At 45.2% G+C, this 72,089-nt stretch overlaps 1 protein-coding gene across 1 annotated transcript; it reads left to right on the top strand.

Moving 5' to 3' along the window:
• The first annotated feature begins 19,391 nt into the window (after window positions 1–19,391).
• On the top strand, window positions 19,392–34,464 carry CX3CR1 (C-X3-C motif chemokine receptor 1). Its single transcript, XM_032408965.1, has 2 exons — window positions 19,392–19,475; window positions 31,037–34,464. The coding sequence occupies exon 2, from the start codon at window positions 31,046–31,048 to the stop codon at window positions 32,114–32,116; it is 1,071 nt and encodes a 356-aa protein (XP_032264856.1). The 5' UTR covers window positions 19,392–19,475; window positions 31,037–31,045; the 3' UTR covers window positions 32,117–34,464.
• Window positions 34,465–72,089: the final 37,625 nt, after the last annotated feature.

Consider the following 72,089-nt stretch of genomic DNA (forward strand, 5'->3'; position numbering starts at 1 on the left):
TAAATTTATGAAGAACTGAGAAGATGAAGAAACTTAGTTTTGGGTACTAATTAGTGAGAAAACCAAGCACAGTGTTTGCATAGCCTTTCTGGCCCTGAATTCACTGACTCTGGTGATAAGAATGTTTTTCTACTTCTTGGTGCAGGGAGGGTGCCTTTCACACGGGAAATGTATTTCCTGCCTTCAGGGGGACAAAGATTGTCCTTCTTGCAAGGGGTATTTCTGAAGTAACTTTAATTCAAAATAATCCATACACCAAAGTGGCATATTCTGATGGCCTGCCCTGAACCCCATTGATGAGGAGAACAAAGGTAAGAAAAATGTAGCTTAAATTAAATCTCCTTACGGCCTGTAGCCCACTGATAAATACTTGAGACATGCAGAGCGTGACATTCCTCAAGGAACTCATGGCAGCCTTAATGCTGATATTTTGCTAGAGAGTAAAAGCAATCTTATCTTGACAATAGCCAGACCGGCAAGGTCCTGTAGACCCTGCTTTCAGCATACAGAAATTCCTTAGAAACTTGTTATTTTTACCTCCCCTCCCTCCACAAACTTAAAAGTATATAATCAGTCACTCCTCACAATCACATATGCAGCTTTTTCTGCCCATGGGTCTGTCCCCGTGCTATATAAAAACACCTTTTTACACCAAAAATGTCTCAGGAATTCTTTTTTGACCATTTGCTCTCAGACCCAAACTTCAAATCACATCATTTTGGTACCCAGCGTGGGGCCTGAGTCTTCTCATCTGGACTCTGAGCCTTGGTGAGTACTTTCTCTTCTCTTCCTTTACTCTCATATCGGGGGCTTTTCAAGGAGTACCGTCTTATTGAAAAACTTTCATGTCTATTGCTCAGGGTGCAGTGCTCTAGCCCATGGCTACTCTATGGGGAGGAGAAAGCCTGCCTTTTGCCTGGAAGTTAGTACCCTGGCCAGCATGGTAATTAGACCCAGAAACTTGATGCCCTCTCTCTATTCCTATTCTCATACAAAGTTGTCTTGCTTGGGCAGGGGACAGCCCCCTAAGTCACTAGGATGGCTGCCAACCTTAAGACTTCCATATGAGGTTTCCTCCTCATTGGTCTAATGTGATCCCCTTCATGTCTCTGGTCTAGCCAATTCTGGCCATGAGACCTCTGCACGGAGAGGGCCAAAACCAGTACCCAACTGAATTAAAATCCAACTAGGGACCATTTCCTAGGGAAGTTGGTTATAAGGACTATATGTGTGGGAATGTCAGTTAGATCATGGTGGATTTCTGTCTTTACTATTTTCCATCAATCTCCCCTACCAACTACTTAAATTACAAAATTGGGTAATTCCCCCTTGTAAAACTTTTTTAGCATTTTCGTTGGGTTAAAAACAGTGGGTTCTTCATGGCACGGCAACTCAGTCCATTCACCAGCACCCATTTGTAGCCTAGGATGCAATGTGGAAGTGGGGGAATGCCAGCATCCCTCCTACAAGGCAAGGTGGTGTTCATAGCAGCTCCTTAGAGGGACACCGCTAGTCACTTTGGCACCAGGAACCTCTGACATTTCCTGTGTGGAATGCCACCTGGGAGTTGCGGGGTGGGGGGTGCGGAATTTTCTTGGTAATGGAACTTCTTTGTTTCTTTTTCACTTCCCAAGGACTTTTAACCCACTGGAAATAATTCAGATTGCAAGATTTAAGAAATCTTCTGGTCTTCTGTAATACTGCATGGCCTCAGTACTCCTTAGGAGATGAGGGAAAATGGCCTGTTAATGGGACATTAAGCTTCAATACGATGTATCCATTAGATCTCTTCTGCAGGAAACAGTGCAAATGGATTGAGGTACCCTACGTTCAGACCTTCATGGCCCTAAATCAGGACCTAAGGGCCTTTTGCAGAATGTGTTTGGCCACTAACCAGGCTAGAAAACCCCATCCTAATATATTGGATGATGATTGAACAGGCTTCTTTCAAATAAACCCAGGTTGCTGGAGGAATCCCTGACAAAGGGGACACTGACTCTCTTTCACTGTTCCTCCTAGTAGACCCAGATTACTCTAACTGTACCTGTGGTCTTCTTCCTCATTCATTTCCCAGGTTAATGGCTGTGATGACTGGAGCCAACTGTGGTTAGTCTACCTTGGGATGGGGACTTTAAGGAATATTCCCAAGCAGCTGCTGAAACTCCTTTTGTTTCGGGGAAGCTCCCTGTCTTCTCCAGCCCCACATGGACTGCCTATTTCCACTTGTTGGTAGAAAGAAAACCTGTCTTTTCATCTGTCCTAGCTGATGAGCTTTAAGACCAAGGAATCCTCATTCTCTGCCCTCTGGGCTTTTATCCACCTCGGGACTTGCTGGCAGCACCTCCCCTCTCCTGCCTTCCCCTCCCCCTCCTCCTATTTCTTCACTTCCTTGGGTGCAGCTTGCATAACTGGCTCCTACCATCCTGGGTGCCTCTGGCACCATTGACCCCTGCTCCTCCTCCCCTCACTGTCAAGGAGCAAAGAGCACCCCTTTGGACTTACACCACCCACTTCAGATTTCCCCACCAGTGCCCCAGGTAAAAATTGACAATGGGGAACAAATTGATTGACATTTAAGTGAACCCAGGTGAAACATATTCGATCTTTAAACTAATTTAAGTTTGTTGGTTTAATTAAGATAGACATGTCTTTAGAGTTGTCAGCATTAAATATAAAACTTTTATTCTACCAAGGTTTGTTGAAGGTCAAATAAGCTCATGATCTTTATTGCATTTGTCAACAAAAAGACTTAAAATGGTGGTTCATTTTGTCAGTCTCAAAGTTTTCATGGGTAATTGTTAAGATAGCTTTCAAAGTCTTTGGTAACCTGAAACCTTAAAGTTTTGCTTGGATGATAAATTGGATTGAATTCATTGGACACCTAGGTTTTTTCCAAATAAAACAAAATACTAAAGCATTGATTACTGAACATAGGTTTGTGCTTTTGACTTCTTATTGCAGAGAAGCCAAGGATGCTTGGGTCTATTGATAAACATGTTTTGTGCTTTCTTAAAATGCTGCACCATGGAGAAACAGGTCTTTAAAATTATGAAATATATTCATAAACTAAAGAATTCTGGTGTAACAGATAGTTCACATTGGAAACATTGGTTATTTTACCAAAGCTTTTTACTAGAATGCCATATTTGAGAGACATGCATGGACTCAGATATGACTATACAGCTTTAAGGAACTAAGACTGACTTTATGAAGCATGAAGGCAATAGAGCCCCTTAGGAATGCTGGCCTGATACCTTGCTTACAGAATTCCCTGCAGCCTTACCTGGTGAGCAAAGAATGTCACTTCCTGGCAGGTGCAGGAAACTCAGGATATATTTGACACCTCAAGCAGAGGAATTCACCCAAATCTACAGATATTGCAGGCATGTCTGATAGCAAGCACTTGGCTTGGCTTCTGGCCTAGAGAGGCTACTAAAAGTTCAATTGAGATTCCCTATTGAAGTTCCAACAAAGCAGATTCTGAAAGATTTATATGATCAATCACTATTCTTGGTGAGCTTATGTAAATCCTTAGGCCAAGTTTGTTAAAATTGGGCTTTTCTTTTTCCCAAATGAATTAGTCTTGATTTGGCTGCCTATCTTTGATAAAAATGAGGGTGATTATAGAGAGAAAGTATCTCAATAACTTATCTTTATAGATAGTATATTTTAATACTATTTCTCATAAACTAGACTAGATTCTGAATTTTTCTGGTTTCCTCAAATATCTAGCTAATGAATACTCAGACTGATGAAGAATAGTTGGAAGACAGGCAGGCAGGGACAAGTCCCCCGCCCCCCTCCCCGCCCTAAGAGGAAACCACCCTTAAAAGGATTTTACACTGCCTGGGAAGGAGCCCTCCACCCTTTCCCATATGATAGGTGACAAAAACCTGACTGGATGACAGGTGCAGGGAGGGTTAATCATATTAAAACAGCCCACACCAGAGAACCCATAAAACTCCTAGACTTAGAAACTCTGGTGGCAACCCACTTGGGTCCCCTCCCTCCTCTGGAGCTTTCTACTATCACTTTGCTATCGCTCAATGAACCTTGCTTTGCTGCCCACCACTCTGTCTGGTCTACCTCTTCATTCCTCGAAGCTGTGTGACCAAGAACCGCGGGCACCAACAGAGAAAAATTCTGTAACAAGACCACATGCTCCCTAAACCTGATCTGACAGTTACTAGCAACCTACCCCATATAAACCCAGGAGACAAGGTTCATTTAAAGGATTAGAAGTCTAATACAACAGGGGATTTTAACTCCAAAATGCAAGGGCCCCTACTGGGTCATATTATGTACTCCCACGGTCATAAAATTAGAAGGACATTCCTCATGGGCTCATATATCAAGAATTAAACCTGTACATTCCTCACAGAAATCCTGTGTTACCAGCTAACACACGTTCTTTTTCCTCTGAACCTGTGGAAGACCTCAAACTTTTCTTCAAATGACAACGAAGGACGGGAGGAGAATTTTGGCCAACTATCGAAAGTCTTTTTTATTAGGCTTCTTTTTCTCATAATAATATTAACCTTATTTTATTGTCTTTTCTGGTGTCTCCCTACCTGGTGCCAAGACTCCTTCAAGCCAACAGATGGTCCTTTCTACTCAAGGAGGTTCAAATATGTTGTCTACATTGGATTCGGCTGCCTGGCTTTGGTAACTCCTATATGTAAGTTCCCCAGCTGACCAATGTTGACCCATAAGTAGGGACATCTCTACACCCCTATTTAGCAGGAAGAAGTTACAGAAGATAAGACCTTCCACACTCAGCAACCTTAAAGATTTAAAGGTCAAAATTGCTCAGGGGGAAAAATGATGAGAACAAAGTCAAGAAAACTGTAGCTTAAATTAAATCTCCTTACAACCTGTAGCCCACTGATAAATACTTGAGACATGCAGAGCGTGACGTTCCTCGAGGAACTCATGGCTGCCTTCATGTTGATGTTTTGCAGCAACCTTATCTTGACAATAGCCAGACCTCCAAGGTCTTGTAGACCTTGCTTTCAGCGTACAGATATTCCTTAGAAACTTACCTTATCTCTACCTCCGCCCCTCCACAAACTTAAATGTATATAATCAGTCACTCTTCACAATCACAGATGCAGTTCTTTCTGCCCATGGATCCTGTCCCTGTGCAATAACAAAAACACCTTTTTGTACCAAAAACGTCTTGAGAATTCTTTCTTGACTGTTTGCTCTCAGACCCAAACTTCAAATCACATTACCATCAACTTGTTGCCTGTGTAGGGGAGAAAATTTAATCCTCCTTCCACTCTAGGTTCTTTGAGCTGATCTAAAAATTAAATTGATATGAGACAGATTAACAGGAGAGAAACAAAAGTTTAATAACATGTATACTTCCTGTATACACGGAAGAGACCCAGGAACACTGAGTAACTCTCTGAAATGGCAGAAACCATCACCTTAAACACCATCCTCAGCTAAGGACAAAAGAAGATGTTGAGGGTGGGGGTTCAGTTTGGGGAACTTACCAAGAAAAGCACACTGAACATGGGTAAGGTCGTTATGTACATTTAAGTCCTTGCTTCTCCACTGAGAAGAGTTCTAGAGATTTAGAGTCATCCCCCTCTTCATGGTACAGTGAGGGACATGCACTTACAAGTTGAGATTTCCCTTATAAATGTCAATGTCTCTCACAAAAGAGTAACTTTTATCTGGTTTTTAGAGGTTCTCCAGTGTTTGCAGTTTCCTCATGCCAAAGAGACATATTTTTGGGTTGGGAAATTCTGCTCCCTTTTGCCTGCACCCACCAGCCATCAGGACCCTATGGTCTTCTCCCCTTGGTTCTGCTGTGGGATCACCAAGATAAGCACAAACCCTCTGAGATTTCAGGGCTTGGATACTGCCCACCCTGGGAAGCATGTTATCTCCTAAAGAACAGAGTAGAGCCAAGCTTGAAGGGATGAGCAGGTTCCTCTGAGATGGAAACTGAAAGCAGGGGCCACCCCCTGGTGAGGTGGAAAGCACTGGTGTGGGAACCTGCCAGGCCTGGCTTCTAGTCCTGCTCCTGCTCTCACCCCACGGTGACTTTGGGTAGGTGGCTTTCCCTCCCAAGCTGGTGTTCCACCCCATAACTTAATTGTGACAGTGGCGGGGGCTGCCATGGGAAGTGATGACAACGTGACACAGTGCCTACCACAGAGTGGGTCCCTGGCAAAGAACCACTTCTCCCCTAATTGTGCCAAGAGTCAATGACAAATCCTTGCCAAGAGTTGACCATGTTGGTACTGCTTACAGCAGTGGACAGAGTCCCTGCACCCATGATGCTCCTGTTTAGTGAGCAGACAGACATTAAACACATTCCATACACAAGAGGGTAGTGATGAAGTGTGCTTAGCTCTGTGAAGAGGAAATGATGGACTGAGACAGTCAACAGTGTGGGAAACCTAATACAGCTTAGAGGGACAGGGAGTTCTCTATACAGAACCAACTTGCCATCTAGAGGGGCAGCCAAGTAGAGCATCCTGTTCTCTGCTCCCCTGTCTCCTGGCTAGAGGAACACTTCAGTGTGCCCATCTGGCAGAGAGACAAGACTTTAAGGTCACCTCTCCCCCAACCCCACCAGCCACCCCTAAATACTTCAGCAGACAAGCAGGCCTACATTGTGGGACATCTCCAGGGCTTCCAATATGTCATGAGTGTGTTAAAAAGAAAACCACAGGCCCGGGGCACCTGGGTGGCTCAGTCAGTTGAGTGTCCGATTCTTGATTTCAGCTCAGGTCATGATCTCAGGGTCGTGGGATAGAGCCCTGCATCAGGCTCCGTGCTCAGCAGGGAGCCTGCTTGAAGATTCTCTCTCCCTTGCCCTCTGCCCCCCCCCCCCCCACAAGCACATGTGTGCATGCTCTATTTCTCTTAAATAAATAAATCTTAAAAAAAAATCATTAAAAAAAAAAGAAAGAAAGAAAAGAAAACCATAAGCCCCAAGATGGGGACTTAGGCTAGGCAAGTCACCAAACTAGGGCTTAATACCTAACTTAATGGCAGTTTCAAGCTCCCTGAGAAATAAAGTCTAAACCGGTCAGTCAGGAATTTTCTGGTCAGCATGAGTGAGGTAATCTGTCACCTGGGCTCCCCATTCCCCAAAGGAAGATGACATAATCTGCATGATAAGACCCTCTGCCCTTATCCCTAAACTAAGGTGACTTTGCCTGGAACAATCTTTCTTTTCTTTTCCTAATAACTTCTTGCCCCACCCTCCTTCCTATAAAAATCTTCCACTTTGTACAACTCCTCAGAGCATCTCTCAGTTTGCTGGACAGCCTGCTGCCCCATTCAAGAGTCGCTTCAGAAAGCCAATTAGATCTTCAAATCTACTTGGTTGAATTTTGCTTTTACTAAGGGTCAACCTAAATCTGTCAGGAGGCAATAATTAAGCAAAAGCATTGATTTGGGATCAAAGAATTGCAATTCAGCATACAGAGGTACAGGCAGCAACCAAATTGTGTCCCAGTAGGGAGCAAATGTCCCAGGTTTGCAGAGCAAAAGGGAATGCTTATATATGTTGTTTACAAAGAATTGTGACTGGTGCTGGTGGCAGAAAGCTGATCTTCACCAAACATAATTCGTTGCTAAGGTTATCACCAAGCAAAAGTCCATCATTGTAACAAGCTTCAGGTGTTCATGCAGAGTCCTTGGAGTATTTGTGCTTTGGCTTAATTCAAAAGTTCACGGTTCCACATGATGAGGACGTGAATAGAGGACGCACATATGGCTCATCTCTTTAATGGCTTTCTGGCTCCATTTTAAAACCCTTGGCCTCATTTTACTTCACCTTTCACATAAGCAAATTCACCAAGACCAAAACTCTAGATCAGTGATATCCAGTAGTAACATAATGCAAGCCACATAGGTAATTTAAAATTTTCTGGTAGTGACTTTAAAAGTAAAGAGAAAAAGCTAAAATTAATTTTAATAAATACTTTTTAAACCAAATACCTCCAAAATAGTATTACAACAGGTAACTAACACAAAATTATTGCATATATATCATATATAATATATTCTACATATTATATTACATTGTATTATTATACAAATATAATGCTACATTATATTATATATAATGTAATATATATTACACATATATATTATACATTATATTACATTATATATATTATATATTACATATATTCTTTTTCATACTAAGTCTTCAAAAAATCTGGTAAATATTTTACATTTGTATCACATAGCAATTGAGACTAACCAAATTTCAAGTACTTGATCACTAACACGTGGCCAGTGCTAGACCTTGTAATATTGAAACCACCGCTTCCAGGAGACACGGGCCCATCAGCACAGGCTTTGGTCACCTGCCAGAGCTGCTCTAGAACCATACTGGGGGGGGGGGGCGGGGGGCAGCCAGCACTTACAGCAACTTGTGTGGAATGACAAGGCATTCCCTCCTCCAGGGACATACAATCAGGCCCGGAGAGGAGCCTCGAACTCCGTCCCCTCTTGCAGTGCCCCCCTCCCCAGGAATCTGCTCTCATTCATCTTTCCAACTTGTTCTTTCTCCCCAAAGAACTGACTGTAACTGATCTTTTTTTTCTCTCTCTCTCTAAGCTTTCACCTGTATTGTTACCTGCAGATACTGCAACCGGATGTCAGGGCCAGTGTGAGGTGGTAGAAAGAACATGATCCAGTGTGTCAGAGAAGACAGGTCCCAGTTCCTGCCCATCTTTTACCAGACATCGATAAATGGTGATTAGTAAACCCTGCTTTATAGGGTTCTGTGAGGACCCCGAGAAATGACAAATGTGGAAATGTCTTGTGAAACCGGGAAGCCCTTTGTAAAGCCAGAAACAACTCCTGGGTTCCACAGCCTCGTCCAGGCTCTGCCTCTAAAAAGCCATTACAAACTCACAGCTGGGAAGGGGAGTCTGTGTTAGACCAGGAGCTCCCTCCCCGGACGAAGTCTAAAGCCCAAGCTTCAGCACCCTTTTCCTGAATAAACTCTGGCTTCAGTTCCGTCTTCTCATTTTTGTGATGTGCTACGAACACCCAGCTCACAGGTCAACAGGCTGAGGATCAAATGAGCCCCTGGCTATGCGCGCCTGGCACACGGCCACCGAGGGGACCTTGCTGCCTTCAACGGGCTCAGCCCTGGCCTTGGCCCGCAGTTCATGTGATAACCACTAGGGGGAGCGCCAAGACTTCCATTTCGAACATGCTTCCACCCACCAGCAACCCCAGCTGCTCTCCCAGAGCCAGGAGGAAAGCCCTTTAGGAAGGAGCTGTGGTTGCCCACCTTGAACGTGCCTGGAAGGCATCTGTGTTGTGTTCTGTAAGCTCAAGAGAAACAGCCAGACACTGCATGTAGGGAAATTCCTGACCTCGGGGGACTCCCTGCCCACCCACCAACCTACATGCCAAGTGGCCCCAGGTAGGTTACTCCTCTAACCTCCTCACTTGAAAGGGGACCGGAGCCTGTGGGCATGCTTCGTAAACCGTGTCTGAGCTGCCCATGCACGTCGTGGCTGGCCTGTGCATCGTTCCCATTCTGTGGGCTGTACCATGTGGGAATCCCTCATATAAGAAAAGAGAAGGAAAACTCGCCTGTCAGTGGCCTGACCAAGAAGTTCCCCCCAAACATCACAGATGCTCAGACAAGACCACCCCACAACTGCAAAATTACCAAAACACCCATCATCCCTGACCAGCATCAGTAATCCCTGCCTCTTTACCAGTTAAGTCTCTCAGCCAACTCCAATCCCCCACCCCCAACCTCCCAGGCAGAATTTTATAAGATACCCGTCACTGAATGCCTCTGTGTCCTCACAGCCTCTGACCCAGAACTGACCCTGTCTCCTGCATCCCTCCTGAGCCTCATCCCTCAGGAGCCCAGATCCTCTATGTCCTTCCCAACTGCCCCTTACGGAGATGCTCCCTCATTCCTCTGGCTCCTCACTGTTGCTCACAGTCTTCAGTCTGCAAACACTGAGAAAGAATTCCATTCGGACTGACATCAAACTGGGGGTATTTGTTTGCTACGGCTGCGAGAACAAAATACCATAGACTGGGTGGCTCAATCAACGGAATTTATTTCTTACATTTCTGGAGGCTGGAAATCCCAGATCAAGGTGTTGGCGGGGTTCGTTTCTCTGGTGTCAATGGTAACCTTCGTGCTGTGCCCTTGCATGGCCTGTCTTCGACATGCACATCCCTGGTGTCTCTTCCCCTTCTTGTATGGACACTGGTCCTGTTGGATCCGGGCCCCACTCTTATGAACTCACTGAACCTTAATTACCTCCTTAAAGATCATATCTCCAAATACAGTCACATTAGAGGTTAGGGCTGTAACATGAATTATGGGGGGACGCAAACATTCAGTCCATAACACTTGGATTTTAATTTTTCTCTAAGCACAGTACAAAGGTCATTTGGGGGAGGACCTGGAGAAGACTGTCTGAGAGTTCGAAGTAGAAGAGTCACTGTCACTCAGAAATCCTAAGCCCTGGAGACCCCAGGAGAAGGGGCACATTGAACGGCTTCCCCGGTGTGAGGCCTTTAACCCTCTGACCCTCTGTACAGCTCGGTCCGTCTGCTGGTGTGTCCTCACGAGGGGCACACATTCACCAAGCCCTCTTAGGAAGAGATTATTCCTTCCTCCACGTGTCCCCAGCATTCAGATTTCTAGTACTCATGACCCCATTTGGGACCTTCTTGCTTTGAATAATCCTTGATTTGCTGAAGGCCCACCATGTTCCAGGCACCGTGTGAGGTACTTGACCTGTGTTGTTGCCAATCCTCATGCCACCCTGCCACGTGGGTTTTATTATCTTGACTTTCACAGGAAGGCAAGTAGGCTCAGAGAAATAACTTGTTCAAGGCCACACAGCTTGAAAGTGGCAGGGTCCGCCTTTTAACCAGCACAACGTGACTCCAGATAATTGTAGGTCTGCAGGTTCTATATAAAATCGTCATCCAAAACCTCGCAGTGTCACCCACACATACCACTCCTTCCTGGGAAATGCAGCTGTGGCAGATGCTTTGGGACACAAAGCCATGAGCTTTGAATGAAACCAGTAAACTGGGAAGAGTCCTGCAGACAAAAGTTGTCCCTGAGGCTGGGCCGTGTCTGCTGATGGGCAGCCCAGCCAGATGCTCCTGACCCTGGGAGTGCTATGGAGAGGTGGAGCCAGGATGGGGAGGGAAACAAAAGAGCTGGTTGGGCAGAGGCAAGACAGAGCATTCCTGCATTCTGATCCCTACCTGTTACGTAACATTCCCTGAGCTGTCTCTTTTTGCAGCCTCGGACAGTGGAAGGCTGCCCCGTTCATCTTTGTGGTGCACACAACCAGCCCTGAGAATGAGCTATGGCATCAATAAATACCTGACAAGTGAATGAGCGAGCTGAGTCAGGCAGATGATGCATGGCCTGTGAACAAAAGTGTAATGCAGACAACAGGGCTTACTAAAGACTGCTGAACAGTTAACGTGCAAATGATTACTTGTTTGGGAATAAAGGGGCACTTTTGCTTTAGTTTGCAATGAGCCTTTAAGACTTCTGCCTCCACCTACTGAGATTGAGAAATAATTCAATGCAAGGGAGACTCCTGGAGAACGACACACATATTCTTTTCTTTTCTTTCCTTTTTTTAAAAAAGATTTTATTTATTCATTTAAGAGAGAGAGTGAGCACGAGTGGGGTGTGGGGCAGAGGGAGAAGCGGAGTCCCCACTGAGCAGAAAGCCCGAACGCGGGCCTTGATCCCGGGACTCCAGAATCATGACCCAAGCTGAAGGCAGACGACCAAACAACTGAGCCACCCAGGCGCCCCCATATTTTCTTTTTAAAAAAAATTTCCAGGGACGCCTGGGTGGCTCAGCCTGTTAAGCATCTGCCTTTGGCTCAGGTCATGATCCCAGGGTCCTGGGTCGAGCCTGCTTCTCCCTCTCCCTCTGCTGCTCCCCCTGCTGTGCTCTCTCCCGCATGCTGTCTCTCACTCTCTCAAATAAATAAACTCTTTAAAAAATAAAATAATAAAATTTAAAAATTTCCAGTATTTTTTCCGGCTTTATAGTGTTATTGACATACAACATAGTATAAATCTAAGGCGTACAATGTGATGATTCGATACACATATATTGCAAAATGTTTACCACAGTAAGGTTAGGTGATACATCCTTTGCCTCACGTAATTACCATTTTGTTGTTGTTGTTATGATGGAACATTAAGAAGCAACTTTCAAGTATATGACACAGTATTGTTAACTACAGTCACCATGCTGTGGATGAACTTATTCATCTTATAATTGAAAGTTTGTACCCTCTGGCCCACATCGCCCCATTTTCCTCACCCCTTAACCCCTGGTAAACACCATTCTACTCTCTGTTTCTCTGAGTTTGATATTTTTAGATTCCACACATAAATGAAATCATACAAGTATTTATCTTTCTTGGACAGACACATTTTCACATATGAATCACAGATGGATTTCATTTACTTTAAAAAAGCGTACTAAGGACGCCTGGGTGGCTCAGTCTGTTAAGTGACTGCCTTCAGCTCAGGTCATGATCCCAGGGTCCTGGGATTGAGTCCCGCCTCGGACTCCTTGCTCAGCGGGGAGCCTGCTTCTCCCTCTGCCTTCTGATCCCCCTGCTTGTGCTCTCTCTGACAAATAAATAAAATCTTTAAAAATAAATAAATAAATACAAAAGCGCACTAATCATCACACACACACACACACACACACACACACACACACACGTGAGCTTTGGAATATAAAAAATGTTGCCTAATCCGCGTCTTAAATGCTCCATATGGAGAAATGTCATAATCCAGGAATTATAGTTACATTGCTGGATATACGATTTCACCCAATGTTGGCTTCTTTACAAGAGCCCAGACATACACTTAAGCTGCAGGACATGTACTGGCTTTGAGGAAATATACCTCTTTGGCCTCTTTTGCAAGCAAGTTAAATTGACTTGATATCGGAGGTTTACAAAATCTTGGTCATTGATCGAAAAACATTTTTGAAAAGGGGATTTTTAAGTGAATTTTCCATCTAATCCACTCACAGTGTTGAAAGATATGCCTCCTTGTGGCCAATTCAGATTTGAGGATATTCCAAATTTGTCAGAAGTCAAAGTGCTCATGGTACTGAAACAGCCTGAGGTCTAGTCACCAAGTAGAATGTTGAAGCCTTTGAAGGAAGCCTGGCGTCAGCATGTGGCTCTTTTTAAGCTGAAGTGTTACTGCAGATTCCATCACGAAGAAGTGTACCAACTGAGTAAAATGACTCACCATCGCTCCCTGGCCACCAAGCATGCCCTTCTTGCAGCTGTCCCTTGAGGACCCATCAGCATGTCTACAGGATAGCAAACAGTCAGAGATGTCCTCAGCAGCCGCATGCGAGCCCAAGCCTTCGTTACCTACAAAGGTGGATCGAAATGTAACTGGGATTTACTCAGAACTGATTCTTTGGGCAGCTGGTTCAAACCGAAATAAATATTGATATTCTGTTTTAGAATTGAGATTCGAAGCTGGCTCTGAATAAAATACAGATCGATCTATTATAACAAGATTTTTTTTTTTTGCTATAAGAGTAAAAGCCTATAAAAGTACCTAAGAAGAAAGCATCTCACTGTAACAACAAGATGATTGTTGTGCAGAAACTCTGCAATCTGGTTTGCCTGTATTTACCTGTGGCCACAGCCATAATTTCACGGTGTCCAAGTTTGCAATGACAAGTGCTGCCGTTTCAGATGCTCCGCATGCTAAGAAATTAGATGGCCAAAGATTTCTTTCACAGCCTTTTCTATCTTTGTACCTTATTACGTACCTTTGAAACAAATTTCAGTCACTTCAGGTGACATTATTGGTCCTGAAGGATTACAAAGTGTACCTGAGGTGCCTAAAATCTTGGTTCAAGTCCATCCAACCAAGGAAGTTCATCAGGAGCTAATCTGGAAGCACCGGATGCCAAATCCACCTTCTGTTTTGTGGTCCAATTACAGTCTTACATTAAACAGTATCCACTCCAGCCCCCAAAGCACAATAGGACCTCATAACACCCTGGCATCCATTTCTTAGGGTCAAGGGGAGCTGACGCAGTCGTGCAAACTAGTGCAAGCCTACCACTGGATTTGCCCCTCTACATTTGTACTTCACTATGAAGTTTTTGTTATGTTTTGAATGACAGTGTTCGAAATAAAGAAGATCCTCCTGGACACGTGAGTTTGTCTGTCACTGCTATAGTTACTGATGCCGCATACAAGGTTATCCTGTAGGTGAGCATATACACAGGCAACTGGCGGACCTGACAGCTTTTTTTTTTTTAAAGATTTTATTTATTTATTTGATGGAGAGAGCAAGCACAAGCAGGGAGAGCAACAGAGGGAGAAGGAGAAGCAGACTCCCCGCTGAGCAAGGAACCTGACTCGGGACTCGATCCCAGGACCCTGGGATCATGACCTGAGCCGAAGGCAGACGCTTAACCAACTGAGCCACCCAGGAGCCCCAACAGCTTATTTTCAAGAGCTCCTCAATGATGGGGACCCAGGAGCTCTACTTTATTGCCCCTGGGTATTGAGCACTAGATCATCTCTAAGGCAGCAATAGAAAAAACTGCTTTAAGGGCATTGCTTGTGAAAGACAGCTATTATATATATATTTTTTTCCTAAAGCAGACCCTCCAGAACATTAGAAAGCAATATAAAGACATTCTAGGAATTAATTTGAATTCCTTATGTAGTTCAAAGGGCTAAAATGGAAATATTTTTATAACTCCAGTTGGCAGTTCATTTGTTCATTTTCTATTATTCTCCGTTAGTAAGTCCTACATGATTGGGAACACACACCATGTTTGGAGGAAGCAAAGTGGAATTTTTTAATATTTCCAAGAAAATAACTTAATGATGCCTAAAAATATTTTATCCAAAATGCTCCTGGAGCTCTTTGCTAGGTCATTACCTGTGTACCAAAGAGGAATGTTTTTTGTCCCTGTTGAGCAGAAATTATGAAACAAGCCTAAGAAATTGCAACCAGTGGTGTTAAAATGTAAACATTAGGGCAGAGGGAACAAGTAATTAGTATTTACTTTGTCTAACTTTACTCCTTTCTAACTTCTTAATTTTCTACGTCTGGTACTTCTTCTCTTTTGGGGAAGAAGAAGAATGAGGAACCTCCTTCTGCTTCTGAAACCTTCTGGTATAATTGTACTGATTTGTTGGTAGCAAAATGGTCCCTGGCTCCTTGCTTGTTCCTAAATCAGCCCAATCTTTCACCGATTCTGTGCACTCTCCATTAGCCAAATCACCCTCTCTCTCCTTTTGTCCACCCCCTCCATGGCCTTCTCCCTGCCTACATTCAGAATCAGGGAGTTCAAGTCCTGCCCCGGCCCTTTTCCAGCTGGTGGCCGAGGACCTGTTGCTCCTGTCTCCTCATCTCCTCATCTGAAAGCGTGAAGGTGAAGATCAAAAGGAGACCTTATAGGCGATGTACCCTAGCCCAGTGCCTGGCACGGAGAAGCACCTGACATGCCTCTGCTCCTTCCCTTGTATCCCAGCAGCTTTCCCTCATGTCCACTCAACCATCGGTGTATTTTTCTGAAGATGTCACTCTTGTCCTATTAAGCCCTGACCCCAGGTTTTAAGCACGAGACACAGTTCTGTGGTCTGATTAAGAGCAGAGACAACGGTTTCTCAACCTTTTTTCCATTATCATCCTCCACGGAGGTCTTTTTAAACATTATATTCTTAATCACCTGTCATGAAATTTCTACAACATAGATACGTTATCTGTTTATGTGTGTGTATCTGCACAGTAGACACAAAGCACAAGAATCAATTGTCGCCCCCTGGGAAACAATCTCACACACACACACACACACACACACACACACACACCAAGAATGCATGGCATAGACCAGGAAACTGAAAGGCTAAATTCAAATTCTGGCTCTGCCACGTATAAGCTGTGTGGTCTTGAGCAAGTCCCATCACCTTTCCTCCCCTCAGTGTCCTCAACTGTCTGTGTCACAGGTGCTTCTGGGGTCACTGGGTTATGTGAGTTCACATGCACAGAGGACTTAGCTCACTGCCTAGCACATCTGCTGTGCAGAGTAAAGGTTTGCTGTGCTTACCCCCAGTGCCCCCTCAGCCTGTAGTGTAAAGTGGGAACACACTGGCCTGGCCTTCAAGGCATAATCGTATCCTCATTTCCCTTTGCTGTGTCCCTCCCACAGAGCTTTATTCAAACCAAGTCTCCAGTTCTCCCCTGCCTTGTGTGTCTGTGCACATCACTGCCAAGCTGTCCCCACCATCCCCACGGCCTCTCTTGCCTGGAAGCCTGCCCAGCACCCCTTACCCCTCCACCCAACAGAAACCAGGCTACGGTAGGCAGTTACTGGCTCAACTGGAAGAGAAACGGAGGGCGACAAGGACTTACAAGCAAGTGTGGGGAAGACAAATAATTCTTATCCTTCACTGGCTTTTGCCTGTGTTCCCAGACTCTCATCTGTAAGGCATCTCAGAGGTCCTGTCTGGGTCACCAGAAACTGTCAGGGAGGAAAAATAACTTTCCCTCTACCCTTCTAAGTTCTAGGCTGAGGCTGTTGTCATAAAGACAGATTGCCAAAAGAAACACAAAAAGGTTATTAACACGTACGTGTTATATATACATGGGAGGTACGTAGAGAAAAATAAGTGCCTCCTCAGGGTGGATTAGAATTCAGGCTTAAATACCAGCCTCGTAGGGAAAGTGTGGGGAGGATGTTCTTCTTAGAGAGTAAATGATTTGTAGGAAAGATGAACAGGTCCTTAGAAGAACAGATGGGAGGTATGTTGGTTTGTGACCAAGTGTGCCTAGGTGTGGTGGGGACTTCTAGTTCCTTCTCTCGTGACAAACATCAATGCTCCCTGGTTCTTGAAACTCCTGGGGGGAAGATCTGTGACAACCAAGCTCCTTTTGGAGGCTCTGTCTTGAGGCAGATAGGAAGAGTTCAGAAAAACCTCCCCCTGTATTTGCTATTTCTTGAGGGCTTGCAGCTCAAAATAATGGATATACCCAAGTGGCATCTTTGGTGCTGGTGTATTCCGTTACCTTCACTAGGAACAGCTCAGACAAAGGGTGAAGCCAAAGGGGCTGTGAAAATGAGGGATGGAGATCGGCCCAAGACAGCACAGCATGGGAGCACTGGGGAGGGAAGAACAGGGGTCCAGGGAGGAGAAGGTCCCCAGGGCAGAACCTGAGGGGCCTCATCCGAGGTCCACAGAGGTGGGGCCCGAGTGGGAAGGTTGCTGTGCTCCGCCATCTCTCGGAGCTGCCCTTTCCTTGGCCCATTTCTCAGGGTGGTGTTTGCAGCCTGAGGGATGAGGTAATGTCTCCCTCGGGGCCATTGAGCAGGCTTGCTCACTGCTGGCTATAAAATGGTGTGTTCCTCAAGCTCACGGTTCCTCTCTCGTCATGCAGCCTCCTTTGTGTGCAAGCGTCCATCTGGGTCCACCATGCACATCGTTCTGGAATTTGGGAGGCCAGGGAACTGGCACCAGCGTGGCACTTGCTGGGCTGCGAGTCACAGTCCCGTCTGCTTCCAGCTCCTATGGGACAGTGGAAGCTGGCTCGTTAGCTTCAAGGAAGTGAAATCAAAGCCAGGCCCGCCAGCCTGGTGAGGTGGGAAGGGAAAAGCAGCCCACACATGCACTTGGGGTGGGGTGGGGGGGCTGGTTAGAACAGGTTGGGATGTCCAAAGGGGTGGGATCATGCCAAGGCCATGTTCACAAGCCTGGGACTGAAACTCACAGTGAGGAGAAACCCTGGAGGGTTTAGGTGGGCAGTTCGCACTTTGGAAAGAGCTCTCTGGCTTCCAGATGGAGGAGAATTGTCAATGGGGTAAAGGGCAAGAGGTATGAAGGACACAGATGGGCACTGGAGGTTACTCAGGCCCTGGCTGGAGACAAAGATGGGGAATCAGAGCACAGAGGTGGTCACTGATGAGCAGTGGGCGAGGTTGTCCAGGAAGACAGGACAGCTGATGAGGATAACAGGGCAGTGGATGAGGTTGTCCAGGAAGACTGTGTGACTGGAAGAGAGAGCGTCTTGGCAGGATCCCAGAGAGGAGCACTCAGAGAAGCAGGAGGGGGGGCTCAAGCAGGCAAAGGGAGGCTGAAGCAGCTGGCCCCGCTGGGTGGGCCCTGGGACAGGTGGCTGTGGGGTAGAGATGAGGAAGGGGTGCTGCAGGCTCCCGGCCGGAGGAAGGGAAACTGGCCGCAGACTTCCTCAAACGCCAGCAGGTCGCCCAGCCTGGGACACTGCAGTCCCACCCACAGCTCTGTCCTGGCCGCCAGGACGGAGGAGGAGAGCCGGTGGGGAACACGCAGGACAGCCCTGCCCACGGGAAGACACAGCTACGAGAGCCACAGTGGTGCCGGCGAGCAGGCTGCAAGATGGGCAGCGAGGAGCCAGGAAGGCCTTGGAGGAGTCCCTGACCCTCTAATAAACGTGTGCCAGGGGTGCTAGACCCAGGGTAGGCCCCAGAAGAGGGAGCCATCAGAAGTAGTGTTTGCCTTGTGGGTGAGCCAGGCAGGCAAGGAAGTGGTGGGAAGGCAGTGAGACCACGGCGGTGGAGGTTCGAGCTGCAGAGAGGGAGCAGGCTGGCCGGGGCAGGGAGCAGGGGCTCGGCCTGGAGGAGTCAGGAGCAGCGCAGCCTGGGGGAGACAGCGGGGAACGAGTCTGAGCCAGTTTGTGTGTGAAGCCTGTGCCCAGGAGACACGGACCTTAGGCTTGACGGGAGGGTATAGGGGAGTCGCCAAACGCCTTGGAGGAGGGAGGCGAGGAGTAAAAAGTTTGGAAGCACCTGCCAGGTGCCCGGTACTCACTAAGTGCTTTTTGTGCCAACGCATCTCAAAATCCATGTACTGATCAATCTCCTAAGAATTTCATCAAAATGCAGAGTCTCGTTCAGTGGCGGAGCCCCAGGGGCTGCATTTATGGTAAGCTCCCAGTACCTGGGACTGTCCTTTGAAGAGAGAAGCTGTAGTTCATCTCATCTGCACGCCAGTGCAGCCCGGTGAGTGCTGTGGGCCCCTTTTTACAGGCAGGAAAACTGAGGTTCAGTGGGCGTTAGTGGTTCCTGAAAACTGCACTGTTCCCTGGCCTCCCCCGAAGGGGGCAAAAACACAACCTCCACATCCTCACTTCCTCCAAGCTGTGGGGGGCAGACCCACACTCCCCACCCCCACCCTGGCTCTGTCCTCCAGGTTTGTGCATTCAAACCCTCCTGCCATCCGATGGCCTCCAGCCTGGAGCTTCTGCGCTTGACTGCGCCAACATCTAAAGATAGTCGACCTCACAGGAAACCCACTACTATTGGCTAACTTGGCAAATAAAGATGCCCTCAGAGGGAGGGAGAGGGAAATACTCTGTGACAGAGACAGAGACAGTGGGACGGGGTGGCTGATTGTCACGTCCGGAGGTTTCCTTCCCAGGCCCGGCCCAGGTAGGAGCAGAGAACTTGCCAGCACCTGTGGGCTTGCGGGGCGGGGCACCATGGTCAGAGGTCATGGTGGGTGCAGATGCTGGTTTGCTTTCCACGCTAACAAGAGAGACCGTTTTCCCAAAGCTGTTGCGGCCTAATGTCCAAGGGGCTTGAGGGGTGGCGGGTGGCGGGTGATTAGACCATCTTTGATGCACTCGACATGGGATACGATTAGAAGCAACAGTAATTACATGTTAGGGGCATGGAGAATGTTCATGGGTAGGTATTACCTGAAAGAAGCATCGTTTGAAAGTGCATCTGGATGACCGTGAGGATTTAATAACTTCTTAAAGTGAGAAATAGTATCAAAGTTACTATTTTGTTTAAAAAGAGTTCTTATTCTTTTGGAGACTCATACTTACCTGTTTATGGGTGAAATGGTATGACACCTGGATTTATTTTGAAATAATCTAGTAAGACACAGAGTGGGAAATAGATGAAATCGTGACCATTAGTTGCTAATTGAAGCTATGTGGTGCGCGCCTGGTGGTGCTCTCTGCTTTTATGTTTGAAAATTTTATAATAAAAATGGTTTAATATAACACTTGCATCTTAAATGTAAATATAACGACACTTAATATAAATATAAAAACACGCAGAGCAATTGCACGGGAAAAGGCAGAAAGCTAGCTGTGGTTGATTCTGGGAAGTTGGATGGTAGATCGTTCGCTTCTATGTTGTTTTTCCTTTTCTTTCCATGCTTTTTTTGTGCCACCTACATTTGTTACAAAGAGCACCTATTGCATTTACAATGACAACTATTTTAATGAATAAATTGCCAACACAAATTCGATGTCCACTATTAATATATGCTGTTATAATCATTGTGAGGACACGGGCTCAGAAGGTTTGTGTCATGGGAAAACAGTTTCAGGAATTCAGAGAGGACACACGCGTGGGTGCATGAGAGGAGGAACTACATGGAGGACCCAGGCGAGGACTGACCGGGCCTCTCATTTCTCCTTGCTTGACCTTTATCTGGCCATGTCAGCCTGACAGATTCCACAGTCTCTGCTCTGTAGGTTCTCAGCTGAGCTCAGAGAAAAGCCAGGGAATTTTAGGATTTCCCCTCCCCCCAAAAAGTTCATTTTCTTTTTCAAATACTTTAGATAGATAACTCAAGGTAGAAAAAAGTTGAACCTAAAGGAGAAAAGAAGACTGGATTGTGTGAGAAGCATACAAGAAAGCTTCCTGGTAGGGCCCCCCGGGTGGCTCAGTCGGTTGAGCCTCTTGGTTTGGGCCCAGGTCATGATCTCAGGGTCGTGAGATCCAGCCCCATGGCGGGCTCCACGCTAGTACAGTCTGCTTGTCCCTCTCCCTCCCCCTCTGTCCCTGCCCCTACTCAGCGTGCTCTCTCTCTTCCCTCTCTCAAATAAATAAATAAAATCTGAAGGAAGGAAGGAAGAAAAGACGGAAGGAAGGAAGCTAGCTTCCTGGTGAAGCTTCTGTGGAGCTTCCAGGGTCTGCTCAGGGGCAGGTCATCCCATGCCCAGGGGTGCCTGGGAGGGACTGGGTTCTATGAGAGGAGGTAGGCGGCCGCTGGGCACCACTGCGTGTGTGTGTGTGTGTGTGTGTGTGTGTGTGTGTGCATGTGAGCTGGTTTGGATTTACATCCTTTGCCTGCCTTTTGGCTTGGCTTCATTTTCACACAGGGATGCAGGACAGGATGTGGCTCTTGCCCACACCCCCCAGAAGGGAGCCAGGACTGTGTGTCAGCCACATGCTGACCGTACCCTAAGCCAGGCTCCACGAGTGTCACTGTCTCCGCTTCACAGGGGGTGGGAGAGGGAGCTTGGCTTTGGAATGAAGGCTTGGCTCTGCACTTGACCTTGCTACGCCTCAGGTCCTGCTGTAAAATAAATACTAGCCATGAGTAGATCATCGCTGAAGCCGAGTGATGGGTATAGGTTGAATATCTGTGAGTATTATGGGCAAGGTAGATAAAGTTCTGACCGCATTGTCTGGCCATGTTTGGTGCTTAATAAACAATATGTGTTGTCATTGCGGGACGCTGAAGATCAGAAGGTTTGTGCACCTTAAGACCACTAACCACGTTCAAATGAAGTTGGGAGGGGCAGGGAGAAGGGGTCTGCCAGAGCCCACCCAGGTCAAAACCAGCTTCCATTCCCCACCCACCCCCTTCCACCGTGGCCGGGCTGTGGAAGGGCAGCAATATCAGGTATGGTCCCACTCCAGAGACCCTGGCCTCAAAGACCCTCCTTCTCAGGGTCTGGGACATTCAGCTACCCCCTCCCCTCCCCGGCCAGACCTCTGACCCGGAACAGAGTCCTCGGCTACCCCTGTTTCACTCAGGTGCACAGATTCCCCCTCGGAGAGGGCTAGAGTCAGCACCCACAGCGGCTGAGCTGGACAGGGAAGGCAACCCCTGCGGTCCCACGGCGGGTCCCAGGGACGAGGAGGGGGCGCACAGGCCCGGTCTCTGCTGGCTTTTCCGGGCACTGGTTCCGAGTCCCAGCGGCACAATCCAGGGGTTCCAAGGGCTGGCCTCACCCACTTTGCCCAGGAGCACCAAAGCTGGAGCTTCCAGCTGAGTCCTGATCCTGCGTGCCCTCCGTGGGGGCTCAGAATGCACCAGCTGCCCCGGGGGGCTGCCCCAGTCGGGCTTCAACTACCCCCTCTTCTGATCTGGCCAAAGAGCAACTCTTTGGGGTTATGCATCTTTGTAGGGAAGAAAACCTATATCACATCTCTATAAATATATATTTTTATATTATATATTATATAATAATATATTATATATAGATTTTTATATATTTTTTTAAAGATTTTATTTATTTATTTATTTATTATTTATTTGAGAGAGAGAGAGAGAATCTCAAGCAGACTCCGCACTGAGTGCAGGGCATGACGTGGGGCTCGATCTCACGACCCCGAGATCATGACCTGAGCCAAAACCAACTGACTGAGCCACCCAGGCACCCCTCTTTAAATATCAAAAAAGAGGGCGCCTGGGTGGCTCAGTTGGTTAAGCAACTGCCTTCGGCTCAGGTCATGATCCTGGAGTCCCTGGATCGAGTCCCGCATCGGGCTCCCTGCTCGGCAGGGAGTCTGCTTCTCCCTCTGACCCTCCCCCCTCTCATGTACTCGCTCTCTCTCATTCTCTCTCTCTCAAATAAAAATAAATAAAATCTTTAAAAAAAAAAATAAATAAATAAATAAATAAATAAATATCAAAAAAGAAATTTTGCAGGCCCTCTTTGTCCCTTTCCTTAAACCTATGTTCATTGTGAAATATGGCACACTCAAAGAACAGTGGGCAGATTAACAACTTATAAATCAACCTGCCACCCGACCACCAGCCAGACAGCAGGAGAAACCCAGGCCGGCCCCCAGCAGCCTCCCTTACATCCCTTCCTGACTGCCACCCTGCCCTCCCAGAAGTCACCGCTTCCTTACTCATCCTTAGAGTTCTACCCCTTAGATATGCATCCCCAAATAATATGCATCATCGTTGCCGGTTTTTGACCTTCATAGGCATGCATTCACACAGTAGGTTTGCTTTTGGGTCTGCATTTTTAAAATGCATCCATGCTGTGGGAGATGTAAATGCACACACACCACTGGTCGTGACGGTGTTGTCCACAGCGGCCCCAGGGCCGAAAGCCACCCAGGTGTGCATCAACCGTGGAAGAGATCACCGTGGAACGCTCACACGGTGCCCACCTGTTCAGCAATGGCAATGAGCAGACACCAGCCACCGCAGTAGCGTGGATGAGATACTTCCAGAAACACTGGGAGGAACATACAGATACATGCAAAATTGGTCCCTAACCACAAGGGCGGTTATCAAGCACGTCTCCACCAGACACAGTTTCTATTTCTGCAAACAAGATTATTGCGTTGCTATCAGTCTCCTGAACTTACAGAGCTGTATATCGGCCAGAAAATGAAAGGGGGAGGTAGCCCAGAAGGGTGTGCTAGCCAGGGCACCCAGTAATTTCCCCTCTCTTTCAAAGTCTTATAATTCTCCTACAGTTCCTTAGCGTGGAATTTGAGGACCCTCTGTTCACCTCTCTTCTGTCTTCTCGGCCCTTGCTCTCTCTGCATCTTTTCCTGAACCCTCCACACAGACTAAACTCGACTTCCATGAAGGCTCCAGGAGCACACCGGCCCCTTCCAACCCCACCATCCTCACTTCCATCTGTTTCTAGTATATTCCCTCACACCCCCTCTGCGGAGTCTTGACCCCGGAAAACATCCCTGTGCTCAGACCCTCCAGTGCCTTTGGCTTCAATACCCCCACCCCCGCTTCCCACCTCCACATTTGTCTACCTGGAAGAAACCCCCAGCTTTAAGACTCAGTTTAAATGATCCAATCCTTGGGTTTCCCCTAACTTTTCTTATATTCTGTTACTGAACATTAACAGCAACTTAAAGACTGTATCTTAGCCATTTTTACCTCCACCAAATGGAGCACAGAGCCTAGTGTTACGGAAATAAAATTAAAAATAAGATCTCCAACCCAGAAAAACCTCTCACAGAGATAATAGAGAAAGAAAACACCTTTATTATTAACTAGGCATGAAACCAGAATGTGATGCCCATCTCGGGCAATCTGCTAAGAGATTGCAGAGATGGGGGGAAAGAAATCCTACCTCTTTACACAGCCAAGCAGATACAGTCCCTAATGTGAGAGACACATGCCTAGTCCTCACTCGAGAGAACTCGACAGTCACACACATCCTAACTTTACCATGGTAACTGGGGTGACCATCTGTGTTAGCTGATTGGCTTCATCCCGAGAAGAAATAGACTCGTATCTTTATGACGGGAAGTATTTTTGTAACTTGGAGCGAGGCACCCACCTACTCTTCCACAGAAACTGGGTGACAGGGGCACTAATTCTTTTTTTTTTTTTTAAGATTTTATTTATTTGAGAGAGAGCGAGAACGCAAGGAGGGGGAGTGGGAGAGGGAGAGGCAGACTCCCCGCTGAACAGAGAGCCCGATGCGGGGCTCGATCCCAGGGCCCCGGGATCATGACCTGAGCTGAAGGCAGATGCTTAACCGACTGAGCCACCCAGGCACCCCAAGGGCGCTGATTCTTGATGTTTACTTTTCAAAGAGAAGGCCCCCAGGTCCTTGAGAAAGATTCCTGGGTCATAAAGCTGACAAAAGAGGTGATCACATTTTCAAAAGGACACATACCTACATTTCAGAGAGGAGAATGTACTTCCAGTGACAAGTTTTCTAAAGCAAGCATCCTAGGAAGGAGGAGGCAAAGGAGAATCTCATCTCTTACTTTCAAGGGGGAGAAGTAAACCTCTTACGCATTATTTTTATTTGTCATTACACAAGCATATGGTTAAGATACATAACAGATATTGGCTTAGTTAATAATTAATTTAAAATCCACCTCTTCCTCAGTTACTAGACAAAAGTCCTAAAGCATTTCCTTTCAGAACCTCACAGTGCGGCGGAGATAAGAAAATGGCATAGTGTACTTGGAAGAGGAAACGGGAGGGAGACGCGTCAAACCCAGAACCACGGCGGCTTCGGTGGAAGGGTGGCTCACCGAGCAGCCTCAGGGTTGTTTTCTCCCGCTGCTGGTCTTGGAGGGGCGTCCGTGTGGCCGGTCCAAACGCTGGTGGGTGGGTGAGGCCGTGTTGTTTCAGGTGGGCTGCTTGCTGACATAGAAAGGGCCACTCGGGTCACCTGCACAGGGGAGGGGCTACAAGGTGTAAAATGTGCCCTTAGAGCTCCTCTGCATGCAATTCGGGTCCCCTCCATCTGCCCCTCTTTTGCCTTCACATCCTCACCTCTCCCTGCAACCCACAGGGTGTCTCAGAAAGTTAGCTGTCCCTGTAAATGGGAAAACCATCAGGACCTGGTAAGACTCCGGCGCCCAAACAGCTGGGGGTGTAGGCTTGGGCCCAGACCCAAAAGCCTCCTATCCAGGGCAAAGTGAAGCTCAAGACTTGTTAGGACCACAGTCAACTGACCCAGCTCTCTGTCTCCAAACAGAACCCCACCTGGATGCTGGCAGGCTGTGAGCCCAGAAGATTCATGTTCATGAGCAGCCACTTCTCTTGACACTAGGCCATGCTCTCCCTGACCCAGGACTCATGTTGTGCTTGAGTTTGGTTGTTGTTGGAAACTTAAGTGTGCCAGAGCTGGCCAGGCCCTTAGGGTCTGTCCGGTCTGATGCTTTCATTTCACATATGAGGAAAGTGAGGCAGAGCCAGAGTGAGCTGCCCAGGGTCTCCCAGCCGTCTGCGGGATGTGTGGGCCTCTGTGAAGCACACGGCTCAGAAGAGCATCACCCTGTTTTTTGTTAACTTTTTATTTTAATTCCAGTATGGTTACCATAAAGTGTTATATGAATTTCAGGTGTACCATACAGTGACTCAACAATTGCGTACTTTACTCCGTACTCATCATGAGAAGGGTACTGTGTCACCATATATTTGAAGGCAGGAAATAAGCCGACCCTACAGCCTTCAGCCTCTTCTTCTCTAGAGAAAAGGATTCCAAATTTCTTCACCAGCATTGATGAGAGCTAGATTCCGGGGGTCTGGCAGTGAGGACCCCCTAGTCGTGGCTGGAGGGGTGAATATCCCCCCCACACCTTCATCTCCCGACTTCCTGCCTTTCCCCTCAGGGTCAGCCTCGTGGGTTCTGAGTCCAGAGGGGAAAAATGCAGGACAAGTGTTCAGGCTGGCATCATGGGTCATATTCTTTCCAGGGGGTGCTGAGTCTGCTATTTCTCAGTTCTAGATCTAGAGAAGTGGTCTGCGATAAGCTGCAGACTTCTGCTCCAAGAGGGAGAGGCTGGTGCCGTGCAGGGAGCATGGCTCTGTGGAGAGGCTCATGTGGGCTGAAATCCTGGCTCTGTTGCTCCTTGGACGAGTTTCCCGGATCTCTCAGAGCTGCTGTTGGTTCAGTCGTACAGGAAGGACAACCATTCTCATGGGGGGTTGTCAAGGGAATGAAATAGGGTCTTGTGTATGGAGCGGGGCACTCAGGCGGCACCCGAGAATGGTAGCTTCCTCTCCTTCCACACTGGGCTTTCCGAGGATAGCTTCAGGCTCTGGGACATTTTCAGCACGGTGGCACCCCCATGCAGAACGTTGGGGTCAGGACTCAAGCAATCTTTACCATCCTCTAATTTCCTTTGTAAAGGAAAAGCATTCAACCACACTTTTCTTGGCATTAGAAACCAACAGAACCTCAAACCCGGTCTTCACTCAGGGGTCTAAAAAGCCATAAGCAGAGAGCAAAGAGGGAAAAACAAACCAACAGAAAACAAAAAAGGACGCACTGGGTCTAGCAGACAATAAGCAGGATGTGAAGCCAAAGATGGGGGAAGCAGCCCAAAAAGGATGTGGGACAGAATAAGAAAGTGGACCCGGGCCGTTTAAATGAAAAGGGAAGTAGAGAACAGGGAAGCTGATTGGAAACAATGGGTAAATGACGACCCAAAAAAAGCTGAAATATAAATGAGCAGGCCTGAGAAAAGGAAGTGGGCCGGAGGAAGCAGAGCAGGATCGGAGATGGGAGGCGAGCGAGTGAGTTGATCGAGCAGGTTCGTTTCTACTGGAGTATGCAACCCATGTGCACTCAGAGCTCTGCTTCTGGGCTCAGCTCAAACTCTTGCAGTTCAACAGCATTTAGTAAACCTTGACTGAGGGGACAAGAGGCTGAGGCGAACTGAGAACAGCCTGGAGCGGTTTCTATACTTGCCACAGCCCTCAGCTCACCCGGCATGCATCTCTCCTCTGGAATCCCCATCTGTATGAGACTCAGCTTAGGAGGCCCTGCAAAGAAGGCTTATCTCCTTGGATTCCTGCGCTTGGTTCCTGCTGTCCTCAGGGGCCAGGAAAGCCGGTGTCCAGCCAATCAGATCCCTGGTGGCCCTTCAGCCTGCCCGGAAGACCGCCCTCAAGGACTGGCCCTGCTCCCATCTGCTGCCGGGACGCCCCATTGTTAGGCTTGTCTCCCAATCGTGGGACATCTCAGAGGATCCAGAAATAATAAGAGGACCACCGAGCTCAGACCCACCGTTCCTAAAAAGGTCCCTCCTTTGATCAGGCTGTCAAGTTCAGCGGCATAATTCAGTGACGTCCTTCCTGGCTGTCAGGTTTCTGATGTAAATGGTGCCCTTGCATGCTCTGGGCTTCTCAGCCAGCAAAGCTGGCTTCAAACTGGCCCGAGGGCTCAGACTGCATAGAAACCTGGGCCACCCCTGAGCTGCGCCGCAGCGAGGCAGGGCTGGGCCCTGACACTAGCACAGAAGAGTCTGTGGCTGCAGGCAGCTGTGATTTCTGACCCTGGAGAGCTGGTGGGTCTGGGCTTGTCTCCAACGGCTCTCCAAGGGTGGCCAAAGCAGCACTTCTGTTTCTGTATGCCCTCCATTCGTTCATTCGCTCACTCATTCATTCCTTCATTCAACACACTAGGCATCCACTAAGCATCCAGAGTTCAAGCAAGGGCCCCGGCCCGGGATCAGGAAGGACATTCGGGTGCCCTATGGGCACCTCTGGGAACCGGACAATCGAAAGGCCGCTGTCACTCTTCCTCCCACAGAGCAATTTGGAATGAAAGTCTAGGAGACAATATTTATCCTCCTGCAAATATTCCTGTGGCATTGGCTTGGGGCCAGGCCTCTCCCTCTGTTGAACACCGGTCTGCAGAGCTGAAGGAGACCCTGTTCCTCTCTCAGGAACTCCCAGTCTTGGGCAGGGCAGACAGCCTGGCCACACGTGGGCCCAAACAGTAGCCCTGCCACATGCCAGCTGTGTTGCCTTGAGCAAGTTACTCACCCTCTCTGAGTGCATCTACTTGCCCATAAAGTAGAGAGAAGTATCCTGTTATGTGTTGGCTACCATTTCTTGAGCATGTACTATGTGCTGGTTATCATATTAGACTATTTACTTACTTATTTATTTTAATTTTTCATATAACTCATATTATATTTTTATTTTTATTTTTAAAACTTCAAGGCAATTCATGAATGTTTTTCCCAAAATAGGTAATAAGTGTTTAGCAATGAGCCTGACAGCTGAGTAAAAACTCAGTAAAGGTATGCTTTTTTTACTCCCCTACGTCCCCCCTCCTCCCCCCACCGAAAAAAAAAAAACCTGAAAAGAAAATATTTTTTATTTCAGGGAAAAAAATAAAACCAACTTTACAGACCAATACCTTGGGTGGGAGTGAACAACACAAGAGTTCACAGGCAAACTGGATGATCGCAAAGGTCTGAAATGTTTCTGCTTCCTCGCCAAAAGCATTTATTAAGTGCCTGCTGTGTGCAACACACCGTGCCAGGTGCTGTCCTCAGAACAGCACTGTGGGCAGACATGAGAATGAGTCTCAGTCTTGCAGATGAGGAATGTCAGACTCAGAGGTTCCAAGTTCACCCAGGGTCACTTGGCCAGAGAAACAGACATGAGATTCAGCCACGGGAGAGCCCAAGTCTGCCCACCTCCCTGAGCCCGAGTCTGCCCACCTCCCTGTTCTCCCTCCTCGGTGACCCAGGGACACCTGCTGGAAGATTTAGAGGAGGTCCCTGTGTATAAGGCACAGTGCCGGGAGTGGAAATTAAACCTACATCATGCAGCTTTGGCAAAATCAAGCCAATGCACCAGCACAAATTTCCTGGGCCACAGGACTGAGCACAGGTATGAAGAGATACCACGCAATCTTCCTTGTCCTTGACCTCCTCTCAAGGCCAACTGTGTCAGCTCCTTTCACTGGGGGAAAATGGAGAAGGAAGAGGGTGGTAGCTCAGGTTCCCTAACTTATGATCACTGAGGGCTTGACTATTTCCACTCTCACACAGCTGTGCATCTGGGAAGATGGGCTGCTACCATAAGCCACGTGCATGGAGTAGGAATGTCCCCGTCTCCCCATATCTCAGCTTGAACCATTTGAAATTGACACTTGTGTAGCTCAAAAGGGGTAGCACATCAGCCATTTTATGTGGTTAAACTAAATATTATTGATTAGGGTCACAAGCAGAGGTTCATCTCTGAGGAAAGGGGGGGTGTGACTTAAAACAAAGAAAGCATACACTCTCCCCGGGGGTTGGGCACTCCATCCCAGCCTGAGATGCCCAGGTCAGAAAGGCTTAACCAACTTCATGCTGGAAGAATTTGGGGAAGATGCAGAGATGGGCCAGAACACAAAGCAGAGGCTGGGAAGGGAGAAGCAAAGCCCTGGCTGGAAGGGTGGGCCCTCACCTTGGCAGAGACACAGTCTTGGTAAAACCAGAATGAAAAGGATGCAGTGAGGTGTGAAAACTCCCTTGGTTAAAGAGGTGTGTACTTTGTTTTCAGTTGTGGTGGGAGGGAGGCAGCAACAACCAGGAGGTGTGCTCTGAACATACTTGGGGGTTCTCGGGGGCCTGTCCGTGGCATCACAAGGAAGAGGAGGAGGCCCCAGCGGGCCAGAGTGAAAGGGTTGCCCTTGTAGCCTCTGGAGTGACAAGCGAGTCCTGGCTGGGGAGGTCAAGGGAGAAGGGAACAAGTGTTACTTCTCTACCTGTGCAGAAATGTCTTGTCTTTCGATTTTTGTTCGAAGAAACAAAATTCTTATGAATCGCCAGGCCACAGTGAGTGCAGCGCTGGTAATTATGGGATAAATTAGCCACCTGGACCCAGTACAGCAGGCTGACTGAGCATGATCCCCCATACAGGATCAATCAGTCCTTTCATAACAGCAGAGGCCCTATGATGGCAATGGCAACACTCCTCTCTCTTCACTTGGATTTGTGGGATGGCCATCCATGGCTGTCTACTTAGAACTGAGGGGTTTCCAACTTTTGGTGCTAAAACCAGAAAGTCTTGGGCAAACCGAGACAAGGTGGTCACTTTAGAGTGTATGACTCTGTGTCTTATCCCTTAAGGAAGAGAAGGACCTGTTGGTTCCAAGTGAAAGAGAAAGGGTTCTCAAAAACAAAGATGAGGGACTTCTGGGTACAGGTCTGCTCAGGGCTCTGTGTGTCTGAAGAGTGTCTGAGACCTCTCTCTTCAATCTCAGCCTCCTACAGGAGAAATTGGGATCCAGAGGGTAAAGGAGGTGGGAATAAGGAAGGAGTTGGAGAATTGCTTCAGGGAAGTTTGGACTAGACATGTGAATTATGGCTGCACCCCCCTACCATCCCACCCCCTCTTCTCCACACCCATAGTCCTCTCTCCCACTATCCACACACTGGTCAACCTTTTGGATACATGTTTGAAAATCAAAGAAAAGATCTGTCTCAAGCTTCAAAAGGTCTAGATTCAAATGCTAGCTGAGCCATTCACTGTGTAGCTCTGGGCAAATCTCTGAACCTCTCAGAGACCTGGTTTCCTCTTCTGTCAGAGGAATCTGGTATAGCCTCCATCAAGAGTCTATTGTGGAGATTAAACAAGATGAAGTGCGTGACATTGGGAAGTGTATTGGTTAGGCACCCAACCAATATTTGTTCCTTCCAGCCTTGCTTATGTGTGGGGCCAGATACAATCCCAACTTTGTTTCTCTGAGAACTAATGCTGTTACTTGTTTTCCTTCCTGATCCAGGCCCTCACCATGCCCACCCACTCCCCTGAATCAATTTTAGAATACTTTGAGTATGATGAGTCTGCTGAAGCCTGTGATATGGGGGACATCGTGGCCTTTGGGACCATCTTCCTGTCCATACTCTACTGCCTTGTCTTTGCCTTTGGCCTGCTGGGAAATTTGCTGGTGGTGTTTGCCCTCACCAACAGCCGGAAGCCCAAGAGTATCACCGACATTTACCTCCTGAATCTGGCCTTGTCTGATCTGCTCTTTGCAGCCACCTTACCCTTCTGGACTCACTACCTGATAAGTGAACAAGGCCTTCACCATGCTGTGTGCAAACTCACCACCGCCTTCTTCTTCATCGGCTTTTTTGGAGGCATATTCTTCATCACTGTCATCAGCATTGATAGGTACCTGGCCATTGTCCTGGCAGCCAACTCCATGCACAACCGGACTGTGCAGCATGGCGTCACCATCAGCCTAGGCGTCTGGGCGGCAGCCATCTTGGTGGCAGCACCTCAGTTCATGTTCACAAAACAAAAAGAAAATGAATGCCTCGGTGACTACCCTGAGGTCCTGCAGGAACTCTGGCCTGTGCTCCGCAACGTGGAAGTAAATTTGCTTGGCTTCCTGCTCCCCCTGCTCATTATGAGTTACTGTTACATCAGAATCATGCAGACACTATTTTCCTGTAAGAACCACAAGAAAGCCAAAGCCATTAAACTGATCTTTCTGGTGGTCATCATGTTTTTCCTCTTCTGGACACCCTACAACATCATGATTTTCTTAGAGACACTTAATCTCTATGACTTCTTTCCCAGTTGTGACATGAAGAGGGATCTGAGGTTGGCCCTCAGTGTGACCGAGACAATTGCGTTTATCCACTGTTGCCTCAATCCCTTTATATACGCATTTGCTGGAGAGAAGTTCAGAAGATACCTTTACCACTTGTATAGGAAATGTCTGGCTGTCCTGTGTGGTCGTCCTGTCCACGTCAGTTTCTCCCCGACTGAATCACAAACGAGCAGGCGGGAAAGCATTCTGAGCAGCAATTTTACTCACCACACCAGTGATGGAGACGGGTCCATCATTCTCTGAAGGGATACCCAAAGCTTTATTCCCACAGAGAGCCTGGAGTTCCTGAGCTTGACACTGAATAATGAGGACAGACTTTTTTGTTTCTTACATGCAAGAAATGATGAACCGAATGCTCCAAAACAACCCTAAAGCATTTTTGAGAATTCTGCCAAAATTTGAATGATAAAGGGGAGGCACATCTCTAACTGCAAATGTCAGGACTTTTTGTTTACAAATGATAAAAATTCAACTCAGACTAGCTTAGCTAAAGAGGAGGTGGGAAGTATCATTCACATGGTGGCATGAACAAGAGGGTGGCTGAGCCCTCCCTCAAAGTAGAAACTAGGGCTTGAGTCCAGCTGGAATTTCCTCTCTCCGGCTCTCAAATCTCTGAGGGGTGACAGAGCTTCCAGACACAGCTTAGCCAATAGTGAGGGACTGAAACCCATCCTTCTCTGGCCTCAAGGTTAAAATTCCCAGGGAAGGGCTCTCATTGGCCGTGTTTGAATCAGATGTCCATCCCTGGACCAGGTTATATCCATGGGGGGAGAATAGATAAGATGGCAGCCTCCATTCCAGTCTCATGGTTAGAGGTGCAGGAAGACATATTTCCAAGAAGCCGGAGGGGCGGGTGCTGTTTTGATCTGACAGAACAAGAGCTGCCCACCAACCTTACCATGTGTCTGGGCCAGGCTTCTCACTGATCACACCAGCCAGCACACACTGCCAACGTCCTCTCCCTGAAGCCCCTTTCTCTCATGCCCCCAAGCCTACAATGGTTGCCCATGGCCTACGGCATCAAATTTGAGACCCTCCATTATGCAGTCCCACCAGCAGATTCCCCATTTCTCCCCCTTCCCAAAAGAATCCAGCCTCTTAGCCAGCCAGGTCTCCTCCATCCAGCCTTAAGCATCATCACCTACTTCCAGGACCAGGGAGATAAATAGAAAGAACCCTGGCCCAAACTGAGAAAAGACGGTTTCCAATCCCAGTTCATCACTTGGCCTGCTGGGTAGCCTGGAGCTGGACCAGCTTCAGCTTCCTCATCTATAGAATGGAGATAATGGTATTTTTCACATAAGGAGCATCCTTTCCAGCATGAGGAACCAGCCACCAATTCTTACAGGTCCCAACCCTCTTACCTGATTCTCAAACTTCAGCTTTCCCCCCTACTTGGCACAGTGCTTAAGGGGGAATGTTGGCAGAGCCTTGGCTCTGCTGTTTGATGTAGCTCAGATACAGAGGAGGCTGCTTCTTGCAGTGGCACTCAGCGGGCACTCCTACATATACAGATTGCCAGTCCTCCCTGACCCAGCCCTCCAGACTGCCTTGAATGTGTCTTTCCAATTGTTTCGTGGCAAGCCCCTGCCCATCTGGAGAGAACCCCCATCATTCATGCCATTGCCAACCTGGAGAGCCAGGGCCCTAGGAGCAGATTTTTCCCCCTTTTCAGTAGACTTCTGGGTTGGTCTAATACTTCAGAGCTTGAAAAACAATTGTATTAAAGCTAAAGAGAATGTCACCTATAACCTAAACATGTAATACCTTCATTTGCCCACCAAGAATTTGTTCACACTTTCACATGTTTAGAGTTGAAAGCATCATGTACAGACTGTTTTGTAATATGCTATTTTTCTCTTAACATTAGGCCACAAATAGTTCTCTGTTTCTGTATAGTTTTGTTATGGTGGCTCCAGAAGTCTCTGCCAGGTTGTGTACTCATTGAAGGCATCTGACTCACTGCTGTATTTCCGACACCTCCTTGGCAGTCAGTATGTTGGTTTAATCAATGAGAGAATGAATCATGTTCCATCAAGATCGTGTACTGTAATTTACTCACCATTATCCTGTTGATAAGCTTGTTTCCAATATTTAGCAAATACATATTTACAGCACTTCTGTCTGTGTAATTCCCTGTCTCCTCTTCAGTGATTTCCTTTGGATAAATTCCTCACCATGGGGGTAACTGGGACAAAGCGCACAGGAAACGTTTGGCTTTGCACACATACACACAAAATTATTATGAAATTGTTATTGGGCATATATTATATGCGTTATGCGGACTCAGATCCAGAGTGGTTCCAAAGATGAGTGAGGCCAGGTCTCTGCCCTCACTGATTTAACATTCAAGTGCAGAACAGAGAAGTAAACAAATAAACATACTTTGCATTAATTGGTCACACAAGAGCAGTCGGACCTGAGTCTTTAAGGGTAAGGAGCTCTCCAGGCAAAGGAAGGGATGGCATTCTAGGCTCAGTGAATGTCATACGTAAAGGAGGTGTGTGAGGGCATGGGGATCTTAAGATGCGGGAAAAGTGTGTGAATAGTGAAAGGCATTAGGAGCAGAGTGGGTGGGGAGACTCTCCTGGAACGTTGGCTCAAACAACTAACAGAGGGGCACATTCTCCTCAGGCTATCCACAAGTTTGTTCCATTATCACTTGAACCTCATTGCAACTGTTGAATCATAAAACTTTTAATTAAATTTTAACTTATTTCTGGACTCCCAAGAAAAGAGGGAAAAATTCTTTTGGCTTGAAAAATAAAAGTAGAGAGACGAAGCACTTTCATTTCTAAATGAAAATTAAATTTGTGTCATAAGAAACATTCACTCATTCATTTTGCTGAATAAGACAGAATAGGGAGGAAATAGGGAAGTTCATTGAAAAACCCTAAATAGCAATGATGTTGGTGGCTAAATAAAGGAAGGCACATTTGAAAAAGACAGTTGGCCCTAAGAGCACAGCTGGATCAGACCCAGTACTGCTTCTGAGTTCCGGGCTTCCCAAAAGCAGAGGGAAATGGTGGACTCCAAAAGCAGAGAGAGATCTGTGATTGAGTCCCAACATATTAACTCTGTGACCTTGGGCAAGTTACTTGACATCTCTGAGGCTCAGTTTCCTCATTTGAAAAATAAGAATAAAAGTAGTACCCTCCTCCTAGGATTATTGTGAGGATTTAGTAAGATTACCTTCACAATGCTCACAGTGCAGGTCTGGCAAAGCAAGCTCAAATAAATGGTGGTGACTATTTTTGGTTTTTCCCTTCTTCTTCTCCTTTTTCTTAAATTGAACCTTTCCCAGCAAAGAAACTCATACTATCTTGTCCTTGCCTTCTTATTCTCCTTAGTCCCAGAGTCACAGAACTGTAGCGCCGATGAGGGACAGGAGACCCAGATGCGGCTGGAGGCTGGTCCAAGACCACGCAGGAAATTAATGAAAGAGGTAGATCCCTTGACTCTCAATCTACTGATTTTTTTCTCATCTTGATAAAAATAGAGACCAGTCCTGTGATAACTGTAGTTAACAATGTTGTATTGTATATTTAAAAGTTGCTAAGAGAGTAGATTTTAAAAAATTCTGATCACTCACACACAAAATTGTAACTATGTGAGGTGATAAATGTCTAAACTAACCTTTTTGTGGTAATCATTTTGTAACATATACATATATAAAATCACTACGTTGTACACCTTAAACTTACACAATGTCATATATCAATTATATCTCAATAAAGCTGGAAAAAAATACAGACCAACCCTGCCTCCAAGAGCAGAGAACACAGGTGAGCATGGAAAAAAAATCCAGAAGGAAGGTCTGCAGGTGGATGACAGGCAGGGAGGGGACGTCTGCCCTCCAGAATGCCAAGTTTAACAGAATCAATCCACTCACAATGACAGATGCAGCCTGGGTGGGGCAGCTTTCGGCGACAGCTATTCTGTGACATCAGTATCTCTAATGAAGAGAGTAAACAGACATTCATCAGCAAGGATACCAGGATTACCATAGGCAAATCTATAAACAGGATATGGGTTGGTAGGCAGAGTCTTAGTCGAGTAGGGCCACTGTCCAGGGATGGCCACACCCTGGGGGAAGTGCCCAGCCCTTTCCAAATAATCCTACCCACTTTAGGCTTATTCATGCTCATCAAATGATCATCTGAGGGAGAAGTCGGCTTCGCAAGGATGTTGCCACGAAGAAAGCTGAAGAATACACTCTTTGGATTGATGGGAAGAGCTACTACCCCAAAATCCACTGCATCTGGAGTGTATATAAGGTCTGGTGGGCTTTCCATTGTCTCTCTCTCTCTGTGAGTCTGTCCCTGAGCACCCAAGGAGAGAATTGACCTCTGGCCCCAGAAGGCTGCCAACTATATGTGGGAACATGGCAACTTGACTGAGAGGTCCACCTTGGGTACCACCTGCCCTGAGTTGATGCCTTATTAGTGCTCTCAAAATTAGGGTAGTCTGTCCCAACTCAGAAGTTAATTTTCTTCTCCATCCACACCCATTCCCCGGGTCCATGGGGACCACTCCAGTTTCAACATGACTTGTAAATATAGCTAAGTTGGCAACCCCATGGTGGGCTACCCCAAAGTAGTATTATCTGAGAGCGAGTGACAAATGTAGTTCTTAGCAAATTTAGAAATACCTGGTTTCTCTTCAAGACACCCTCCATCCATAGGAGGGCCAACTCATTTTCTCAAGGCTACAGGCTCTATGTCCCCATTTCTGTTGAGTAAGACACGTTGTTATAGGCAACGGCCACCGTTCCTCCACAGACACGCCCTAGACAGCTCTAAAAACCACAAAACGTGCTCAGCGGGAAAATTACTCTTTTACTCCATATTTCCTCATTTCTTTAGTTCGTAGAAACAAAAATAAATTTTAATTTGCATTTCTTTGGGTACTAGGTAAGATTGTTCCATTTTCAGTGTGTTTGTTTTATATTCTTTATGTCTTTTTCTGGATATAAAAGAGGCGTACAGTCCTAGGAAATACAAAAAATAAATAAATGTATAAAAAGTTAAAATTACACAATATTCCATCTCCCTGAGAATTGTTTAACACTGAGGTGGTTCTCTACCATGTTATTCTCTGCAGATACAAATTTAAGAAAAGATTTGAGATCATAACATATATATATAGTTTATCTTATATTTTTCATTTAACATTATAGCATAAACATTTCCCCACGTATCAAACTCAAACATGGTTTTTAATGATTGCGTATAGACTTTACCTAGCCCCTACAAATGGACATAGAGGCAACACCCGGTTTTCATTATTATGTGCTGAACATAAATCTTTGTGCATCTCTTTGATTGTCTAAGAGGAGTTACTGGATCAATGGACTGAAGCATCTGTGTGTCTTTTGCTAGCTACTGCAAAATTGCTTTTCAGAACGATGACACCGTATAGCTAACGCTCTAAGAACCCCACTCCCTGACTCTAGCACACACATACCAGCCCCACCTTCCCAAGCTTTGGGATCTGGACATTATAGACTTTTGTTATTTTTTTAAATTTTTATTGTTATGTTAATCACCATACATTACATCATTAGTTTTAGATGTAGTGTTCCATGATTCATTGTTTGTGCATAACACCCAGTGCTCCATGCAGAACGTGCCTTCTTTAATACCCATCACCAGGCTAACCCATCCTCCCACCCCCCTCCCCTCTAGAACCCTCAGTTTGTTTTTCAGAGTCCATCGTCTCTCATGGTTCGTCTCCCCTTCCAATTTCCCCCCCTTCATTCTAGACTTTTGTTATTTTATAAAATACCAGCTACTGACTTCAAGAGCCAGAGAAAGAGAAAGACTTTCATTCCTCAGAGAAGGTAGTAAGGCTGCGATCTAGGAGAGAGAAAAGAAAAAAGAGATGGGGGATTTTTTTTAAGTGAATAATATCATCACAAAAGTAGTTGTTTTAAGTTGTTTTAAGATACTGCTTGGTGCTTGGGTTAAGGGGACACAGAAGAGGCCACCTGAGTCATAAAAAAATCTGGGGAAGGGGGAGTGGGGGATTATTGTATCACAGTATTAGAGTTTCAGTTTTACAGGATGAAAGAGTTCTGGAAATGGGTGGTGGTGATTGTTGCACAGCATTGAATGTACTTAATACCACTGAATTGTATGCTTAAAAATGGGTAAGATAGTAAATTTAATGTATATTTTACCACAATAAATTTTAGGGGTAAAAAACCTCTAACAAAATCAAGGAAGAGAAGGAAATGGGAACATTTGCTCTGGGGGTGAGGGTGGGAGTGTCTTAGAGGGAGAAGTAAGGATGAACAGGGCACTCAGAGAGTCCTTGTGCAATTTGAAGGTGTAAAAAAATTCACTACTGTACAAAACACAAATAATCTGAAAAAGGCAACAGAAGAGAAAATTTGTTCAAGATTTAGCACATTTGGTTGCAGGGAAGTCTACTTTCAATGCATCCACCGTCCTTTTGGATATACTTGGATATGGCCGTCTCAGTGTCATGGGGAGCTTGTTACCTGCAAAATGAAAGAAAGGAAAAACCAAAGCACAGGCAACTTTATTTAAATCTCTAGTCAATTCTCTTCAGAATGCATTTCACAAATTGTTTATACCTTACATGGAAGTGAATTTATTAGAAATCCAGACCACAATGGCTTATGGACACCCTACATCTTGGGCTTCTGCTAGCAGGTGCGATGCTCCCATGAGCCAGGGAACTCCCATCTGTGCCGACTCCGAGAATCCAGGGCTACCTGGTATCCCTGGCGTATCCAGGTCTCCCTGTTTGGGGACAAGAGGATGCCCAGCACTAAGTTGGGAAGCCCAATGCCAAAAGACTAAGATACACTTTTACTGATAAGGGATAAGTGTCCATTTCTAGGCACCTTATTTCACTGAGAAATAGAAGAAACTGGAAAAGAATTTCTACAGGCTCTCCAGCTCACATCTCCCACCAACCTGCAGCTGTGCCCACTTGTTCCTCCTCCTCTCCGGGTTCAATAGAAGGATTTTCTTTGCTCTTGTCTAAAGCCAAACCCTCCACTTATGCACTAGATTCACCCCATCTTACCTCCCCAAGGATTGTATCCCTCTCTGCTGGAGGATTCCCAGTTAGCACACAAGCACACCACAGTGCCTTTCATTTTTAGACCCTCCTCTGGACTCTATACCTCCCACCATTCTTGCTCTTGTCTCTTCTCCATTTGGAGACACCCAAGAGGCATCTCTAGTCCCTTGGCTCCCATTCTCTCTTGCTCTTCCTCTTCACCACTCCCCCAGACACCCTTAGCAAAGTCCCAGATGTTCTCCATGTGGCTAGGTCAGAGGGTCCACGATCAGGCCCACCTCACCAACACATCAGCAGAATTTGACAAAGCTCATCTCTCCCTTCTTCTTGAAGCACCTTTTCCTTTTGGCCCTGGAGATATCACTCTCCCTCCTGCTTCACTGACGCCCTCACTGGCCGCCCTCCCAGGCGTCTTCTCTGGTTCCTTTCTGCCTCCCTGACCTCTAAGCATCAAGGGCTTTCAGGCTACATGCCCAGATCTCTTCTAGCTACACTCACTCCCCTGGAGAGCTCAGCCAGCTGCAAATCTGTAAACACCATCTCTCTGCACTGACAACATCCAATTTTCTCCAGCCCAAAATTCTCTGAAGTTCAGACGTGTATATTCAGTTTCCTAACCATTTCCCTTGGATAGACAATAAGCATCTCCTTTCCAGTCTCGTATCCCAAGACTTTCCTCCCACACTCTGTTTAGTCACTCAGGCCCCTGAGCTCTTCCTGAAACAAGCTGAGCTCTTCTCTACCACAGGCCATTTATACTTGCCCCTTTCTCTACTGGAAACTTCTTTTTTGGGGAGCAGGGTGGAGTCTCTTTTACCAGATCTGTGCATGGCTCACCACCTAGCTTCACTCAGTCTCTGCTTCAGTGTCACCTTTGCAGATAGGCCTTCACAAATCTCCACTTCTAAAACCTAGACCCCACCACCACCCTCACTCCCTACCCCTATTCCTGCCTTTATTTGCTTTCTTACCCTTATCTCTACCTGACATTATATTAGATATTTGCCTATTTCTGATTTATCTTCCACATTAGCATGGAAGGACCAGATGCCTGACACATAGTAGGAACTCCACAAACATTTACTGAGGGAATTAATTTCTATTTTTGTGTGACTTGCCTCTTGGTGGATTTTGCACATGTTTATTAGTATGCTTGACATTTTAAAATTGATTTTTTTAATTTTTTAAAATTTAAATTCAATTTAGTTAACATATAGTGTATTATTAGTTTCAGGGGTAGAGTTCAGTGATTCATCAGTTGCATATAACACCCAGTGCTCATTACTTCAAGTGTCCTCCTTAATGCCCATCACCAGTTACCCTATCCCCCCACCCACCTCCCCTCCAGCAACCCTCAGTTTATTTCCTATGATTAAGAATCCTCTTATGGTTTACCTCCCTCTCTGTTTTTATCTTATTTTATTTTTCCTTCCCTTCCCCAATGTTCATCTGTTTTGTTTCTTAAATTCCACAAATGAGTGAAATCTCTTTCCCTGACTGACTTATTTCACTTAGCACAATACCCTCTAGTTCCTTCCATGTCATTGCAAATGACAAAATTTCATTCTTTTTGATCACTGAGTAATATTCCATTGAGTATATATACACCACATCTTTTTTATCCATCATCTGTCGATGGACATCTGGGCTCTTTCCATAGTTTGGCTACTGCTGCTATAAACATTAGGGTGCATGTGCCCCTTTGAATCACCATTTTTGTATCCTTTGGATAAATACCTAGTAGTGCAATTGCTAGGTTGTAGGGTAGTTCTATTTTTAACTTTTTGAGGAAACTCCATACTGATTTCCAGAGTGGCTGCACCAGTTTGCTTTCCCACCAACAGTGTAAGAGGGTTCCCCTTTCTCTGCATCCGCACCAACATCTGTTGTTTCTTGTGTTGTTCGTTTTAGCCATTCTGATGGGTATGAGTTGGTATTTCATTGTGGTTTTGATTTGTATTTCCCTGATGCCAACTGATGTTGAGCATTTTTTCATGTGTCTGTTGGCCATTGTATGTCTTCTTCGGAGAAATGTCTGTTCATGTCTTCTGCCCATTTCTTGGTTGGATTATTTGTTCTTTGGGTGTTGAGTTTGATAAGTTCTTTATAGATTTTGGATACTAGCCTTTTATCTGATATGTCATTTGCAAATATCTTCTCCCATCCCATAGGTTGCCTTTTAGTTTTGTTGATTGTTTTCCTTTGCTGTGCAAAAGCTTTTTATCCTGATGAAGTTCCAATGTTCATTTTTGCTTTTGTTTCCCTTGCCTTTGGAGACGGGTCTAGCAAGAAGCTGCTGTGGCCGAGGTCAGACAGTTGCTGCTTGTGTTCTCCTCTAGGATTTCGATGGATTCCTGTCTCACATTTAGGTCTTTCATCCATTTTGAGTTTATTTTTGTGTATGGTATAAGAAAGTGATCCAGTTTCGTTCTTCTGCATGCCTGTCCATAAAGTTGATTTTTAAGAGCTTGTTATAGAGGAAATGGAATCTTTTGTCTTTCATATATGTTACAAATATTGTTTCCTGATATCATTTACTATTTTTCTGTTTCATAAGGCAAAAGTCACAGTGGTTTCTCTTTTCAAATGACCCTGCCTTGTAGTTAATGCAGATTCCTCCCCTATTCTGTCAAGGTTGTGTTTAGTCTTAGTCTGTGGTGTTACTTGGCATTTTCAGGTTGTCCTATGGGTGCATTAGCATTTTAATGAAATATTGCAAGGGACTGCCCCAGAGGCTGCTAGCCAGCTGCTATTCAAACCTGAAAGTCAAGAAAATGACTTTTAGCTGCAACCTGGCTATTGCAGTCATGGATGTAAGTTAATCAGAGGTAGAAATCACACTGCATTAATTCATCGTTACTCAAAGCATGGGTAGGTACACAGGCTGGGGAATAATGGGCATGGGATGCTGATGCCAGTTCTTTGGAGTATTTATCACCCTCGGTTTGTCACACCTTAAGGCATCCAGGTATTTTACTTGAAGAGGCATGAACCAGTAAATGGCAGCAGAACCTTACAGAAGGAAGGATTTTTGAAAATGCTCAGTCTAGGGATAGTGCAATTGCAACAGTGAAGAACTGAGACTATGTCTGAAATCTCCTGTACCTTTACTGGCCACAGAGGACAATGAAAGCACTGTGTGCAGACCCTAAATATACTGTCAGAGCAACCCTAGGAGATATAAGGAGCCCAGGTAATCAATCTTAGTCTCTCAGGAAGTTCTATTTCACTCACCCTGATAACCTTTGGCCACTCCCAGGCTAAGGGAACGCCTGCCGCACAGACTTCCTCCTCTTTCCAAGTATTACAGATGTGCCAGCCCCTGGGTCCAGCGCCTCTGCTCCACAGAGCCTTCATTGAGACCAGAAGGAGCCCAGGGCCATCTTGTTATTGTCTTGTCCATGAAGATCTACCCTCACCCCTCCTGATGAGCCCGGACTTGAAGGTTAAGCATCCCTGCTCTGGCAGTGTTGGTCTTTGGAAATTACTTAACTGCCTTGGGCCTTAGTTTACTCATCAGAACAATGGGGTGTTGATGCCTATATTCAGAGGAGAAAATGAGAGATCGCTGTGCAAGCAGCTGCCACAGTGTCTAGCCCAAGGCAGGGGCTAACACACGTTCACATCGTGTTTCCTCTGTCTGCTGCCCCAGAAGGCACAGTCTAGCTGCCCTTACCTCAAGCCCTACTGGCCTTAATTCCAGTGTTTAGGACCCTTCCCATGGGCTTCTCTTCCCTCTTCAGGAGCAGAGTGGAGGTGAGAATGTGTAGCACAAGACCTCATGTACACAGGTATCCTGAGTAACCTCTGGTGATATCCTGAAGTGCCGGGGCTGCATATGCAGGTTTGGGCCCACCACGGGTCTCAGGTAGGACCTGAAGTTTTACATGCATTTTCATGAACACAGTTTTGCTTACCAGAATATGAAGGGTGAAATGCAAGAGGTATTATTCTGCTCTGCAGTTAGCATGAGTGGGCCCTTGGAGATATATGACTTCTGTGTTTACTGATATATGCTGGGTACATTCAGCAGCTGCTATTTATTTACAGGGGTAAAATTAATGGAGCAAAAAAAAAAAAAAATAGTGATTACCCAATCGAAAAATGGGCAAAGGACATGAATAGATTTTTCTCCAAAGAAGACATACAGGTGACCAACAGATATGTGAAAGGGTGCTCAACATCACTCATCATTGAGGAAATGCAAATCAAAACCACTGTGAGATGCCACATCACACGTGTTTGAACAGCTAGTATCAAAAATAAAAGACTGATGCAGCCACTGCAGAAAACAGTATGGAGGTTCCACAAAAAATTTTTAAAAAGAACTACCGTGTGACCCAGCAATCTCACTTCTGAGTATTTACCTGAAGGAAATAAAATCGCTATCTTAAACAGTTATCTGCACCTTCGTGTTCACTGCAACATTACTCACAATAGCCAAGATATGGAAACAACCTAGGTGTCCACTGATGGATGAATGCATAAAAAAAGATGTGATGTATATATTCAATGGAATATTATTCAACCATAAAAAAGAAGGAAATCCTGACATTTGAGACAATATGAATAAAACTTGAGGTCATTATGTTTAATAAAATAAATCAGACAGACAAAGACCAAAATTGTATGATCTCACTTATATGTGAAGTCTAAAAAAGCCAAACTCATAGAAACAGAGAGTAGAATGTGGATTGTCAGGGGCTGGTGGCTGGTGGTGGGCGGGGGGCGGGGGGGGATAGAGAGACGTTAGTGAAAGAGTACAAACTTCTACCCATAAAACTGATAAGTTCTGAGGATCTAATTGTAGCGTGGTGACCATAGTTAACAATACTTGGACTTTGTCAAGAGAAGAGATCTTAAATGTTTCTCACCAAACACGAAGAAAGATAATTATGTGCTGTAATGGATGTGTTAACTAAACTTATTGTGGTAATCAATTTGCAATATATATGTGTGTCAAATCATCAGGCTGTACATCCTTTTTTTTCAATATAAAGATTTTATTTATTTATTTGAGAGAGAGCAGAGAGGAGGGCGTGGCAGAGGGAGAGGGAGAAGCAGACTCTCAGCTGAGCAAGGAGCCCGATGCGGGACTCGATCCCAAGACCCTGAGATCATGACCTGAGCTGAAGGCAGATGCTTAACTCACTGAGCCACCCAGACGTCCCCAGGATGTGCATCCTAAACGTATACAATGTTACATGTAACTTATATCTCAGTAATAAAGCTGGGCGGGGCGGGGGGGGGGGGGATAGTGACTAAGTTTCCACTGGTAAAATCCTGCCGTTTGGCTGAGTAGGAGGCAACTTGAAGTTACAGGAGTAGCTATAGTTAGTTAGCACACTGATATTTGTGAGCTGTATTTGAATATAACTAAAGAAGAATGCACTTCTATAATTATGATTCATTTTTTAAGGGTGGATCATTTGCATGGACTAAATTTATTTCCTAAATCAAAAACCACAACTTGCTCCTTCTTTTTCAGAGTAAAAGGATGATAAAGAAGGAAGGGGTGAGGTGCCGGTGGCCGGGTGACACGGTGACAGTGCTGTATGCACTTGGGCTGCCCTAAGTGCAGAAGTCACAGAACCTCCTGATGTTCACACCACGAGGCGTTGGATTTTCTGCTGCTTGCAGCTCCATGCAATTCTACCTGGTAGCTACCCTTCCCTTCATCCCCCCTCTCCATGCACGTGCCCACCAGACAGCCACCGTCCTCTCTACATGCCAGCCACGGAGCCAAGCAAGTGGACTGGCTCCCCTTCCAGTCTGCCTTGGTCCTCCGGTCCAGCTTCTGTCCTCACTTGTCTGTGCCACCCGTGGGCCCAGAATTCACTGTGCTGCTTCTAGGCCACAACCCAGCACAGGGTATGCTGGTGATGGCCCTGTCTGCCTAGATCTATTCCCTGTCTGGGGGACTGCTCCCTTCCAGGGCTCACCCCAGGAAACAGGGCACAAACCCCTTTGCCCCCAGGGCCTCACGGATGATTGAGGGCCCTGCAGCATGTCCAGGCTTCTGCCAGGACCAACGTCCATACATTCCCAGCGCCCTCCTCCTGCTCAAGGAAACTTCTTAGAGTCTAGAAGGAAAGAAAAGAGGAACCTTCCCTCTTTCCCATTGCTTACGGAATTTAGGTGTTAGAAAAGTAATCAGAAAAATACTAGGTGAAAATCCCCTGACTTTTCCTGCCCTGTAGGGCCTGGCACACATTCCAAATGGGGTAGATATGCATGTATCTGGAGAGAGGGAATGAGAGAAACGACGGACAGTGTGCTCCCTGGGGTGGCGGAGCCTCAGGGCCGTCCAAGGTCAGAGGAAGAAGGCGGTGCGCGGAGGAGTTAGGTAATGTGGGTACTGTGGTGGCAGGCTTAGAAACCAGTGAGGCGGGCAATTTTTCAGCCTGGTGAGGAAGCGGCTGACTTGCTAAATGTGGTCTCACAGAACGGGAGGAGCAACCAGAATCACTGGACACTGGGGGTTGAAGGGGCCCCTCAGGTCCTCCAACTCCCGCCTCCACAGCCAGCCCTCAGAGTGGCCTGCTCACCACTGTCCCACACCCCGGGACCCTCCCTGCTGTCACTCACAGCACCCTCCTTTACCCAATGCCCGCCAGGCTGGCCTCAGTCTCCCCAGCGCTGCCCACCAACCTCCTGCAAGGTGTGATCTCCTCCTCCAGCTTCCCACAGCCCAGCCTGGACCTCCCGGCTGCTCCTGCCCAGGCCACTCCAGTCCGAGGCCACCCCGCAGAGAGGACCTGGGGCTCGCCTTTGCGGGGTGCCCTTTTCTCTGTGTCAGCTCTTCAAAAGGCCCACCAGCACTGACTGGGGATCTTCACCCCGCCGTCACCATTGTGAGGCTGGCACACTTCCTGTCCTGGGGGCTCTGCAGCCAGGAGTGAGTGGGGCAGAGGCCGAGCCCTGGGTACACCACACATGCGTGCGCACGCGCACACGCCCCCCCCTACACACACACACACTGAGCCCTGGGTACAACACACATGCATGCGTGCGCGCGCGCGCGCGCACACACACACACACACTTTCCTCGGGCCAGAAAAAGGGGCAAGTTGGTACAGAACAGCGGCAGTGGCTTTATGACCTGGAAGTGTGGATTTTCTGTAGGCAGAAGAAGAAAGCATCCCCATGAGAACCCAGGGGACCACTAAGAGGAGCCTCAAGCCAGCTGAGAAGGTCAGCGATGATTGAAAGAGCAGTGATCCTGGGGGCTCAGAAGGTCCTGTTGACATGTGGGCAAACCCACCCAGCCGCCCTCACAGTCCAGACAAGCCAAGCAAACATCCTCCGGGCCTGCTGCCCTCCAAAGGACCTGCTCCTGATGGGGGCCTGACATCTTCGGAGATGCACCCTCCCTCTTGTCTTTTTCTCTCTCCCTGTTTCAGAGCATTGCCGTCCCCCTATCCACCCATCCTTTTGTATCCTAGCTGCTGTTACTTCCCCGTCTTCCAGGTCTTTCCACCACTGATTCAGAGAAGAGCAGGGCTTTCATACACCAAGGCAGATGCAAGTCTGAAGCTCAGCTGAGGCAGGATGTGCCGTCTGAGCCCTCCCAGAACCCACACATGCGCTGCTCCCTGGTCAGCAAGATGCAGCCTTTTTGGGGGTGCTGGCGTGTAGCTCGGGGAGCTGCTCCCGTGCAGAGCTATTTGGGCCTGGTGATGCAAAAGGAGAAGGAGAAGCAGGAAGCATGTGGCCCCAGCCCTTCCTGGGACCTTGCCAGACCATTTGAGGAGCAAGACCATTTCCCCAGATGCACATGGAAGCCAGCAAGCCTGCAGCCGCTCAGAGCACCCAAGGTACACGGCACACAGCTCCCCAGGAGCCATGGACGCCAGGCAGGAGACGGCTGATGTCTGGCGAAACATGGGGGATGCCATCCGAGAGCATAGACTTGTCCCTGACACCTGTGAGCTGCCCCTGTGACTCCGGAAAGGCATAGGGAGATGTCATCCCCACCCAGGAGGAGCTCAGGGCCCCAAACCACTGAGGGTTGGTGTTCCCTGGGTTAATATGTACCCTGGGGCATCTGGGCCACAATAGCCACGTGACAGCAGGTTCACCTCTGACCTTACCTCAGACTCTATCACCCCATGTGTGAAAGGGTATTGAGAGCAGATGGCGGGTACGCAGGGGGGTTCAAGTCTCAGCGTGGCCACATACTGGCTGCAAAACTCGAGGCAATTCACTGTAGCTCTCTGTGCCCTGGTTTTCCCAAATGTCAAGTAAACATAACACTAGTACCTTGTGTTAAGGTTTCTGCTAATTCTGGTCCTTGGAGAGGAAGAGCCGGGCTGGGAAGGGACGAGACACATAAGAGGACCTGCGGGGAAGTTGGGAAGCATGGGGAGCTAGGACAGCCTTCAGACCGTCAGGTAGGTGTGTCCCCTGCTGGATAGAGGGAGGACAGTTGGGGCAAGGCCACTGGGGTGTCATGGAGCCAAAGTCACTGCCAGAGGAGTCCCGTGTCTCCTGGAGATGGACCAGTCCCGGTGTGGGGTGCCACCTCGGGGCACAGTGGCCCATTACACCCCCACAGCCAGAGGTCTGAGGGAGGTCTGCAGGTGCCTTCTCACACCACTGCTGTCATGAGAATGTAAGCATTTGCTTAGTTCTGGTCAGAGTGCTTGGTGTGGAGCTGGGTCAGGTCTGCAGAAATGTCTCCAACTTCCAGCCCTCTGGGCCCGCTTTCCTTCTCCCCACTCTCCCTGCTCCTTTGACTTCAGTGGCCCCCCCTGTTTTTATTCTTTCCCCCCTCTCTTCTCCCTTCTCTCTCTCTCTCTTTAAAGTCCCTTCCCAGACGTGCCCTCCAGCCACAATCCCCAGCCAGAAAGGCAGGCCACAGAGGGGCAGCGGGTGAGAAATGGTGGGAACAGCTTGGAAGGGCCTAGTGTGAGGAGGGAAAGTTTGCACGGACTGCCCCACATGCCTCCTCCTGCCCGTGTAGGACTTGAGCGCAGTGTGGTCCAAGTTGGAGGCTGCCTCCAGAGCTGTGGCCACACTTCCTGCTTGCAGGATGTGCTCCTGGGTCTCTCTGCTGGCTGATATCCCTCAGGGAAGCCCGGCCCCCCCAGCACCCAGCCTCCACTGGTCAGCGCCTCGGCCGAGGACGGAGGGAAGCTGGGAACTTTTGGTGCCCTCACTCTCCTCCCAGCATGATGCAAATCTATTTTACTGCCCACTGTCTCTTGGTCACCAGTGTAATGACATTCATCTCCATTGTCAAGGGGAAGCTGAGGAAGCCCATACTTCTCCTTTGGGGTGTGAGTTGCAAAAGTCTTCTTCAATCCACAGTATTAGAAATCCTGTTTTTGCTTTCACAGCTATGTGCAAAATCTAAATAGTGTCTTTCTAAAAATGGACAGAAGAAGCCACGACTTATCTGGAAATGAACCCAAGACCCTAGGAAGTGAGGACTGAGAGAGGCTACTCCAGCAGGGGCACCTCTGTGCTTGACGGGACAGGAGAGGTGCCACGAGGCACTCTGCAGGATGAGTTGATTCCCTCCCTTGTGTTTCCAATTCAAGGCACCTGGCCAGGGTGGGGTAGTCTGGAAATTACGCACACCCAAAAGGGTAGCATCATGTCATCCAGGGAAATGTCAGCATCCCAGGATAAACCAACTCACAGAAAGGAACTCTCTTGTGTGTGTGCACCGCACAGAGGCACTGAGCTAGGTCGCCATGCCAAGGGTGTCTGCAGCCTCCACAGCCCCTGGCCTGATTGTTACCCAACCACAGGGCAGCCCCCAAAATCTGAGAACTCAGTCCCTCCAAGTCAGTCACACCATCGTACACCTACATGAGGCTAATAGGGAAGTTTGGGGTACAGCTTCAAGTTGACAAGGTCAAGTGCATGATCTTTCCTGGAGCTCGTTCTCTCATTCCCAGAGAATATCTGTGACTGGTTCCTGCCCCAGCCCCCATGAGGGAGCCTCTCTGGCTAAGCTGACGGGAAATCCACTCTGGCTGCTCTCTTCCATTACCAGTGGAGGGGGAGGGAGTGTGCAGCAAAGAGGAGTAAGCATCCAGATTTCCACAAGGAGGACATTCAGGCACATATCCCCCGTGGAAAGGCTGACTTTCTAGAACTTGCTAGCTGACCCACCTGCCACCCAGAACTGAATTTGATGGACTTTTACTTCATTCCATATAAAAGATATCCCATTTTGTGGATTGGAGTTGGTTCCCTTCAAAACTATCCTTGCAGAGACCTCACCTGGAATGGCCCAATCATAGGATGACCTCTATGGTGAATCTAGTGCAGGCTTTATCTGAGAGCATTAACGGTCATGCGCATGGACTGGCCCTCCTCAAACCAGCCAGTTGACTTTTACCATGATTCTTCTCCTGGACAACCATATCTGAAAGATTGTATGGTGGCACGGTGACAAGTGGGAGCTCCAGAGGGACACAGCCTGGTGCAAATCCTAGCTCTTTCATCCACCAGTTGGGAGACTTTGGGCCAGCTTTTAACAGCTTGGGGCTCAGTTTCTTCCTCCGTAAAGTGAGAATGACAGTAATAGCTCCCCTCATACTGCTCTAAGAATTGAATGAATATTTGTGAAGTTCTCAGACCCCCGCCTGGCACATAGCTAGCATCCCCTGAGTACTCGCTATGGTGCTGATGGTCATCTTTATTAGACATGCCTTGCTAGCAGAAGCTGGGATTTGAACGCAGGACCATGTTACTACTCAGTCACACTTTTTTCCATGAAGCTGTTTTTAACTTGGAAATTTCCATTCCTTAAAGTTCAAAACCAAACATCAGGAGCTGAAAGGAGAGGCCACCTGCTCTCTCTAGTTACTGCTGTGTAACTAGATGTTTTTAAGTTATGGTGGCCTTCTCTTTCAGCCTGCTGATTCATGTTGCCTGGGCCTCCCCCAGGCTGAAAGCACCCAGTTCTCCTCCTCTCGGACAGAAATCGTCATTCTATCTATGGGAATAGGAAGAGAATGTCAGAGGGATTCTGGGGATATTCACATCAAATTTTTTCATCTTTACATTCTGAGAAAATTAAATGAATCATTTTAAGCAGCCTGAAAAATGACTTCTGGAATATTTAACCAGATTAAGAATTAAGATTAAGAAAGTTTTCTTTCGCTTTTTTCCCCAACTTTTACTTTGAAAAAGTTCAAAGCTAAAAAGTCAAACAAGTTATTATAACAAACACCAGCCTTTATCTGGATTCACCAATTTTAACAATCTGCTACATTTGTTTGGCCTTTCTTTATAGACATACACACACAGAGAGATTTTTCTTTGGCTGAAGAATAAGTTACAGACATCCTGATATTGAACTCCTAATTGTATCAGCACATATCTTCAAAGAGGAAGGACTCCTCCCACATAACCACAAAACCATTATCACACCCAAGAAATTTAACATTAATCCAATAATATAATTTAACATATAATATATAACAATATAGTTCATATTCAAATTTTCTCCAATTTTCCCCAGATTTTCTTTTACGGTCTTTTAAAAAATCCAGAATCCAATCAAGGTTCAGCCTTATACTTGTGGTTGATTGTCATGTTTCTAGTCATCATTAATCTAAGGCAGGAGTTGGCAAGCTTTTTTGTGAAGGGCCAGATAGGTGTCTGTTTCAACCACTCAACTCTGCTCTTATAACACAGAAGAAGCCATAGACCATATGTAAACAAACGGGTGTGGATGTGTGTCAAGATGTGACCTATGAATTATAGTTTGTCAAACCCTCATCTAAGGCCTTCCTCCCATCTTTTTTGTCCATAACGATATCAGCATTTTTGATGAGTCCAAGCCTGTTGTCTTGTAGAATATCCAATATATGGTTTGTTTGATTGTTTCTTCATAATTAGATAAGGTTAAAATGGGGGTGCCTGGGTGGCTCAGTCAGTTGAGCATCTGTCTTCAGCTCAGGTCATGATCCTGGAGTCCTGGGATTGAACCCCATGTCTGGCTCCCTGCTCAACGTCGAGCCTGCTTCTCCCTCCCCCTCTGCCCTTCCCCCCACTCGTGCTCTTTCTCTCTCTCTCTCAAATAAGTAAAAAATCTTTAAAAAAAAAAAAGATAAGGTTAGAATGGTGGGCAAAAATTCAAGACAGATGAAGCTGTGGACTTCACATTACTTCACACCAGGAAGCACATAAGGTCAGTTTGTCCCATTATTGGTGAGATTAAGTTTGATCTCCTAAAGTGGTCTCTGTCAGGTCTCTCCATTGTAAAAGTACTTTTTCCTTCTTTATAATTAAAAAGTAATTAAATTAAAATAATTAAAAAGTGAGGAGAAATTTCAGAACCATGTGAATATTTTGTTCCCCCAAAACTTTTCAACAAATCTTTTTAGCATTGATGGTCCAGGCATTGATAATCTTTGCCTAGATAGATGAATACATTGAAATTTGCAAAGTTGTAGTTTTCAAATTCTATCATTTCTCCACATTTATTATCTGGCATTGTAGTGGATGTGGTGGTGTGCTTTCCTGGTTCCCCCTTCAGGACGGGCCCTCACTCCTCCAGCTGCTCGGTGTTGTCTGCTGAGAACTCTCAGCTGAGACCCTCCCCAAGATTCACCCTCTTTGGAAAGAAACTACCTTCTCCAAGGTTATTGCTGCTCCTCAAGGATGGTCCTCATCTCTAAGAATGTATGGGAGGGAATACAGCTGCTGGCCCCTTGCCCCAACTTGGGACAACTCTGATGAGTCATTCCAACCCCAGAGATCCCTACTGAAAACAGCTCTTGAGATGCCTGGATGGCTCAGTGGGTTAAGCATCTGCCTTTGGCTCAAGTCATGATATCAGGATCTGGGATTGAGCCCCACATCGGGCTCCCTGCTCTGCAGGAAGCCTGCTTCTCCCTCTGCCTGCCGCTCCCCATGCTTGTGCTCTCTCTCTCTGTCAAATAAATAAATAAAGTTTTAAAAAAAAGAAAAAAAAAAACAGCTATTGCTCAGCTATGGTGACATTACAGTTTACCCCCTCAGTCTGCCCAGTCCTGCTTTCTGAAGTGCCCCGGAGTGTTGATCGTAGAAGCCTTCCCCAGTGAACTTTCTGTATACAAGTCTCTATTCTCCAGTCTGGGGAACTTAATCTGTGACATTTATTCTTCCACAAAAGGTGCCTTTCTCCCAAACTTCCCTTCTTCCGTCCCTCCATCCAGAGTATAACTATGGATTCATGGGGGCGGGTGTCTGGGGGGGGTGTTATTCAGTGTATTATAATCCATTCCCATTGTTATTCTTTTCTGAGGCTCAAATTCTCCCAGATTTGGCCAGTGGGAGGTTCTTCAGGCTGGTTCCTATGTCCTTTTCACAGGTCCCTATTAGTATTTGAGTAACTTCCTTGCTTTCTGGCACAAATAGTGCTCCAAATGTCCTTAATATCCTCAGACATGGAATTAGTCTTTTTTTTTTTCAAGGAGTCCTAGTTCTTTTAGTGAGGAATGGAATTTAGAAACCAAAATCTGGGTGCTAAGCATCCTATGTGTTACTGGATGTAATTGCTTCTAGACTCTTGCAATGGACAGAGGTAGGATAAACACACACACACATAAATGCACATGCACACATGTAAAATCAAAAGTCCATATTGATACTGACTTCAAGCCACCATTACAGGTCCCCCATTCCATATTTGTATTTCCCTTCTCTTATTGTAAAAACAAAACCAAAAAAAGTGCTGAATAACATACAAAATCCACCTTCTTGAAGGCATACATTATCTGAAAAAAGAGGAATACTCATGCAGGGACTAATTTAGTATATGTAAATAGAGCCCTGATGCCAGCTTCAGTCTTAACAGCATTATAAAACTTTGTGAAATTGAGTATGACTTTTTCTAGTCAAGGAGCAAAGAGACAGAAGAGAAACTTATGACTTGCCCAAGACAGTCTACAAGGGGATGCCTGGGTGGCTCAGTGGGTTAAGCGTCTGCCTTTGGCTCAGGTCATGATCCCAGGGTCCTGGGATTGAGTCCCATATCAGGCTCCTTGCTCAGCGGGGAGCCTGCTTCTCCCTCTCCTTCTGCCTCTCCACTGCTTGTGTTCCCTCTCTCTCTCTGATAAATAAATAAAATCTTAAAAAAAAAAAAGACAGTCTAAGAGGATAATAGCCCTAAAGCTGGATCCCCAAAGGACTGCATCCATAGTAAAACAGCGACCTAATAGAGACCTGCTTACTCCTAACCCAGGAAAGTGAAAGTCTTGATCCTTAGTGTGGAACAGAGAGAGGAACTATCTCCCTCATAATTTTTTAACCACATGCCATTACTTCATATGAATTTGAAGCCCAAATTTACTCTTTCCCACTGGTCAGCAAAACCTCAGATAATCACTTGACATAAAGTGATTTTGGAAAGACAGTTACTCTAGTGCAAGGTAAAAGCAAATTCAAATCTCTGGAGGAAACTTTCCTACCCTAGTTCGGAATGTCCACAAATTCCCAAGAAAAGTAAAAATAAATAAACAAACAAAACATACAAGGATAAAAGGCACCATGAGTAAAGGCTATCAGGAAGAAAATTGACAGAAGAATCAGTTCTAAAGAAATTCAGATATTGGAACTATCAAAATGAGAAAATAATATATATTTAATATGTTTCAAGAAACAGTAGGGAAACTTGAAAATGTGAGTTAAAGAAAAGCAGCTTTAGAATAAAACCAAATAGATCTCCTAAAGATAAAAATTATAATAATTAAAACTAAAAATTCAAAGGACAGGGTTAGCAGTAGAATAAATACAGCTAAAGAGAGAATTAGAAAGCTAGAAGATAGAACTTAAGAAGTTAACCAAAATGCATGCCACAGAGACAGAGATCGAAAACATTAAAGAGAGATTTAAGAAAACAAGGAGAATAAGATCATTTGAAACACTGGTTGGTAATTGAGGCTCAGTTCTATGGACCAGCTTACTTAAGGAAGGGGAGTGCAAGAGAGATGAAATCTACTCTCCAGCCTCATCTGAAAGAGTAATACATTGTACAATTTTAAGCTGTGTAGCATGCTGTTTCATGCTTTTGTGCCTTTTCACACACCATTCTGTATGTCCCGAATTTTCCCCAAATCTTATCTACCTAGTAAACTTGTATTTATACTAGAAGACCCAACTCAACGTTACCTTTCTCTGTGAAGTCTTCCCTGATGGACAGTCAGATTGATCATCTGTGCCACTAATATACCTTTTCATGACTCTATTTTTGTACTTATTATACTACTTTGAAATAATTTCCTTACGTGGCCCAGATTGTTCCCATATGAAGGGAGAAGCTATATATTATTTATCCCACTATTTAACAAACACAACAAATCTTTGTTGAAAGAATAAATGCATGAATGGATCTTTAATATCAACTAATATTTCTAAACCTAGAAAAAATATATTTCAAAATATGGATGGAAAAATTATATTCAGGGGCACCTGGGTGGCTGTCAGTTAAGCATCTGCCTACGGGGATGCCTGGGTGGCTCAGTCAGTTAAATGTCTGCCTTCAGCTCAGGTCATGATCCCAGGGTCCTGGGATGGAGTCCCATATCAGGCTCCTTACTCAGTGAGGAACCTGCTTCTTCCTCTCCCCGCTTGTGCTCTCTCTCACTATGTCTCTCTCAAATAAATAAATAAAATCTTTTAAAAAATTATGTTCAGAGAATTAAAGGAAAATTTGGTTTTAATGACTGAACAGATAAGGAATATTAACAGAGAAACAGAAATTATAAAAACAGAGATATGGACATTCTAAAACTGAAAATTATAATACCCAAATTTTAAAAATTCATTTGATGAAGTTAGCAGCAGATTGGAGGTTATCAGAAGAAAAAGCCAGTGACCTCGAAGGCAAATCAATAAAAATTATCCAATTTGAGAGAGGTGGGGAAATAATGAGGAAAAATGAGAGAGCCTAGCAACCTATGTAATCTTATCAAATTGTCTAAGATATATATAATTGGACTCCAAATTAGTAAAGAGGGGAAAACTGAGTGATTAAAACATTCAACCCAGAAAAAAGCAAAGAAAACAGAACAAGAAAAATAACAGATAAAAAAATATAGAAGCTTAAAATATGCTAACAAACATTAGTCAAAATGCCAATAGTTACAATAAACCTTGTTTGGGGACACATACCTAAGTGGTAAAAAAATAAAAAAGCCAAACAGGGAATGACTGCTGTAAAACTCAGGATGTCATTAGCTCTGGGACCAGGAGAAAGAATGCATTTGAGGAGCATACACAGGGGCTTCTGACATAAGCTAACGTTTTATCTCTTAGTCTGGGTAATGACTACATGGGTGCTCCTTTTATTGTCTTTCTATAAACTCAACTATGTCTTCATAAACTGTTCTGCCTATAGGGTATGTTTCACAATTTTAAAAAGATTTTAAAAAATTCTAAAATCAGCTCTGTTTGTTCTCCTTTCCTATCAGCCCAGGGATGTCTGAGTGAGAAAAAAAAAAAAAAGGAGGGGAACCACTCTTGTTCCTTTTTGTTTGTTTTTCTCCTCAAGACATGTAACTGACAACATGGATGTCTCTGTGCCAAAAGGCACAGATATGCCCTGTGGTGTTCCCAGGGTCAGGACCAGGATCAATGGGGGAGGTTACCAGAAATAAACTCTCCAATCAATGTCTGAAAGAACTTACCTTTTTCTATACTGTTTGTAATATAGGTAATAAAGGCTTATGGAAGAAAATTTGGAACATTATAGAAACATATAAAAGAATTACCCTTGAGGACACTGTCCAAAGATAAATATTTTACATAGGTTTATTAACTATTATATTTTCTTTTTTTTTCATTTTTTTAAGAAGAAGAGTGGGGGGAGGGGCAGAGGGAGAGGGAGAGAGAGAGAATCTTAAGCAGGCTCCATGCTCAGTGTAGAGCCCAACACCAGGCTCAATCTCACAACCCCGAGATCATGACCTGAGCTGAAATCAAGAGTCAGATGCTTAACTGACTGAGCCACCCAGGATCCCCAAATATTATATTTTCTTCTTTTTAATTTCATTTACTTATTCAACAAATATTTGTGTACATGCTCTATGTGTCAAGAAACAATGGAAGAAACTGGGGGTGCAGTAGTGAACAAGGCCAACTTGTCATCGCAGAACTGACAAGCTAGAGGGGGGCAGATAGATGACACATGTGAGCACATAGACACCAAACCTAGCCTTGGAGTAGAAAAGATCAGTATAGTCTTCCCAGGAGAAGGGAACACCTAACCTGAGAATTAAGAGGTAAAAATAAATTTTCTCAGGTGGAGATGTGAGGGAAGAGTCCTCCAGGTAAAAGAAACATTATGCATAAAGCTCTGGAGGAAAGAAAAAAGAAAGAAGGATAAAAGAAAAGAAAAAAAATCAGTGTACCTGGAAAGTAGATGGAAAAGATGAGAGTAGGGCAAGGGAGGAACCTAGACAGACTTGGAAGGCAAGTCTTGAGGCCTAACAGCTAGTTCTTGGAGGACTTTGTAAGTTATACAGAAGGAATGGGACTGTATCATACAGGTGGCGTGGGACAATTAAAAAGTTTTAAGCAAGGTGATTATGCAAGATTTATAAAGATAACTCTGGCTGCAATGCAGAGAGATAGAGAACATAAAGGAATAGACATATTTGGAAACATTGATGATATTGTGGACTTTATGGCTATCTCTCCAACAATTATTCCTCCCTCACCTCATTTTTATAACAGCTATGAAGTTTGGTGGGTTTGACCTCACCCAGCTCCTGGGGTGGGCTCTGATGGACTTAGATGAAACAGGATAATCTCATCTCTTTCCAAAGAAACTGTTTCAAGAACCAGGTCTAAGCCGATAGGCCTGTGGCATTTCCTTGTCCCTGGATGGGTTTAAGGATGATCCAATCAATGTGAAGATCAAGTGTTTTGTTTGGAATTCTTGATCACACACTCTCAAACCAGAGAGAATGATGTCAATCTATGAAACCCCGAAGCTGCTGCAGCCTTTTTGTCACCATGAGGGCAGCCAGCCTGAGGAAGAAATTGGACATGGGAAAAAAGGAAGAGCAGAGGGGATCTCAGAGAAATAAAACTAGAGCTCTGATCAAACCATACCTGAAGCCAATGTACCTCTCGTCTTTACATTTATAGTTTAAACTAGTATGTGTAACATTTTCTGTTACTTGTTTGTTTTTGTTGCTTGTAACTGATACGAATGAGGGGGTCCATTTTGCAATCTGATTTTGGTGTATTTGTGGGATGTCTTAGTGGTGCTGTCAATTGACCATTTTTCTAAGTCACAGAGGCAGTGTTTTTCTCATCAGTGTGTGTACTCTATATTTTAAGACTATAATAAGACTATTAACCATGAATTAGGCAAATATTTTTGTTCAATTTTCTGTTCACTTTTGTTTATCATGGATGTTGACATCCAAACACTTTTAATTTTCCGTTAGATAAATCTACTAATTACTTCCTTTGTAAATTCTTTTTTGTCAGAAAATCAGGAAGGATTTTGATAGGCTGTCCAGAGCTTGGATGGAACCCAATGGGAAACCCATCATATTCTACTCCTCTGACCACAGAGATTGGTCAGGGGTAAGCACCTGTTCCAAGATGGGCCAATGAGAGTCCATTTCAGAACATTTGTGGGAACCACTGGTAAGCAGATGTTCTCTCTCTCTGCTGCAAATCCTCAGCTGGTGGAATGAAAATCTAAACATGTTCTTCAGTGTCTTGCTACCATTTGGGAAAACTCTGCTATAGAACGAGGCCCACACAAAGAAAAGCAGAACCAAAACATGATGAAAGAGAGACCAAGTCCTGATGACAGAGCTTAAGAACCTGCATCCCATCACACCCAAACTTTGGCCTTTTCATTACATAAGCCAGTAAATTCCCTTTTTTATTTACTTCAATATGATTGGGGTTTTCATTGCTTGCAACCTAAAGAACTGGGTAATGAAGAACATGGAACAGAATCTCACCCTGAGATAGCTCTTTTAAAGACCAGGACTTTCCCAACCACCTCTGCCTCAAAGCACCTTTGTCCAAGCTGCTCACAAAGCCCACCTAAAGGGGCTCCACCTGCTTGGGACACTGCCATTGTCCCAGTTCCCCTCTGCCAGTTCCCCTCTGCTCCCTGATGGTCTCTGGATGACTGTTACTTGGAGGGGGATAAACAAGGACAGCCTAACAGAAAAGGACAGGATGGAAGGATCAGAGGAATAAAGATACCCACTTCTACTCACACCTTGGTCTCATCTCAACAATACTTAGCTTGTGATAGAATGCTGTGAACATCAAATGAGATAAATTATATTATGTGAAAGTATGTTTTAGTTTGAGACTTGTATTAGTCAGAGTTCTCGAGAGAAACACGATCAATAGAATATATATATACCTATTATATATAATATGGATATCCTATTGGTTTTATATGAGAGAGAGATTCATTTTAATGTGATTGTAGGAACTGGCAAGTCTGAAATCTGCAAGACAGTCTGGAGATAAAATTATTTTTTCCTCTGGGAATCTTAGTCTTCTCTCTTAAGGCCTTGAACTGATTGAATGAGAGTGGGCCTCATCCTCGAAATGAAGCGTACCATTCGGAGGGTAATCTGTTTTATTCAAAGTCTACTGGTTTAAATATTAATAACATGTAAAAAAAAATACCTCACAGCAACATTCAGCCCACCTCATCAAAATGATTTCTAATGATCTGTCAGCTGCTAACTCCATTAGTTTCTTCCTCAATTTTGCTGAAAGCACAAAAATGTACCTCTTCTTATCTGGTTCCCCTCTAAAGACAGGAAACAATTACAAAAGATCTCATACTCTTCCTTAACCCCTGAAGATGGTTATGGATTTTTATAAACAGATCCTTATCTTCCACTCTCCTCCCAGGATCTGTGAATGTTTCAGCTACTTCCTCACTATTCTCAAGGCCCGACCCTACTTTCTGCTCTGATTGCCACATTCCTAATTGCAGGTCATTAACTCCATCACCATTTGGTGTCCACTAGCCCTCACTTCTTAAACAGTTCTTGCTTTCCTCTCTGGGATGAGCAATGTTTTTAATGCCCCGAGTCTATGAGGCATCTGGGTGGCTCAGTTGGTTAGGCAGCTGCCTTCTGCTCAGGTTGTGATCCCGGGTCCTGGGGTTGAATCCTGCATTGAGCCCCACGTTGAGCCCCCGCCCAGTCGGTGTCCCTACTCAGTAGGGAGTCTGCTTCTCCCTCTCCCTCTGCCTTTCCCCCCCACACTTGTGCTCTTGCACACGGTCTCTCTCAAATACTCTCTAAAATCTTTTTTAAAAAATTCCCCAAGTCTATTCCCCTGCAGTTGTCTACCGAGAAATCCTTAAATGTCCAGTTTCTCTAATTTATTGGTCACTATTGATGCCTTTTTTCCTGAGCTGTGGAACCTCATCCAAAATGGTATATCTGTAACCATCAGTGCAAGTCCTTACAGCTAGGAGTCTTTGCATCTAGATGCAAGGATGACTCACCCAGCCAGCCACACCCACCCAGGACAGGAGAGGCACACAGCAACTCTGGAGGGTCCTACCATAGGGTGTGTTATTCTCACTTCTTAGCTGAAGGAGACACCCACTTGTTGCTAGGGTCTCAGGAGGCACACAGCTCTTGGCAGGAAATAGAACCACTCCCTCCTTCACCCGCTCTTTTTAAAGATATGGTTATTTATTTTAGAGAGAGACAGCGAGCGTGAGCCCAAGGGTGAAGAGAGAGGGAGAAGAAGAGAGAGGATCTTAAGCAGACTCCCCACTGAGTGAAGAGCCCAATCCAGAGCTCCATCCCACCACCCTGAGATCATGACCTGAGCCGAAATCAAGAGTTGGCCACTCAACTGACTGAACCACCCAGGCACCCACCTCAGCCCCTTTTCAAAGAAAAGTTAACCCAGACTGTTCAAGGCAAAGGGCAGCATCCTGAATTATCACTGAGTAAGCTCTCAGTACCTTCTAAAGTCAGCAGTTTTCTCATTTACTTTTGCTCATTCTCTCCAGCACAAGTTCTGTGGTCTGCACACGCCCATCACTTGTCTGCGTGGGTTACATTCCTTCATAGAGAGACAGGAAAACTCTGAGAACACAGGCGTTCTCCTCCCCACCCCAGTGCCCCCCTCCTTGCAGAGAGTGATCTGCCTATTCTTCATATCCTAAATCAGAGTTCTCAGCTCAACCTGTGAACCTCCCTGGATGGAGTGGAAAAAGCATTTATTTTACGTAATCATTCCCATGTCTCCCACGCAGTTTGATTGAAGCCTGGAGGCAGAGCCTGAGAAAGATTCTGCCTTCAGTGAGTTCACCATCTCCTGAGGAAAATCAGCATGATAAACTACCTTATATCTGCCGTGGTGCTGGTTACATCAGAGTCCGCACAGCAGAGGAGACCAAGCCTCCAGCCTCTCTAGGAAGAAGGCCGTAAAGCAAGAAGGAAAAAGGTGCTGGCCTTTAGGAGCTGAACCTAGAGCTAAATTACAGGCTGAGTGGAAGTTGGGAAAGGAGAGTAAAGGTGATGTGGGAAACAAAGGCAGAAGAAAAATTATTAAATTCCCTTACTACCTACAGCCCACTGACAAGTCCTTGAAACAGGCAGTGACAGTCCTCTAGGGACTCAGCTGCCTCAATGTTAATGCTTTGCTAAGGGCAACAGGTAATCTTAGCCCAATCCCCAGGATCTTGTAAGTCTACTTTAATATATAAAAATTCCTTTGGGGCACCTGGGTGGCTCAGTTAGTTAAGTGACTGCCTTCGGCTCAGGTCATGATCCTGGAGTCCCAGGATCGAGTCCCGCATCGGGCTCCCTGCTCATCAAGGAGTCTGCTTCTCCCTCTGGCCCTCCCCGCTCTCATGTTCTCTCTCTCTCATTCTCTGTCTCTCAAATAAATAAATAAAATCTTAAAAAAAATAAAAAATAAAAATAAAAATTCCTTTGGAAACTTTCTTTATCTCTATCCCCCAAGATACATGTTGGCAAACATCCCCCAAGCATATGACCCACCAGTATACATCTGAAGGGTCTCATGACTCAAGTTTTATTAGACAGTAATAAGTGACCTTTTCCCAACAATAGCTAGCCCCCTCAGGGTCCTGGAAACCTTGCTTCCAAAATTCCTTAGAGCCTTAGCTATCCCTAACCCCCTCCCAACTTGGAAGTATATAATGGGCCACTCCTCATGACCCTGGTGCAGCTCTTTCTGCCCATGGGTCCTGTCCCTGTGCTTTAATAAAATCACCTTTTTGCACTGAAGACGTCTCAATAATTCTTTCTTGGCCATTGGCTTTGAACCCTAACGTCTTTCTTAGATCAAAAGGAGCATCTGAATCCAAGGGAACAGGTGTGCACAGTGGACAGCTTTTAATCTCTCCTAACGGCAGGGATGGAGGAAACAGAATTGGGAAGGGGTCCTCCATGGAACAACACCAAGGAGAATTAACAGAGGGGATAAGATGAATCAAAGTGGGCATAGGAAACAGAGTTTAGCATAAGGTCTAAAAATTATACCAGCCTTAGTGATTGTCAACCACGTATGAGTTTTTTCACCTGATTTTTTAAAAAGTAGGCTCCAGGCCCAATGTGGGGCTTAAACTCACAACCCTGAGATCCAGAGTCACATGCTCTACTGACTGAGTCAACCAAGCACTCCACAACCACATATGAATCTTTTTGAGGAGTCGTGGCAGAAGATCAATCCAAGTGGTGACAGAGTCCAAAGTTTAAAGATAAAAGGGAGGAATGCAGAAAATCTTCCCCTCCCTATTCCCCCACTTCCCAAAGGTCTAAGGAGAGGAGGAGCTATGATGAGACCTGCCAAAGGCTGTGTCAATTTCCAAAGAAGAAAAAAGAGTCCAAAGGCTTGTGATTTTTAGAAAGTGTCATGACACAAGAAAAGAAGAAATCTGGGTACTTTGGGGAGAGGATTGAAAGGACATTGGAAGGTAAGGAAAAGGTGGTAGAGTGAAAAAAGGTGGGGTGGTCTGTGTGGGACCATCTGCACCAGTAAAGAGACCATCCACATGGTAATCACAAAGATCTGAGCAGGAGGACAAGGAGAGATTAGACCAGGAGACAATTCCCACTCCATATGGTTTCCATTCTATTGCTGGGGATCTGGAAGAAAAATGAATAAAAGCCTGTGGTCCTGTGCACGTGCATGAGTTCTCTAGGCAGAGACAGAAAAGCAGGCCATCCACACACACCTCACAATCTCCTGGCTCAAGCCAGCACTCCTATACAAATCTGTGTACTACAAAAGTCCATGCTCTCTCCACTGTTCCCGTCTCACCACCTTCTAGAAGTGAGCAACTTTTTCAGTGGTGGTCCACTGAAAGAATGTTTCTAGAAGTGAGCAACTTTTTCAGTGGTGGTCCACTGAAAGAATGCCTCCTCTGTTTCAAGCATGGTGGCAAATGCTGAGGTTACAAAAATGAAATAGATGCAGTCCACTTCCTAGTGGGGCAGACATTAGAGAGCTGAAAGAAAAGTACGGCAATACAGAGAGAATCACCCATGTAAATAACAAAGATGAGCCAAGCGGTCCACAAGGAAGGTAGATTAGGTCTGGGAATGCTGCACAGAAGATGAGGTTTTCTTACTGTTTCTGGACAAGACAAATTCACTTCTCACTGGTGGTGCCTCTGCCTGGACCACTCTTCCCCCAGATTTTACCTGAACCATTCCCTGGCTTCATACAGGTTTGTGATCAATAGTTATCTGCTCAGAGAAATGGTCCATGTAAGATAGCATTCTTCACCACCACACTTCCTCCTTCTACCTTCTTTTACTATTCTTCAATTTATTTAACTGCATTTGTGCCCATGTTCTCTGCCTTCACATCCATTACTAGATAAACTGTCCATTCTCCTATTTAAGGCTAAATCTTGGGCATTAGATGTCATGCCTCTTTCCTCCTCCAGGATATCTTACCAGCAACTATCTCTTCATTCCCTATGTCATTCCTGTTTTCCCTACCATTCCTATCAGCATGCAGATGTGCCCATATTATTTCACATCTCAAGAAGATTTTTAAAAACCTCCCCTGAAACTCTGCCATTTCTGGGAAGATGGAGTAGATATACATCTATCTATTCTTTCTCCTAAGCACAAGTAAAAGTCCTGGACATTATATATAAGACAAATACAAGAAACTCTGAACAGTGAGAGAATAAGGCAGACTGTCAAGAGACCTCAGGACCCAAGGGAGGACATAATAGTGAGTTCCTTAGCTTTGTTTTTTGCCTCATATATCCTTACCAAGAGCCTAGAAAACTGAAAACTCAAAACATTAAAGGGCACAGACAAAAAATAAATAAATAAAACCAAACAAAAACCAAGAAAAGACTTCTCTGTCTAACCTAAGGACCAGGAAAGAGGCAGCCTAGCAAGACAGAAACCTTTAAATAATAACCACTCTACTTCAGCACCACACCACAGAAAACACACCGGCCTCACCCCTACTCATGCCAGCAAATGGGGGTGGGGATCCTAGACTTTGACCTTCCTCGTCTGAAACAAGCTTTACCCTCCAACCCCCACATTCCGTGGTGTTAGTGGAGACCATCTGGGAGCCTGGACTGCTGCTCCCACCAGGCAGTAATGAGGTACCCCTCCGCTTCCCTACTGGGGTGGTGTTGGTGGAGGCCTACTGGAGAGGCAGGACTTCTGCCACTGCCTGGTGATAATGAGGCTGCACTCACTGTGGTGTCATTGATGTTCACACGGGGAGCAGTAACAAGGCCCTCCCACCTCTTGTGGCCAAAAGAAATATCAGTGGAGGGCAGGCGGGAGGCAGAACTCGACAAGCATAGCCAACAGCAACAAAGAGTTTCCCTCCTCAGGTACCAACAGAGGCCGAGTAGGGAATCTGGACTTCTGTGTTCACCAGCGGCAACACTACGCCTCCCCTTGCTTGAGTGGCATCAAATGGAAGCCAGCCGAAATAGAAGGTTTAAATAGAGTCTCATAACATGGTACCCCAAATGTCCAGGTTCCAGTAAGAGATCATCTTACTGGATGGTCTCAAAATGAATCAGGACTGTCAGTAGATGCCAACACCCAGATGTCAAAAATGTTAGAATTATCTGACAAAGACTTTGAAGCAACCATCATAAAAATGCTTCAACAAACAATTACAAGCACGCTTGAAACAAATGGGAAAAAAGTAGAAGTTCTCAGCAAGGAAATACAAAGTTTCAGTAAATAAATAAAAGATATAAAGAAGAACCAAATGGAAATTTTAGTACTGGAAAATACAATGACCAAAATTTAAAAAAAAAACAAAAACAAAAACAGCAGATGAGCTCAGCATCAGAATGGATGAGACAAAGTAAAGAATTCATGAACTTGAAGATAGAACAATAGAGAGAAAATAGACTGAAGAAAAGAATAGAGACTAGGGGATGTGCAAGACTATAGGAGATCTAACAATCATGTCATGGAAGCCTTGGAAGGAAAGAAGAAAGAGGGTAAGCCTAGAAAAGTACTTGAAGAAATAATGGCTGAAAACTTCCCAAATTTGGCAAAGGACATAAACCTACAGATTCAAGACACCATAAACCCCAAATGGGAAACCTAAATGTAAAACATAAAGCTATAAAATGTTTAGGGGAAAAAAAAACAAAAACAAAAACTTAAGATGATATCTTCAAGATCAAGGCAAAGAGTTCTCAGACTTGACACCAAAAGTATAATCCAAAAAACAAAAAATCAATATATTGGGCATCATCAAACTGTAAAATTTTTGCACTGTAAAAGACTGTGAAGAGGATAAGAAGACAAGCTGCATGGTGGGAGAAAATACTTGCAAACCGCATAGCCAGCAAGAGACTAAGAGCAATAATATATTTTTTCAGACTCTCAAAATTAACAGTAAAAAATGCAAACAATCCAATTAGAAAGTAGGAAAACCATGTGAAGGACATTTCACTAAAAAAGATATACAGAAGACAAATGAGCACATGAAAAGACGTTCTACAAGGTTCACCATTAAGGTAATGCAAATTAAAACCACAATAAGATACTACCATGTATCTATCAGAATAGTGAAAATAAAAAGCAGTGACGCACCAAATACTGGCAAGAATGTGGAGAAACTAGATTACCCATGCATTGCCAGTGGTGTAGACATTCTGGGAAACAGTTCACAAGGTCTTTAAAAACTAAACGTACAGCTACCATATGGCCCAGCATTTGTACTCCTAGGAATTTATCCTAGAGAAATGAAAACTTATGTTCACACACACACATTAAAAAAAAAAAAAAAAAAACCTGTGCACAAATGTTTATAACAGCTTTATTTGTAAAAGCCAAAAACTGGAAACAGCCCAGATATTCTTCAACAGATAAATGGTTTAAAAAACAAACAAACTGTGGTATATCAATACCATGGAGTCCTACTCAGCATTAAAAAGAAATGACCTTTGGATACAAGCAACAACCTGGATGAATCTCCAAAGAATTACACTGAGTGGGAAAAAGCCAATCCTAAAAGTTTCCATACTCTACAATTCCATTTATATAACATTCTCGAAATTACAAAATTCTAGAAATGGGTAACAGATTGGTGGCTGCCAGAGGTTAAGGATGGGGTGTCACTCTTAATGGGCAATAGCAGGGATCTTTGTGGTGGCAAAAATGCTTTGTCTCCCGACGGTCAATGTCAACCTCCTGGTTAAGATACTCTTCCATAGTATGTAAGATGTTACCATTTGGAGAAACTGGGAAAAGGGTACACGGAGTCTTTCTGTGTTATTCTTTACAACTGCATGTGGATCTACTATAATCTCCAAAGAAAAACTTTAATCAAAAAATAAAAAAATATTTAACTGACAGAAAAAATGATAAAGCATTAATTCTAAAAACACCTCTTGACACCACTTCCCAGTTCTATACTACAGCCCATCTCTAAAGCCAGAAGAACAGAGGGGGTGGCAGAAGGAGGTCGACAGCCAGGTGGGCAGGTCCTGGCGCCAGCAGACCAAAGCCAGCAAGGATCTAGGAGCAGGAAACAGACCCCAGACAGGAGCTTGGGATTCAAACAGATCCCAGCCTAGCAGGAAGATGGAAGCCCAATTACCCTGTGTTCTCCTTCACAGAAAAACTGTTAAAAAAAAAAAAAAAAAGTTTTCTTTTGTTTCCTGACTCCTCTTTCTCTCCTTCCCATTCTCTCTTAAATGCACTCCAATCAAACTTTTCCCCACATGGTTTCTCCAAAAGAGCTCTGACCAAGGTCTTTTACTCCACCCTTCAAGCTTCTTCTAGCTGGTCTAAGAATTAAATTAACATGAGACTGATTAACAGGAAAAAAGAACAAAGTTTAATTACATGCACACAGAGGCCCAATCATGAAATTGAGACCTAAAGAAATGACCAAGGCAGGCAGCTTTTATAATTTTTAGACAAAGAAACATAAATATAGAGAGGAATTAACAGGACAAAGAAAACTTACGTTTGGGAGCTTTAATTAGCAAGGAATTGTAAGCAGATTTGGGGCTGGGGTAATAAATTAGTAAAAGTAACAAGGTTTGTTTATATAGACCTCGTCAGCCCTAAATTCCCTGTCTCTGATGATAAGGATGTCTCTACACCTGCTGGTGAAGGGAAGGTACCTTTCATGTGGGAGATTTATTTTCTGCTTTCTAGAGACAAAGCAGGGGTCAGAGTGTTCTTCCTGCACTTGCCATTTCTTAAATGACTTTATTTTTTTATTTGCTTTTTTTTTTGAGAGAGAGAGAATGAGAACGTGCACACACAAGTGGGGGGGTTGGGCACAGGGAGAGGGAGAGAGAGAATCCTCAAGCAGACTCCCCACTGAGCTCAGAGCCCAACCTGTCCCACAACCCTGAGATCACCACCTGAGCCAAAATCAAGAGTTGGATGTTTAACTGACTGAGCCACCCAGGTGCCCCTCTTAAGTAACTTTAAAGCAAAATAATCAGTATGCCAAACTGGTACATTTGGCACGGGAGACATTGATGGTTAATATAAGAAACTGATATAATATGATGCAAACACAGCTGATATTCATCAGGTATATAGTAGTAAGCCAGAGCAGTTGAAATATTTCTGTACATCTGCCCTAAAGCCCAAGTGCCTCCTAGCCTCCTGACTTCCCAGGAACACCACCTGCCCCCATCTTCCTATGATCCTAAAGGATTGATCCTCAGCCCAGCAGGGGTCTCTAGGATCTATACCCTATTCCACACTCTGTATTTCTATACCTATAGTGTGGGTTGTTAAATATTTTGAATGTCCTCCCCGCTAGAAAGATGGTTAGTGCCATAGAAACGAAAAACAGCAAGGCAGTGTGATAAGAACCGTGATTTTTAATTGAATGATCAGAGTAAGTCTCATCAAGAAGGTGGCATTTGAGCAGAGATCTGGAGAAAGGAAGGGAATGAGCCTTGCAATTATCTGGGAGAAAACAGTCTATTTAGAGGAATAGCAAAGGGGGCAGAAGAGCAGGAGGTGAGAGCAGTGAAGTAGTGCGGGGCCAGATCCTGGTGGACTTTGTAAGGGCTTTGAACTGACTCGAGATGGGGAGCCCTTGGAGGGTGCTCGGCAGAGGCGGGATGTGATCATAGATATATAGATATAGATATAGATATAGATATAGATATAGATATAGATATAGATATGGATGTAGGCGTGGATGACTTTAATGAGATATAATTTATATACCATATAATTCACTCAGTAAAGTGTACTTTACTGCTTTATAGTATATTCACAGAGTTGTGTAGCCATCACCAAGGGCAATTCTAGAACATCTTCATCATCCCAAAAAGCAACCCCTTCCTTTCAGATGTCACCTCCTAATCTTTTCACCATCCTTCACCCCCAACCACAGTAATCACCCATCTACTTTCTTTTTTTTTTTTTTTTTAAAGATTTTATTTATTTATTTGACAGAGAGAGACACAGTGAGATTGGGAACACAAGCAGGGGAAGTGAGAGAGGGAGAAGCAGGCTTCTGGCGGAGCAGGGAGCCCGATGCGGGGCTCGATCCCAGGACCCCAGGATCATGACCTGAGCCGAAGGCAGACACTTAACGACTGAGCCACCCAGGCGCCCCCACCCATCTACTTTCTATCTCTATAATATTTGCTTATTCTGGACATTTGGTATAAATGGGATTGCCACTTTTTGGCTATTATGAATAATGGTTCTATGAACATTCATATATAAGTTTTTATTTGGACTTATGTTTTCATTTGTGTTTGGTGTATACCTAGGAGTGGAACTGCCAGGTCAGCTGGTAGTTATGTTTAAATTTTTATGAAACTGCCAGACTGTCTTCCTAAAGTGGCTGCATTTTACACACCCACCAGCAATGTATGAGGGTTCTTTCTTCACATGGTTGCTAACACTTATCTTATTTTTATTCTAGTCATCATAGTGGGTGTGAAGCGTTATTGCACTGTGGTTTTGATTTGCATTTTCCTGATGACTGATGATATTAAGCATCGTTTCATGTGCTTAGTGGCCATTTATTTATCTTGTTCAGAGAAATGTCTATTCTGATACTTCACATATTTTTTAATTGGGTTATTTGTCTTTTTATTGAGTTGCAAGTGTTCTTTATATATCCTAGATTTGCAAATATTTTCTCCCATTCTGTGGTTTGCCTTTTTGCCTTCTTGATGATGTCCTTTGAAGCACAAAATTTTTAATTTTGATGAAGTGCAATTTATCTTTTTCTTTTGTTGCTTATGCCTCTGGTGTCATAGCAAAGAATAAGTTGCCAAATCCAAGGTCATGAAGATTTACAACTATTTTTTTAAAGAGTTTTGGCTTTTTTTAAACTCAAGATTTCCATGGAGAGGAACAACTTGGAGTCTTTTTTTTTTAAGATTTTATTTATTCATTTGAGACAGAGGGAGAGAGCATGAGCAGGGGGAGAGGCAGAGGGAGAGGGAGAAGCAGACTCCCCAGTGAGCCAGGAGCCCAGCTCGATCCCAGGACCCAGGGATCATGACCTGAGCCAAAGGCAGACACTTAATTATCTGAGCCACCCAGGCACCCCTCCTTTTTTTTTAAGATTTTATTTATTTATTAGAGAGAAAGAGTATATAAGTGGAGGGGAGCACAGAGGGACAGCAGACTCCTTGCTGAGTGCAGAGACCAATGCAGGGCTCGATGTGGGCTTGATCTCAGGACCCTGAGATCATGACCTGAGTTGAAGTCAGACGCTTAACTAACTGAGCTACCCAGGCGCCCCTAACTCACCTTTAAACCAACTTTTTGAGGCTTTGTCTTGGCAAGGCTAAAAACACACACACACACACACACACACACACACACACACAAAGAATTTGGGCTTTTACATTTAAGTCTTTAATTCATTTTGATTTAATTTCTGTGCGTGGTGCAAGGTAAGAGGTCCAGCTTCATTCTTTGGCATGTAGCTATCCAGTTGTCCCAACACCATTTGTTGAAAAGACTATTCTTTCTTCATTGAATGATCTTGGCATCCTTAATTAATGAACCAGAGATATATGGATTTATTTCTGAATTCCCACTTCTATTCCATATACATGTGTATATCCTTATGCCAGTACCACACTGTTTTGATTATTGCTCCTTTGTAGTTTTGAAACTGGAAAGTGTGGGTCCTCCAACTTTTTCTTCTTTTATCAAGATTGTTTTGGCTATTCTCTTGAATTCCCATATGAATTTTAGGATCAATTGTGAATTTCTACAAAGAAACCATTTGGGATTTTGATAGAGACTGCATTAAATCTATAGATGAATTTGGAGAGTATTGTGATCTTACTAATATTCAGTCTTCTGTATTAAAAGCATGGGATGTTTTCCATTTATATAGATCTTTAATTTCTTTCAACTATTTTTTGTAGTTTTCAGAATATAAGTTTTGCATTTCCTTTGTTAAATTTATTCCTAAGTGTTTTATTCTTGTTGACGCTCTTATAAATAGTTTTCATAATTTCATTTTTGGATTGCTCACTACAAGTGTATAGAAATGCAATTGATTTTATAACTGGTGTCTTGTCATTTCAGTGACCTCATTAATTAGTTCTAATAGTTTTTTAGTGGATATCTTAGGATTTTCTGAATACAAGATCATGTCATCTGCAAATAGAGATAGTTTCATTTCCTTTTCAACCTGAATGCCTTTTAGTTCATTTTCTTGCCTGGTTCATATTTTAACAAATCCCTCTGGCTGCCTTGTTGAGAATACACCAAATCAGGGTGAGAGAAAAGCAGAAGTCCAGGTGGGAAAAGATTGTGCGTGGGAGCAGGCGGGAGCAGAGAAAGGGTCACAAAGTGATTCAGGGCATTTTTCTTTTGATCTTCTCTCCTTTATTTCTTCCTTGTCTTGCTGACCTTCTTGGTGATTTTTTGCCTTGACCAACAACAAAGCCAGCACTAACTTTCTTAAAATCTTCCTGTGGTAAAATTCTTAGTAAGCAGTTCTGCACAAAGGAAGCAGATACCAGACAGGAGACAAGAGAAACCCAAACCCTACATGTTCCATTTCTGCAAGAACAGATCCTATAAGACTGGTTGGACTGAAGTCCTATTTTTATGAAAGGGGGAAGAGAGAAGTATCCATCATCAGGTCTCAGAAATGCTGCAACCCTCAGCAACCAGCTAAAGATAGCCCAGGCAAGGAACTCTGTGCCCAGACTTGGGGGGCCTTCAATGCTCTGGGTATAGAGGATATTTCAGGCTTCTCCAGTGAGCAGCCATCCCAAATGATCAGATCCTTCACCTTGGGGAAACCAGGTTAACCAGTCTTCCTCAGGAACTTCTCCCTGAAGATAGCAATGCAGGAAAATTCTCCATAAGTCCCCCCTCACTTAAACCCTTCAAATCAGATGTGATTGATCTGTCCCTCCTGGTAGGCAGGATCCTAGAGTTCTAATCGGGGCTGGGGCCTAGGGTGAGGCCAGGGAGGCACCTCAGGCACTAGCATGACTCTGAGAGCAAGGGCCTCCTTAAATTGTACATCCTCGGTGCTTTGTTTGCCTCACTGTACTGCCAACCCTGTTCTCATACCAGGTCTGCCAGTGACAGGCCATGTGGACCAGGACAAATCCTTCGTCCTCTCTGGCCTCAGTTTACTCATCTGAGAAGTTAAAGTGCTGGACTTAAGTCAGTGTTTCTCAATGATGACCCATGAACTCAAACTAATCCTTAATTTTCAGATTCACAAAACCTTTACCAAATGTCCTCACTTCTTAAAATCTATAAATTGATTTTTTAAAAGATTTTATTGGGGCACCTGGGTGGCTCAGTCGGCTCAGCATCTGCCTTTGGCTTGGGTCATGATCTCAGGGTCCTGGGATCGAGCATTGCGTCGGACCCCTTGCTCAACAGGGAGCCTGCTTCTTTCTCCATCTGCCTCTGCCGCTCCTCCTGTTGTGCTCTCTCTCTCTGCTAAATAAATTTAAAAAAAAAATCTTAAAAGATTTTATTTGTTTGTGGGGGAGGAGCAGAGGAAGAGAGGAGAGAGACTCTTAAGCAGACTCCACACTGAGCAGGGAGCCCGATGCAGGGCTTGATCCCAGGACCCTGAGATCGTGACCTGAGCCGAAACCAAGAGTCAGACTCTTAACCAACTACACCACCTAGGTGCCCCTATAACTTGATTTTTAAAAAACTTGCCTTATGAGAACTTAATGTATGACTATAGATTTAATAGATAGGTTCTGTGTCCTCCATATGACTCATCCTTCTTAAAGAAACTGCTTCATCTTATCTACAGCTGAAGGGGTCTCCCCAGGAACTATTCTAACTTTGCTCCCTGCCCTGACCCAAGGTGATTGGACCAGAGATAGACTCCCCAGACCCAAGATGAACCTATCTATAGCCTGGACTGAGTCAAGCAGATTATCCCTTTCAAATGGGCATTGTAGAGACCCCATAGTCAATAATGGTGTGCAGTCCAGTGGTCAAATCAGACAGATTGAGGTTGGTAGCCATGAGGCACATGTGCAAGCAGAGGAAGCTGCTTATAAGAAGGAGGAGGCAGAGAGAAGCAGTGATGAGTAAATCCTGTGGCCCATGAAAGATGACAAACTACTTGGCTCTTGAAAGATGTAGAGGGTCCTCAGTTTCTGACTTTCCTGTTCTAGTGCCAATATGAGTCATGAACTGTCCTCGCATTCTTGAGTTGAGTACTTACACAAACCACAGCCAAAGGAATTGTGATTAAAGCAGAA

Source organism: Phoca vitulina, unplaced genomic scaffold, assembly GCF_004348235.1.
Source record: "Phoca vitulina isolate PV1807 unplaced genomic scaffold, GSC_HSeal_1.0 scaffold10, whole genome shotgun sequence".
In the NCBI taxonomy this organism is placed as follows: Eukaryota; Metazoa; Chordata; class Mammalia; order Carnivora; family Phocidae; genus Phoca; species Phoca vitulina.

Bases quoted from the DNA above. Each gene is read 5' to 3' on its own strand.
- CX3CR1 (XM_032408965.1), top strand. From the start codon at position 31,046: ATGCCCACCCACTCCCCTGAATCAATTTTAGAATACTTTGAGTATGAT.